We start from the raw sequence: 56,944 nt of genomic DNA, 5'->3' as shown, positions 1-56,944 counted from the left end.
AGTGCCATCATGTGGTGAAAGACAGAAAAACATGGTTTCTAGAAATGTAGCTGTGTTAGTCTATCGCACCAAAGGGTCTTGGGCTGTGTACACACAATGTTTTATTCTAGATTCAGTGGAGACTGAATAGTTGTTTTTTTCTACATAGCCCTACACAATCCAGATGCGTTGCATGGTTTTTGTTCCTGAAAACACTGTTTGAGAAAATGGTTTCATTCTGAAAATGAAGCTCATCACAGACGGAGTCTGTTGTTACTCTACAGTGTGTCCATTTGAATACTGACCAAAACAGATCTAGGTGGCCCCAGCAATGGAAATGTTTCCATGCTTGCCCAATGGCATTCTGAGTGGGCTTATACCAAGACTGTAATTACATCTTCCTTCTTCCTTCTTCAGGGGAACGCTTAGGGAGGAAAAGGTGTGGATAACCTAATAAAAGGGAAAAATTTCAAACTCATATCAAATAATCACACCACCCTTCTGGATGGAAGTGTCTAGAATCAATCTGGATTGAAAGCAGCATCTTGAGGATAAGCAGGGAAAAATTCAGATTGAGTAAAACTACACTCTTGTGTGACAAACAGGTTAGTGCTCCGTCTTAAGGCTAGACTAGACAGTACATGGTTGCATTTCATGCACCTGTTTGTTGCCAACGGTGGTTATGTTTTTGAGATAACGAGAGAATAAACCAGATGAACAAGGCCTAAAAATAGCAGAAATGCAAAGAACGGTCCAATAATGTGATATGAAACATTAACCCCTACGTATGATTGTGTCGGGGACGCGGGTGGCGCTGTGGGTAAAACCTTAGCGCCTAGGACTTGCCGATCGTGTGGTCAGCAGTTCGAATCCCCGCGGCGGGGTGAGCTACCGTCTTTCGGTCCCAGCTCCTGCCCACCTGGCAGTTCGAAAGCACCCTTAAGTGCAAGTAGATAAATAGCTTTCTAGCGGGAAGGTAAACGGCGTTTCCGTGTGCTGCGCTGGTGCAGGCTCGCCAGAGCAGCTTCGTCATGCTGGCCACGTGACCCAGAAGTGTCTTCGGACAGCACTGGCCCTTGGCCTCTTAAGCGAGATGGGCGCGCAACCCCAGGGTCGGTCACGACTGGCCCGTACGGGCAGGGGTACCTTTACCTTTTATGTTTGTGTCACACTTTATCTAGTTACTTTCTGTCATTAAGATAATTTGAATTCTGGGATGTTTATGATTACAGTGGTACCTCGGGTTACAAACACTTCGGGTTACAAACACCTCGGGTTACAGACTCCGCTAACCCGGAAGTAGTACCTTGGGTTAAGAACTTTACCTCAAGATGAGAACAGAAATTGCACGCCGGTGGCCCTATTAGCTAAAGTGGTACCTCAGGTTAAGAACAGTTTCAGGTTAAGGACCTCCGGAACGAATTAAGTTCATAACTCGAGGTACCACTGTACTGGGTATATTGCAGGAAGCTGCTAACAAAGAAGACCTGGCCATCCTTTACTGAATGGGAATTACTGCCTATATGCCTGTAACTATGTATTAGTAATGCAGTCATATGTGAGGTCCTGCCAAGCAGAGGGAAGAATTTACCACTCCCCGACTTCCTCAGATTTCTGACTGGTTGCAGATGTGTGGAAAACCTCTCCTCGCCATTCGTCAGTGCCTTATAGATGAGTTGCGTGCATGCAGTGGTAATTTATTCTCTGGTAAATGGCCATCTGTACTCACCCTAGGTTGCATGCAGGCTTGAGTTTCATTAGTGTGTTCTGTTATGCACATAAACGTGTACATTTACTCCTGCTATTTATATCATAACATAAACATGTGTTTAACAGAGCAGAGTTTTACAGTTACAGGGGTTTTTTCTGTTCGGAGGCAGACCTTGCTATATATGAGCAGGGAGCTTGTCTGGGAGGAGTGAGTTCTCAGACTGAGTCTCTCCCTCCCGCTGTTACTCTCACACAGCGGTGGAACTGGAAAGGCATAAAGGCAGGAGGTTAACAGCAGGTGGAGCTAGAGCCAATGATAAGTGGAGCCAACTAATTCTGGTTTTGGTCCCCTTGGCTGCATCTACACAGCTATTAAAAAAAATGCTTTGAAAATGCTCTGCGGTGGGGGACATTTTAAAGCTCATAATGGAGTAGAGTTCCAATTTCAGCTCTACAGCACCATCTGGTGTCACAGTGCTATAATGCATTTATAATGTTTTATTTTCACTAATGTAGCTGAGTCCTGTCTCTCCCTGATGAGTTTTGGAAGAGCAGCATTGAGACTAAGGAGGAGGAAGCTGAGACCTAGTGGCACGCTCCGGATCGGGGTGGCTACTTGAATAAAATATTGGAGGGCCAGGTAAGCCCCACCCTGCATAATTGATCACATGACACGGTGCACACACACACCCATCAACTTCAGTGGACCCCACCCTCATCAAATATTTTATTGGGGGGCAAAGACCCCTCAGCCCCTAGGAGTTGGCTCCTATGTGTGGGTGGTTGTGAGCAGGATGGCAGACAGCTAACATCTGACTGAAGTTAGTGGGGCTGTGCCCTGTTCGCTTAAGGACCAGTTTTGATGGTTGTTGCGCTGACTGACTGTGCTAGGGATGCCTCATTTAAAATTTAAAAAACCTTCCTCTTCTCTGAAGCAGCATATATGAGAAGGCTCCCCCACCCTTTGACTAAGAGAAGGCAAAACCGCACCTGTTTCCACATGAGCAAACAGGTCAGCCAAGCAAATATTATGCACACAACCACTGCTCAAACACTTCAGCTATAATCCAGCAAACCTGAGTCCTATCTGTTGAAATCAGTGGCGCTTGTAGTGAAATCCTGTGCTTTCTGAGAGGCAAATCCTGATCTGTGCTGCTAGCAAAGGGGCATTGCCCCGCTTCTGGGTTCTCTTGGCAGGGAGGAGCGGGTGGGTGCCTGTGGTCACAGAGGCCCTCTCCGCACCTGCAGAAAGCGTGGCAGAATGCACCCTTCTGCCAGTGGTATTCCTGTTGCTGAATAGTTGCCATGAGGTCCCAAAGCAGGGAGTTGTGGGTGGAGCAGAGCCAAACCAGTGATGGATATGGGAGAGCCAAAGCCAGCCTATTTCCTGGTGGGGGGAACAAACAACCCTTCACCTCCCACCCTGGCCAGCAGGAACCAGGAGGTCTGTGGATGCAGTGGAGAATCTGCCACTCCATGCCCTCATCTTACCCCACTTAGGACTGCTCTGTTAGTTTTTATGGCTTACAGTAGGTAAGCATCCACAGAGCGGCTGAATATAATGAACTGCAACCTTAGCTTTTGAACTATTGGCAAGGTTGCCAAAAGGAGTAAAAAAGTTGGGTTAAACATAAATATCCCTGCATTACAGGGGTTGGACTAGATGAACCTAGGGGTCCCTTCAAACTCTACCATTCTATAATTCTATGCTTTTCCTTTCTGAGGCTGCAATCCTATGCAGACTTACCTGAGGGTAAGGTCCACAGCTGAACATAATAAGACTTGCTTCTGAGTAAACATGCATAGGCTTGTGTGCTATGAGTTTTTATTTTCAAATGAAGATTCACCGTGGCCAAACTCCGAGAAACTTTCTCCCAGCTTTGGAATCGTTTCATTTGAGAATGCTCAGATCTCAGACAACTGAGGTTGCTTCCAGATGGAAGCTTTTTGATGCCTTGTACTTAAGAGCATGGATGACAAATTTCCATGCCTACATATTTGGCTTGCTTTGTGGAGTGATTGAGGCTGCTGTTAACACCCCAGACGTGGGGCAGCAAAATGGAAACAGCAGTGGCAATTCTGTGTCTGGACCTCAGGCACACGGTTCTTATCTAGCTTAGTGACCTGTTAGGAAGAGTCGTTCCTGACCTTGATAATAGGGGTCTTGCCCGCATTTATTCTTTTCAGATTTTTAAAAAAAAATTACGCTAAGAAAGGTGATATGAAGTCCATGATATCAGGCTTTCTCTAGTTAACTAAAAGGAAGGCTATAGATCTTATCCTCTATAGCCAGAACTGTAAGGGAAGTATCTAGGCCAGTGGTTCCCAGTTAGCTAAGAACTGTGGATTCTGTGTTTTTCAAAAGCCAAGCCATGGACCCCTTACTTTTGGAAATCTTGATCCTCTATGGTAGTTTTTATTGTGTGAATGGTGCCAGGGGCCCCTTGGATTTGTTGCATGGACATCCTAGGGTCCATGGACCACCAATTGGGAACCACTAATCTAGGCCATGCTATGGATTTTGTAACATTATTTTCTTGCGATGTTGCTGTATAAACACCATACGTTTAAAGTGCATTTAAAGCACACACCCCCAAAAAAAACCCAAATCCTAGGAACTGTAGTTCACTAAGGGTGCTGGGTATTGTAGCTCTCTGTGTGTGCAAGCTACAGTTCCCATGGATCTTTGGGGGGGGGTTGCTTTAAATGTACAGTGTGTATGCAGCCTGGGGTTTTTTGGTGACTGTTAAACCAATAAGCATCCTCTCCAGCCCCTTAACATTGCTGCAGAACAGCATCACTGTACTGCCTGCCTCCCAATGAACTATAATTTTTAACATCATGTCTGCTAAATGTGCGTCTTTCCTCTTGAAAAACGAAACTCTTGTTTATCTTCCCTTCAGTTCCTAATGAACATCCTGTCATCAGCTTCGTTTCCTCTTGGGTTAAGAACAGATGCACTTCAATATCATCTTCTGTTCTCTTTCTCTCTCCAGTTGCCTTGATCAGAGTTGGCCTGGTTTTCTTCATGTGTTTCAGAGGACTGTGACTTCTTCATGATTAAAGGCCCATTCTGAGCTCCAGACCACAAATCATTCTCTTTTCATCCCTTTAATTTCTTTTTCTTTTTCAAACTTTCCATTGCTCCCACCCCCACCCCACTCACACTCCCCGCTCAGGGCATCTTGAACAGAATCCCAAGATCTTCTCTTCCCTTTGATATTGCTTTTAATCTTGTGCACCTTTTGACAAACTTGCTGCAGCACAATAGAATACGTCAGTCTCAGTTATTCAAACCTGCGGATCCTGAGTTCATTGTGTGCCTTTTGTTCCTCCCCTCCCATATATGTACAACACTCCTTTAATGTCTGAAGACATCTGATTATGTCGACTTCTTTTATGTCCCACATACCATTAAGAAAAACAACAACAGCTGTACTATATAGAATGTCTTAAGGTTCTGCCCTATCCTTTTATCGTGATTTGCTCATTCATTTAGATTAACAGCCAACATTATACCAAGGGATCTTGCTGTTTTGTCTCCATCTTTCATCTTGTTCCATAGGGTTGCCAAAGGATATGAAGAATATCATATGACACACAACTGCTCACACACACTCTCAATAGACACAACACACACTCCTCGCTCAGTACACACAAAAGAAGTTCTTGGGGGCACAACATATGCAAACTTGAGAGTAGTGCCATCTTGTGGGGAAAGGTAATTCACATGCCATTGTCGCTTTGCTGTTACTGATAGCACAAATGAGCCAGGGTTCTTGGGTCAGTTTCTGGGGTTGTAATAGTTGAAGGATAAGGATAGAATTTGTGATATCAGTGAAGAATGAATCTGAGGACCAGAAGGTGAATCTGGTGACTCAATGAAACAACAAAATATATTCACCCAGGTTTCATGCCAGAAACCGCAGCACATTTTTCTGAAAACAAAAATCCACAAATTGATCAAATGGGTGCTTCTGGTCAAGCAGAACAGCCTCTCGGGCCAGGAAAAAGATTACATTTTCTCCAACAACCTCAGCATTGTTAAATATTTCACTTGGGCATCTTTTATGGCACTAATTACAGAGGGCCATCAGTGCAGCCAAGGATCTAATTGCAAACAGCTTTGGTTTCCAGGAATTTATTTGCTTTATTACTGAACAACTTCAGCAAAAGCTAGTAAGGTTGCTTTTTGCTGCTTTAATAGAGAGCTTTGCTTTGTTAGGTTTCATTCTTTTCAATGCTATTTCTCTCATTTAATCTTACGTAGGCTTCCATCATAATGCCCCACTCCTTGTTTATATGAGCCATTGTCAATTCCCCTCCCTGAAACCACAGTCATGATATTATGGTTGTAGCTACTAAGTTTATTTGAGTTCCCTAATGAAACTATGCCAGGATAATATACTGTCAGCACTGCACACGATAAAAGCATGGATCACCATCTAGGGAGCTGTTTATTGTCAACCAAAATAATTATTGACAACCAGAAGATAGCTCGCACAGGCAATTAATTCTATCATTATATTTATTTAGCCATATCTTTTCATAGATAGAGTGAGGCATGGCACTGTTTAGAATGATCAGTTTGTGTAACAGAGTTAAAACATATGTCTAAGTATGTGTGTTCGGCGTATAGTTAATAAATAATAATAAACAATAGTTTTGATAGGTCAAGGGTTTTATATGGAATAAACAACTTTTCATATAATCAATTCTGATAAAAAAGGATCAGGGAAATCAATGGATAAGAAGTGAGTAGGCTAAAGCAAAGCATGGGGACAGAATCCAGACCAAGTAAGTTGTATTTGGAATCTTTCATATCAATGTGAAAAATTATGGTAGTAACAGCTACCGAAACCATGTTGATTTCAGTGAGACCTAAATGTGACTCCTGGCTGTAATTATAACCTCAATTATTAAGACTCATTGAAGTCAATAGAACTTCCTTCTTAGTAGACGTGGTTAGAATTATTCTGTAACTTGGCCTGGATCCAGCCCGTGGTGACTTGAAGCAGTGAAGTGTAATTAAGGAAGTGCAAATAAAATGGGTTGGCTTTGGTTCAACTTTAACCTTCCTTTTGTTTACATTCTAAATTTGGGTGGAGAGATTTTGGGATAGGGAAATGTTACCTTTTCATATTATACAACACTGTTATACAACACTGTTATGCATCCTGAGATCTCAAGATAAGATGGATTGTCTGAAATTATTTTTGATGACTGAGTCTTGTACATTTGCAACCTCACATACGTTTTCTCAGAAATCCCACTGATTTTAATCCATCTTACTTTTGAGTATGTATAGGACTGCAGCTTTAGGTGACAACAGGTAGAGGCTGTTAGTTATTAGTTTGTGTTTTTGCACTGGCCCAAATTGCAGAAGATAATGCCTGTAGAACAAGACATCTTTCAGTTTGTTTTGCCATTTGACACTTTGAATTACTGAGTAGTTTTTCAGTGATCACAAAACACCATAGTCTGCAAAACCACTGCCAAGTAGATTACCTATTAAATATGACTGTTATTCCAGTACTTTGCAAGTTCTAGCTTAGCTGCTAGCACCAACTGAAGTAAAAGCTCCTGGGGATTGACTATTTTATGCAAAATCTCATAATCACATGAAACATAAGAGTCGGACACGACTAAATGACTAAACAACAACAACAGGTTACACATAATACCTATTCTACCTTTGTAAGAAATCTATTGATTAGTGTGGCAGCACTTTGGAACTCCCTTCCTACTGATATCAAGCCGGCACTGTATTCTTTTCTGCGCCTGCTAGAAACATTCTCATTTAGACAAGCCTTCCAAAATGCTTAGAAATGCTGGTGTGAATTTTAATGTTTTATTAATTTGCTGTATGTTTTAATGTACAGTACTGCATCCCCCACCCCAATTGTATGGTTTTATCTTTTGGTCAACCACTTTGAGGGGTTTTTTACAATCCAACAGTGTATAAATCTTATGAAATAAATAAACTCTTTATTAGAAAGTTACTGAAAACCAAAGCACACACAGAAAATGTGTGTTTTTCAGGGTGGTTTTACCATCCTCCCCACACATTCATCTACAGTGTGGGGAAATTTAACAAGTACAGGATAGAACTGTCATAAGCATCACTCATCATACTGGAGTACATTAAGTACTGTTAACATCTCTGTTAGCTGGTTTTTCGCTGTTAACATCTCTGTTAGCTTCTTAACACTTGTTAGGATGCACATGGCAATTTTCTTAAAACCTTTAAAATCCATAATTCTCCATCCCCACACCTGAAGTTTGATAAAGGATGGACTTGTTATTTGGAATGCTTTTTGTTTTTCGTTAGCTGACACACACAAAATTCCTGAATTTCTGTAGGGTCCCTTGTAGTCAACTACCACTTTAAACAACTACTAGGAAACCAGGTCAGCAAGCAAGCAAGCAAACAACTGCCGCTGCCGTCCTGTTTGCTGTAGCCGGCTACACATGCCCCAAACAGCCAGAGAAATGCATGCTGGGACTTGTAGTTAGCGTTAGAAGAGGTTTGCAAGCCGGCCTCTATATCCCACAATCCCCTTCGACGGGGCAGAAAAACATGGGGCAGTGTTATGTAGCGCACGCGGAGGGGCGTGTAAGCGAACGCGCGCTTGCGTCTCCAGTAAGGTAGGAGCGCGCGATGCCGGAAGGAACCGGGAGGCGGGGCTGAAACTTGCCCCGCCCAGGAGCTGGAAGATCGTGTTGAGAGGCTACAGTACTATACTATCCGATTGCCTTCGCTGTCTCCAGAGGCGGGCCGGATTTAACGCGGCGGCCCCTTTAAGCTGGCCCGGGCGCCAGAAAAAAAAAGGTTGTCCCGCGCCTGCGCAACGGAGCCTTGACCTCGCGCTCAGTTGGCGCTGCTCGTGACTACTTCTTGTTGTTATTTTTTTTTTAAAAAAGGTGGTAGTTGGTGGGTGGGGGAGGGGGAAGCGCAACGTTTCGCGTTCGATTCTCCTCATTTAACCGGCAGCGGCGCCCCCGTCGCCATAGCGACCTGTCCCTAGCCGAGTCGGGCCCGGCCTGGGAGGGAGCCCCAGCGGCCGAGGCCATGGAGGAACCGGGAGCGGCCGCCTCGTCCTCCTCCTCCTCAGGAGGGGACGCCGCCGCCGCCGCGTCCGAAGTGACGGAGATCCGCGTCTCCGGCCCGCAGCCGCTGCGGCTCTTGGAATGGAAAGTGTCGGCCGGGGCGGCCGTGAAGATCGGCTCGGTGCTGGCGGTTTGCGCGCCTATCGTGGGCTCGGCCCGGCCTGGAGCCTCGGCCGCAGAGACCGGCCCGCAGCGGACAGCCGAGCGAAAGGTCAAAGCGGAGCGGCCGGGAGTGGTGCGGGAGCTGTGCGCGCAGCGCGGGCAAGTCATCCCGCCCGGGTAAGAGGGGTCGGCCGGGGCTTGGGGAGGGCGGTGGGCCGGGCCGGGGGAAAGCGCCGCCTCCGGTGACTTCTGCCTCTCGGCTTCTCCGCCTGGACTTGGGAAGCGCCTCCGGTATCCCCTCTGCTCTGCCCTCTCCTGCGAAGATCCGGGACAGGGTGAGGAGAGGCGGGAAAGCGCGGGAGGAGCAGCCGGTGCCTTCTCCGCCCTCTTCCACGGCGGCGCCTGTGACAGGCCAGGCCCCGCTCCTCCTCTGGCTCAGATGCGGCCCCAGATTTTAAAAGGCGCCGCAGCCAGGTGGGCTCGGCCGGCGCTTCAGGCTGCCCGCCCGTCTTCCTTGGGTCTCGGTTGAAGCGCCTTAGGAAACCGATCTTTGCTCCGCGTCTCCATGGAGGAAGTAGGAGGAGTGACTAGCGAAGGGCGAAACACAACCCCTTTTTACTTGCTTTTGCAGTCTGCCAGGCCAGTTGCAATAATGTAGGTTCCCACATGGCTTTAACACTTCTGAAGTGAAGTTTTCAAAGATGTGCAGACAAGCTACAGGCAGCTTACCTTGGAAACTAAGGGGCAAAAATGGAGTGAAACAGCTTTCTTTTATTTATAGCCCACAGAGCATAACAAGTAATTGGAATTCAAAACGAGCTTTTAAAAGCCCCAAAGAACACAATCCAGTTTAAAGAAACTATTCCATCTGACTACATTGCTGAACAGACCATCACCTTAAATGTTCAGGAGGCCCATAGGAAGAGGGAGAAAGATAGTATATATCAGGGATGAGAGTTTTCCATAGCCTTTGCCATTGCCCAGAAGGTTTTCTAGGCTAGTCATAGGCCCCCAAATCTCAGTGTATGGTAGTATCGCAAGAAGGGCCTCCTCAGCAAACCTCAAAGCTCTCATAAGACCCTTCTTACTCAATTCTTTCTATGTCATTTGGTGATTTGTTGTGACATCATAGTAGAGCTTGACTAGCTACTTACTGTTTCATGCATGTTCTGCCTGACATTGAACTAATTACTGTAATATAGGGCTGGGGAACCTGTAGCTCTCCAGTTGTTGTTGTATTTCAAGGTTTTTCCATTGGGGACCTTATAGTAAAACTTTGACAGCAGAAGAGATGATAAAAGACGAGAAGGAGGAAAGGAGGACAAATTTATCCCATAAAATACAGTGACTTGAGCTGTATGTTTATGGAAAGGCAATGTGGTGCCATGGTTAGAGCATTTGGCATAGATTGAAAAAAAACTGAGTACAAATTGCAAAGCATACTGAGTGACTTTGTGCCAGTTGCCGTCTCAGGATAACCTACTTCACAGGATTGTTATGAGAATAGAAGGGCCTGAATTCCTTGAAGGAAGGGTGGGATGTAAACCTGATGTAGAGTGTGTTGTTTGTGTTTAAATTTGTAGTACACCCTAGCCCAAGGGCTCAAAGTGAGTAACAGCAAGATAAATAGCCTGTGATTAGAGACACCTTAATTAACCTGAATAAGTCAGAGCTGCAGTCATGAGTGTAGACTGTGTGGAGGAAGCAGGCCTTGGTAAAATGTAGAAGAAATGTTAAAATTACGGTAAATATGTTGGACTTTATCACTTAAATTTATGTCTGTTTATACAAATGTAACACTCATTCTAATACCCAAGATTATTCTAATTACACAAGTCTGATCCAGTTCAGAGCAGTTTTTCATCTTGGTTACTTTTTTCTTTAATTCCTAATTTGCAGTGATGATTTCTTGACCTATGTTGTACCTGAACACAAAAAATGTAGGAAACACTATTGTAAAATTAATTAGACATTAAATTTTGGATGGGGAATCACACCCCAGAAGTTGATGGACCTTAACTCTTGTCATCCCTGAACATAGCTATCTGTTAAAGAAGATTTCAGAGTAGCTACACTCTAACTTCATTCCAGAGATAAATGTATGCAAAAAGATGCTGTTATGTAGTTTGGGATGTGCATTTAGATACTGAGATACATAGCACCTTGGGATAGGAAACTACATGTGATATTGACCTGCACTGTGGATGCACTATCAAGAATACAGGTGGAGGGAGGACAGGTGGATCTTTCCTTTCTCCAAGTGCCTGCTTGGTTTCCATGCTGGCTGAGAAAGAAGGGGCTTTTTTCCTTCTGTGGTTAGTACAGAAATCAAGTAGATCAAATCTGCCCCATCTTCTCCTTTGCCTTTATGATATGTCTCGTTTCCTATGTGTACTAGACATATACACACAAGAATGTGCATGTCTCTGGGTTAGCCTTTTTTCTTCCCATGCAGCAAGGATCCTATGTTGCTCTGAACAAGTAGTTTAGCTGTTATCTGCCTGCAGATGTCCTTCTGCAAATGGCCTTATCAGTATTCAGTGCCTGTTTTTGTTTGAGCTCAGTTTTGGAGTGGATAAAGGTATCTACCATGTCTTATTTATTTATTTAAAATGTGTATCCTTACTTATTGTTTGTAATGAATATCCTGACTGTTTGTTTAAGTGTGTGTATGTGTAAAAGTAAAGCCAATTCAAAGCCTCAACCAAAGCATGATTATCAAAAGTACACTGTAGACAAGGCTTTTGAGAATTGAATGGTTCTTACTTCATGCCTAAGGGCACGGTCCTAACCCTAGGTCCATCAGGATGAGCAAGTTAGGATGTGGCAGATCTCGAGGTCAGCCAGCCAGTTCCCAGCTCAGCTGGGCTATACAGGCACAAGTCCCCAAGCCTGACTCAGCCAGAGATTCGCAGGTGTAAATAACTCCCGCATCCCTGCTCAACCAGGGCTAAGCAGACTGAGCCAAGTTTGACGAAACTTACACTACTGTGACCCCTGAAAAATAAGTTCTCCAGGCAAATGGTGGGGATGGGAAACTATTTTAAAGGCTTGTTTTCCCTCTGTCAGGCTGATCCTGAATGGAGTTTGGAAATGATGTACTTTATGCTACTTAACTTAGGTCTGCATAAATCATACTGGTTTTCCATACTTAGGATTGCTCCCTAAAACATATTGCGAGAGATGCCTGCTGAACCTCCTTGGGAAGAGCATTCCACACTCAGGGTGTTATAAAGTGAAAAGTTATTCAAAGGAGATAACACCCAGAAGATGACCTTAACAAAAGAGTTCATATGGGATAATACAATCCTTCAGATACCTCACTTCCAGGCAGTTTGGGGCTTTAAAAATCAAAATCTTTGAAAGTATACCTGGTAACAAACTGGAAGCCAATTTAAATACAACATTTTGTCAATACAGGCAAAATATGCTTAGCATGCTGAGTGCCTATTAATAACTTGAACTGCCATGTTGCAGAAGTATAATGCTTTTCACAGAAAGCCCATGGATAACAATGGGAATATTGCATTTGTTCTTGAAGGCCACAATTTGCACACTAATCTAAGTTGGTAAAGAGTGCTTTAAGCAAAGATATCACTTAGGCACCCATGAACAAAAGAGTTGAGAGCAGGCCTAAGCATCCCTAACAAGTAGTGCAAGGACAAGCCAAATACAGTGTTTCACCTTATTAGCCCTCACCCATCATATTACCGAGTCAAAGCAGTAGCTTAGAACAGGAGTGGTCAGCATGATATCCTGATGACCTTGCTGCCTAGAATTGAGCCAAGTTGGAGTCCTACAACAGCTGAAAGGCACCACCTTGGCTAAAATGCCACCATTTCACCTGGATGGGACTGTACATACTGATGACACTTTACTCCAGAGCATGTATGCTCTTCCGCAACAGTTTCATGTACCGTCTTTTTCGCACCATAGGGCGCACCGGACCATAGGGCGCACCCAGTTTTTTGGGGGGGAAATAAAGGGGAAAAATTATTTCCCCCCCAGGCGCGGGGCTGGGGCGGGGGAAGCTCGAGCTTCCCCCGACCCCAGCCCCCAAACAGGCAGCTCTCTGCAAGCCTCCCACTGCTTGCGGAGAGGTCCGCGAAGCCTGGGCGCGCTGATCTCAGCGCGCGCAGGCTTCGGCATGCTGGCAACTCTCCGCGAGCAGCGGGACCGCTCCCGCTGTTTGCGGAGAGGTCCGCGAAGCCTGGGCGCGCTGATCTCAGCGCGCGCAGGCTTCGGCTTGCTGGCAACTCTCCGCAAGCAGCGGGACCGCTCCCGCTGTTTGCGGAGAGGTCCGCGAAGCCTGGGCGCGCTGATCTCAGCGCGCGCAGGCTTCGGCATGCTGGCAACTCTCCGCAAGCAGCGGGAGCGCTCCCGCTGTTTGCGGAGAGGTCCGCGAAGCCTGGGCGCGCTGATCTCAGCGCGCGCAGGCTTCGGCATGCTGGCAACTCTCCGCAAGCAGCGGGACCGCTCCCGCTGTTTGCGGAGAGGTCCGCGAAGCCTGGGCGCGCTGATCTCAGCGCGCGCAGGCTTCGGCATGCTGGCAACTCTCCGCAAGCAGCGGGAGCGCTCCCGCTGTTTGCGGAGAGGTTCGCGAAGCCTGGGCGCGCTGATCTCAGCGCGCGCAGGCTTCGGCTTGCTGGCAACTCTCCGCAAGCAGCGGGAGCGCTCCCGCTGTTTGCGGAGAGGTCCGCGAAGCCTGGGCGCGCTGATCTCAGCGCGCGCAGGCTTCGGCTTGCTGGCAACTCTCCGCAAGCAGCGGGAGCGCTCCCGCTGTTTGCGGAGAGGTCCGCGAAGCCTGGGCGCGCTGATCTCAGCGCGCGCAGGCTTCGGCTTGCTGGCAACTCTCCGCAAGCAGCGGGAGCGCTCCCGCTGTTTGCGGAGAGGTCCGCGAAGCCTGGACGCGCTGAGTTCAGCGCGGGCAGGCTTCGGCATGCAGGCAAGTCTCCGCAAGCAGCGGGAGCCCAGCGCTGGGCTCCCGCTGCTTGCAGAGAGGTGTGCGAAGCCTGGAGAGCGTGAGGGGTCGGTGCGCACCGACCTCTCTCACTCTCCAGGCTTCAGCGAAAGCCTGCATTCGCACCATAGGACGCACACACATTTCCCCTTCATTTTTGGAGGGGAAAAAGTGCGTCCTATGGTGCGAAAAATACGGTAGATGTCTCAACAAGATATAACCCTGTGGCACCCCATAGCATATATGTAATGGATTGGACCAGTGGTAATGGCTCTCCCTTATAAGTAAGTGGAATCACCAAGGTGCTGTGCCTTCATCTCGCATTTTGAACAGGCAGATAAGTACATAATGTGAGAGAGTACCAAGAAACCTTGAGGGCACACAGGATTATTAGCAGAGTTACACTCCGCAGTCCTTTTCACAGTGAAGGTCATCCACTGAGCAACCAAACCAAATTGAATTCTAAAACTGGCAAATCAGATTGAAATGTACCTTGAAAATGTGCTATTTGGGATTTTCTAGAGGTGTGTGCCTTTTAGTGAAACTAAATGCACAGAACTTCACATCATCTCAAAACGTTAGGTTGTCGTATTGTGCATACTTTTTACAAGCCCATTCTAGAGATCCATGCTGTTAAACCATTTAAAATAGTACTTGGTCTACATTTTTATCTCCTTAAATACAAAAAACAAAAAAACCCATTCAAGACAAGAACTTTATTCCTATGAGGTGAAACTAAAATGACCTGTCAACCAGTACTTCAGATAGCTATGAGCCCTCTCCCAACCGTAAGCCATTTCCCTGATCTTAATCAAGCACTCATTTCAAACAATCCATTCATTTCATATACATTGTTCAGGAGAACTCCCCAATGAATTAGGAACATTCAGAAGCTTCCCTATGTTGAGTCAGACCATTGGTCCATCTATTTCAGTACTGCATATGCTGACTGGGATTGGCTCTCCAGGATTTCAGACAGGGTTCTTTTCCAACCCTACCTGGAGATACCTTGTCCTACCTTCTGCATGCAAAGCAGGTGTTCTACCACTGCACTACAGCACAGTCCTTGTGCTATGGATTGTGCCCAGATATAATATCTCTCTAAAATGTATGCTTTCTGGATCAGTTAAATCCTTTAAAAGAGGGCTTTTTTAATAACTAAAGTGAACAGTAATACATTCAGCTGTTATAAAAAATAAATAGAAATAAGCTTAAAGAAAACTATTAAGCAAACACATTCTGTATTGTGTGAATCAACATAAGAAAGCTGTGAAATATCATGTATAGTTTTTATGTTTGTGTCCACCAAGCAACTGTTGCCAAGATTTTCAGACTGTGATCTATGGATCACTGGTTCTCCATGACCACCACACAGATGGTGTATTAAAAAGTTAACAGCTACCATACTTCCACATGCAGTAGCAAAATGAACCCTGAACCTGATCAGAGGCTAACAAACATTACATTTAGCTTCATAGGACTTCATTCACCAAACAGGCATATCCATCCCATTAGAAAAGCAAGAATACTAATATTAAAATGTGCATTAGGTAAAGGTAAAGGGACCCCTGACCATTAGGTCCAGTCATGGCAGACTCTGGGGTTGCAGTGCTCATCTCACTTTATTGGCCGAGGGAGCCGGCGTACAGCTTCCAGGTCATGTGGCCAGCATGACTAAGCCACTTCTGGCGAGCCAGAGCAGTGCACAGAAACACCGTTTACCTTCCCGCCGGTGCGGTACCTATTTATCTACTTGCACTTTGACATGCTTTTGAACTGCTAGGTTGGCAGGAGCAGGGACCGAGCAACAGGAGCTCACCCCGTCACGGGGATTCGAACCGCCAACCTTCTGATCGGCAAGTCCTAGGCTCTGTGGTTTAACCCGCAGCGCCACCCGTGTCCCTTAAAATGTGCATTATATGTGCTTTTAATATGCAGAACAATTTTGAGTGGTCTACCGAGATACCCCCATGCACACACATACCCCAGCAATTTTCAGGTGGTCTGGAGGGAGGAGGGAGGTTGGCAACTGCTGCTCTAGTATTCAGTGTGACAGTCAGTGTAAACCCTGATTTCCCTACTTCTAATCTGATACGGAATATAATATAATGAAATCAGTTTTTCCTCAAGTAAGATTTTTCTTTGCTTTCCAGAGGTGTGCTGGTGCAGCTGGAAGGATGCAGCCATCCAGTTGTTATGAAAGGCTTATGTGCAGAGTGTGGCCAGGATTTGACACAGTGAGTATTGTTGTATGGACTTTGACTTCTACTGATGGTGCTACATTAAACTGAGGATTGTCACCTTTGAGGAATTTAAACTGAAATCAATTGCATTGCACTGGAATAATGCTCTTCATACTTGGAAAGAACAATTTATGTTTATCGTATGCCCAGCAGTGCCAGAAATAAGTGGGAATATGGAGCATGCGAACTTGCACCAGCATAATATTACAAAATAGAAATAAACATCAGTTTGATGATAATAAATATGGCATTCTTCATAAAATGTATGCAGCAGACTAAAACATTGGTAGGTATGAGCACAGGTTTATTGATGGATAAACCAAAGCATCATTCTTTCAAAAGGAATGTAAAACATACTTGCTGAACTATTGGGCATGAATGCAACAATAAAGAACCAAATGGGTGACAGTGTTGTAGAAAACCACAACAGTAAAATTTCTTTTGTAGTAGGAACTGTTTCCTGTTCAGGTCTCCAGAAATACAGTCAAGAACTTGAAATAGTTCTGATTAATAGAATTGATGGGAGTGTCTTGGGAGTTTGAAATAAAGATTACGGCTGTTGCCTGTAAAAAACCTTCATGTTTAAATATCCATTTTGTGTCCATTGTCTTCACAAAGGCCAAACAGGATATTCTTGATATAACTATCAAAATACACTGCTGCCCACTGATGTCATATGACAGCTTATGTGCAGATAAAGCAGGGTGGATGAAGAACAACATTTTGAAGCCAAGCGTAATCAGTATTGCACAACTGCTCATGCACCATTATTATTATTTATTTGATTTATAGTCCACCTTTCCTCCAAGGAGCTCAAGATAGCACACATGGCTTTGCCCCTCCCCATTTTATCCTCACAACAACCTTATGGAGGTAGGTTAGACTAAGACTGGCCCAAAGTCCCCCAAGCGAACTTCATTGCTGAGTTGGGATTAGAATCCTGGTCTCCCAGGTCTTCATCCAACACTCTAATACCTACATTACACTGAAAGCAGTTTTATTCAGATATCGGGATGCTGCCACCCTGTATTCCTATATTCCAGTTTAATTCTTTCTGAGAGCAAATGCAGTTCACTTTTGAAATTTTAAGTAAAACAAAACATACACAAACCCAACAATTTTATATTGCAAAACAGAAATGTGGTATTTGTTGTAAATGGTTAAGACTTTCTAAAAGCCTAACATTTCTCTCAATAAACAGAAATGAATCCTAATCCTTTTCACCATTTTTCTATATGCTTCATAGGATGCCAATAATTTAAGTACATAGATGTGTATATGTACTTGGGTACTTTTTACTTGGTTTAAAAAGCGTGACTCTGGTCTCTGTACCAAGGTGTGCCATTTTTCCTGTTCTTAAATTATATTCTGCTTGCCAATTAAACATCATGTAAATTTACTGTTTGCGTACACTGTTTAAGGCTGGTTGGTGCAAGTGATAAATAAGGTAGTTGTCTTTAAAACTTACGGCACAAATCAGTCCTGTTAGAGGGTTTTTTTGGTAACTGTTATTAATAAAATTTGTCTGATATCTTTCACGTTGTTAGGTTACGAAGCAAGAATGGAACACAGAACATGCCAGTATCCACAGCAACTGTATCAATGGTTCATAGTGTACCAGAATTGATGGTTAGCTCTGAAGTAAGTACAGTGTACTCCTACTCTTCCCCTTATTTTTGGCAGGGGCCCAAAGTTCAGCAGATCTAATTAGCAGAATTTCTTCATTATGAACGCATGTAATACAGCAAGTTTGTCTTAGCTAAATTTGAAGTTGAAAGCAACTCTTTTAAGTAGATAGAATCCTAAGCTATACATGTTTCTGATGTGTTGTAGTCAAATTTTAGTTCTGAAGAGAGAACTACTGCCTGCTCCCTTGGATTTCATTCTATATTCTTCTTGCACAAAGGCTGCCAATACAAGTTTAGATGGCAAACTTATTAAATTTATATCCCAGTCTTTTTGCCAAACACAAAAGCAATAAAGCAACACAATTAAAAATACTGTTGAAATTGAAATAAAAATGTGTATATCAGTCACATACCCTCACAGCTAATATTTTAAAAGTAGCCACGAACAGTATATTTTGGCCATCAAGCACTTGGGTGCAAGTAAAATGTTATACCCAGGAAACCAGCTGCTTTTACAGCACATGAAGAGCAGTGGAAATAACGAGAATACTCTGTACAACATGCATAAGGATTTCCATTTGCACAAATGGAGGGTTCTGCTCTGGGGGAGTTGGAGGAATCTCCAGGACAAATTTAGATTGCACATGAGAAGAGAAGGAGGTTCTGTTGCAATCAGAGTCTTTGCACTAACAGAAGTACTTCATTGGATAGCACTACTTATTTTTTTGCTTGTAGGGGGGAAATGCACACTGCATCTGCCACATACCAGAAGTTCAAATAAACCCTTTGCTGCAAAATCTACTAATTAAACATGTTGATGCAGTGAGTCTGATACATACAAATTGCTAGGATTTTGGAGGCCTAGAGGGCAACTCTAAGATGATGTTCCACTTCCATTTGTTCTTTAATATGAGTGAAAGGAGCTATTTAGTCAATTGAATTTTGGCTGGCTGTTGTTTGTTTTTCTTCTTTGAAATTACTGTACATTGCACTGCGTCTACTGAGATCTGTTCAAGTTAATCCTCATTTTATGCTTCAAATACACTTAATGGGATACTCTGTTTTTATTGTAGCAAGCTGAGCAGTTGGGAAGAGAAGACCAGGAGAGGCTACGCAGAAATCGAAAACTGGTGCTAATGGTAGATTTGGACCAGACATTGATCCATACAACAGAACAGCACTGCCAACAGATGTCTAACCGAGTAAAGCAACATTATTGATTATTGTTCTTTGCCAAAATACACTAAAACTGTTCAGTATTTCAAGAATGAAATGCTTTATAAAGTTCATAAACTAAGAGGCATCCAATTCATAGCAAATAAAAACTTTCCAAAATATATAGTAGATCCTAAGCCCTTGTTTATTATTCTAGCTTTCAGAAGAAATTCAAGGCATCTAGCACTGAAAGAAGATATAAAACAAACCAATAATAAATAAAAATACTGGCATACATACTAAATCTGCAGTAACTACAAAGAAACAACCATTAGAATTTGATGTCCAAGCATTGAAAATAAGAAATACAGCCTTCAGGATGGGACAAGATAAAATCAATAATATAAAAATAATGCATGTGAAATCTGCTTGTATTGCTTTTTGCCAGAAAAGGAACAGTAGGCGGTAGACAACTAAATTTTACTCAGAATAGACTAAATGAAATTAATGAACACTAGTTAGGTCAATTAATTCCAATAGATCTTCTCTGAGTGAAACTCAGTTAAATAATCATCTAGTGAATATTCAGTGAAAGTACTTGCCCACACAACCAGAGGTGCATAAAGGTTGGGACTTTTCAGGAACCTCTCCTACTTCAGCTGTTACAAAATTTGCTCCGAGGTCTGGTGTACTCTCCAGTGTAGCAACTGGAAAAGACACTTGCTGCCCATGTGGGCTTTCTGGATCCTAGCTAGAGAAATGGGAATGAAACTGAAGTTACCTAGCTAGCTCCCAAATATTCTTAACTAAATTGATCTACTTGATAAATAGCTAATACTACTTCATCATATAGTGACTATTTTCAGTCATTCTATGATAAGGTGGTCTAGCCTGTGACTCCAGATGCTGCTGAACTACTGGGCATTGGCTTGGCCTGACAGAAGTTGTAGTTCATGAGATACTATAAAAACCATGGCAAGCAAATGTAAATGCTGAGCTGCTCTTTTTATTGAACGTTATAATGTATATTTGTAAGTGTATACAAACTGCTAATTTTTAAAAGTTTGGTACACCTAATAGTGGTTGAAAACTAAATTCTTTTATAAGCTGAAAATCATTCTATATATGCCAGAAAATGGGTTTTATTCATGAGTTATAGCTTACGTCTTACCAGTGTTATCTCTCCCTTTCAGGGAATATTCCATTTTCAGTTAGGTCGAGGGGAGCCTATGCTACATACTCGGTTGCGTCCTCATTGCAGAGAGTTCCTAGAAAAGATTGCCAAGTTGTATGAATTACATGTGTTTACCTTTGGAAGCAGACTTTATGCACATACAATTGCAGGTAAGCAATTCCATGAGAGGTGATGGACTCTCACTCCTTGGAGGTTTATAAGCAGAGGTTGGATGGCCATCTGTCATGTATGATCTAGGTGAGATTCTTGCATCGCAGGGGGTTGGACTAGATGATTTTCAGGATCCTTTCCAACTCTACGGTTCTATTCTACGTACCATAATATAGAACATTCTATATTATTATTATTATTATTATTATTATTATTATTATTATTATACTTAGAATAGAAGCTACCAAGTGGCTGCAGTGCTGTTCCCAAATTGCATTTCAAATCTTGTTCAAAAGTATCGTTGTTACACCCTGCATTTTTCCCTGATCAGCACTCAAAGTGGCTTAAACAAATCATGCTGAGAGTAACAGTCAGACAATAATATCTGCTAATCTACAGCAGGTTAAGAGATTAGCATGGGATTGAGAGAATTGGATCAGCATCCCTTTTATTTAGAGTTTTGATCCAGCTAAATTGTGGCTAGGTGCATTGTTTCATTTACATGAGGAATGAAGGCAGGAGAACCTCGGTTTTCGAGCATCTCAGAAGTCGAACATTTCGGCTTTTGAATGCCAAAAACCCAGAAGTAACTGCTTCTGTTTTCAAATGCTCTTTGGAAGCTGAACATTCCACGTGGCTTCCGTTTTGAGTTCCCCTATTGTATTGAGGCTTCTGTATTCCAACAGGCAGTAAATTAAAGTTCTTTGGTGCTGAAAGCATTATTATCCTATTGCATCTACCATTGACTTCTTGTTACTTTGGCCTATTTAAAGCACTCAAGGTGGTATCCAATGAAGTAGTTCCGTTAGCACAAGAACTTTGGCTTCTCAATAGAATGTCATCTCTCCCTGATGCCCCCCATGCCCTCCCCATATGTGTTCTGCAGGTTTGGGGGGAACCCCCAGAACAAACATAGAGGTTGCTGAGGGAGAAGACAGGGAGAAGTTCCATTGCACAGCCAGACGTCCATGCACTAACTGAACTACTTCGTTGGATATTGCCCTCAGTTTTACAAAGCACACAAAAAGCAACATTCATTTGTAAGAACAAAACCAAAAATCTGCAATTGTGCAGTACCTTCAATGGGACAAGCCAAACTGTCGCAGAAGCTTTCAGGTTCTCCAGAATTCTTCATCTGGCATTACACAAAGCTATTAGGGGAGGTAGGAAGAGGAGAAATAAAAATGGGGAACGTACATGGCTAATCTGATAATGTACCCATGAGGTCAGTTTGCAGACTTTGCTCCAAGATGCAAACTTTCTTCTGTTTTGAAAATCACTGTTGTCCCTCAACATGAGACCATGAGAAGCCGGAAGTGATGAATAATATATAACTGCCCTGAAAAGAGTGGGGTATGTAATCTGGGTGGAGGGATTCACTTTTCCCCTCAGATCTATCTAGGAAATGTCATGGTTCTGCTTGAAAGAAGAAAAGCAACTCTCCAACTGTGTGTTTTTATAGCAGTCATTGTTTACAATAGTGTGTGCATGCTTCAAACACAAGGTGGCAGTAAATTTAAAGAGAAATTGTGTTGAATGAAGACTTCATTTAATGTGCAGTGGAGCCGGGATGAAAAACCCGTGGCCCTCCAAATATTGTTGGATTCCACTTTCCAGCCAACCTGGCCAGTCAAGGATGAGAATGGGTGTAAGCATGTGTATGAAAGATAATGGGAATGGATGCTGATGGGGTGCACATAAAGGTTCCCTATAAGGGAATGCAGTTCTTGGGTTGAGAAAGAAATGTATTTAATCTATTAACTCTGCTTAATAAACTAGGATTTGCACAGGCTGCATCACCCTCATGCAGCCCCAAAGTCCTCTTTTCATGTGAGTGGGCAAATGAGCATTGAAGCCGTACTTAACCACAGTTTCCCTTTACATGCATACTGGGAAACTATGCTAGATTCAGTCCAACCAAGTTAGAATATTAGGACATCTTTTAAGGATGAGTTGGGAATCTTCGCTTGTTTGGAAACCATTAATTATTGTTTCTGGTTGCCACATAATGGGAAGCCATAGCTAATTGCAGCTTCCTGGTTTGTTTCTCCATTTCTGCGATGGACGCCGCATGCAAGTGCATGGAATCATTCATATTTTGGCTTGTTGAGTCATGATTTGATTGTGCAAACCAGGTCATTAAATAACCATTACTTTGAGTTTGTTGCTAATCGAGCCACTGGGTATTGTTGTTCATGCAAGGAAATGTAAATCACCCATAAATGAAATATGTTCTTAGGAAAGTGTCAGTTGACACATAATGTATTATTTTTATATAATTAAATAGCAGGTGAGAACAAAAAAAGAAAGTATATCCCGATTTATTCCTCAACTGATTCTTTTATGTAAGCTGTTCATTCCTGCTAATTGGTCTCTTCAGGATGGTGGTATCTGTTGAAAGAAGAAGCATCTGTTCCTTCTTTTTTCCACTTTCTCCTTAACCCTAATCTACATGTGTTGATGCATATAGATTAATAAAGGACTGGTCAGCTGATATACTGGCTGATATAGTGATCATTTCTCCCTGTTTCTGTTGTTCAAGGTCCTACCTTTATCTCCAGGACACAAAGTGAACTCACTCAGCTGAGAGGAGCTTGTAGGAGGGGGCTTGTGTTTTGATCTAGCCCACCGACCAATCTAGTTAGCAATTGACTTGTGTAGATAATGAACGTGGAGAAAAAACAACAGACCATTTATGGAAATATTGTTGTAACATTTTTATTTAAAATATTCACACCTTGCTTTTATTTTCTACATTAAGTGGCTTATTTCACTTTAGTAGGCCAATGCATCTTTCTAAGTTTACTTGGTGATGGTTCTGTCTAGCTAATTCTTTCAATTCATTATGCCTAGGTACTGCAAGGGGATGACCCTACATGAATTTGCTGAAATTCTTAAGCATAGTCGGGTGAGTTAAGGTTGAACTTCTATCCTTAACTCTCAAGTTTTCTTGTATTTGTGGGTTTTAAGTTATTCCTGTAAGACACAATAGTTTTTGCCTACATGTATCAATTTTTGATAGGTGACTAGTGATATTGGGAAGTGTGTCACTGAAACCTTTTATAGGGAATTCTAGAAAGCGCTGCGTCAATAGCCTCTGAACAGTCAAATCCTTCAAAGTGCATCACATCTCTCCCTGAATCACCAGTCATGTCTAGAAATGGATATTGCACAGTACCATAGGGGTCACAATTTTAAAAAAAAAAACTTTATCAGAAATTTTGACAGTGTTAGTTTATAAAACAAAGTTTGCACTGGGCTTCTCCAGATATATAATAATGCAACCTGTGACCCACCAAAGTGAATGCAGCCGACCCTGACATATATTTTGTGGTGCCAGATGCTTGACAACCCTTTAATTTGTGCAATCTCTGGCAGGCAGCTAAACCAGGAGGCTTATGAAACTGCAATATGTGACTGGTAGACCACAAGTGCAGGGCTACTTTAATGTGATTCCCCCACTGATGAAACTAAAAATGGTTTATGTAACATGAGGAAGTAGCCAAGAAATCGAATGCAGAATTCTTACCTGATTATAGTCCTTAAAAATCAGTTTTTCAGGACAATTGTCATCCAGCCATGTTTTAAAAAACAAAGCTGTTACTATTTCAAGATAGCTCAGAAGTATTTATGTTCAAATCTTACAAGTATAACTTAAAACCTGCAACTACAAGAACTCCTATTTAAACTTTCCCTTAACTTGCCCACTTTGCTTAAGAATTGTAAGATGCTTTCCACTGCTTTGGCTATCTACAAACCCAAGACATGGCACTGAACAAATGGGGGAAATCGACTAATGCTGAGACTTGCTATGAAGTTTTTACAATGGGGTATACTGTTGTATCGCAAAACAAGATGTGATGCTTGACTGGCCAATATGTTGACCTAAATATGCTATGTTTACTCTTAAGGAATAAACTACAAATATAAACTTCAAAATCTTTTTTCCCTCTAACGAAAACTCACATTTTATTAAAAACATTCAGGAGGCACTCATAACCCCAGTTGCTTGGGAGAAAACCCCATGGATTTCCATTGGACTTTCTTCTGAGTAGACATGTTATTGTGGCCCTATCAGTCATGTTGCAATTTATATTAGCAAGTATTTATTAAAATTATTTATGGCACAATACCATACATGCCTACTCTGAAATAATCCTTATTGAATTCAGTGAGACTTGCTTGTAAGGGTGTATAGGATTGCAGCCTTAGTGGCTTAATACCAGTCTCTTTATTTATGTGTAGTATTTATGGTTTATGTAGTAGATGAATGTATTTGGGGATCTCATTAATAAATTTTAGTTATGCACAGTAATTCATATTCAAAGCTGTTTTTTGGCTAAAACGATCCTGTGGTATTCCAAAGAAAATCATACTAAGTATGATGATTCTTGTGGAAAATACATATTAATTTTGAACTTCTTTTCCTTAAAAGCATTCTTGGACTCCGAAAAGAAGCTTTTTTCCCATCGAATATTGTCAAGGGATGAATGTATTGATCCATATTCTAAAACTGGGAACCTTAGGTATGTATTGGGATTGGAATATTGTTCGTGAAGCATTTGGAGGGATACTGCTGGAAACAAATAACATAATTTCAGTATCTAACTACTTTTTAAAACTCCCCAACCTGCCACTCCTGGTCATAAACATAAACATCTCAATGCCTTTTTATTATAAAGCAATGGAGATTATATCCTGCCCACATTAACAGAAACTGATAAGAAAATAGATTGCCATTGCTTTTGTTTTTCTATAACTTTGCATTTGAAGTGATTTTCAGGTGGCAGGAATGAGAGTTAGAATTATTTATAGGAGTGCATCTTTTTTCTGCACTTGAATTCCCTGCCCCAAACTACTTCTTTTTTTAAAGCTACTTCGGTTCCAATGGAGGTTACTTTGTGTTATGGAGCTCAATCAGAACAAAAATATGTTGTTGTTTTTAAGGTTGCTTCAGGGAGAAACCATGGGTGATGGAAGGGTTCAGCTCTGCCCATTCACACCATGCTTTAAATCTCCCCCTTCCTCCCCCTCCCCTTCTGCTTTTGTAGGGATTTGGCATGACTGGGGTTGGGCGTGCTGCCATCATATCTATTTTGACCTTGGGAACTGCAGGATAGGAGCCTGTTCAGGTGTTACACTCTCCACTTGTGCACACCCACCCACAGCAGAACATCCCCCAGGTATTTCAGTAGAAATCTCCCCTGCCCTGGATATAAGCCTTTTTTGTTTAGTATATTCAGTATCTAGAAAAACAGAGAGCCTGCATTCAAATAGGCTCAGCATCTTTGGTTTTCAGCACCTTTGGTCGCAGACATTATCTTCTAGATTTGGCAAGCGGATTGGGCAGAAACGCATGAACCCAATGATTCCTTCAGTCTCTCTGTGTAGAGCTGAAAGTGGGGAGTACCGTATTTTTTGCTCTATAAGACTCACTTTTTCCCTCCTAAAAAGTATGGGGAAATGTGTGTGCGTCTTATGGAGCGAATGCAGGCTGTGCAGCTATCCCAGAAGCCAGAACAGCAAGAGGGATTGCTGCTTTCACTGCACAGCGATCCCTCTTGCTGTTCTGGCTTCTGAGATTCAGAATTATTATTTTTTTCTTGTTTTCCTCCTCCAAAAACTAGGTGCGTCTTGTGGTCTGCTGCGTCTTATAGAGCGAAAAATACGGTGATTTATTACAGGCCCTAAGAAAACTGTGCAACTAAGTAGGACTTGTGTCCTAGTTGGACAGAGCTGTATTGGATACATCAGTGTAGCAGGATCTCTGACCTGCCTGACAAATCGATAGAAACAGATTTTCATGGGTAATAGGTCTATTTTAAATCTCTTAAGCAGCATGATTGAATGTTATGCTGTTTCTATATGTACTGCACATATCAAAGCTTTGAGTATGAAACTATTACCTTTACCATCCAAAGAAGCTGAGTCATAGTATTTTGATTTATTTATAAGAAGGAAGTTTTGTGCTCCCATTACATATCCAACATTTCTATCATAAACAGCTGCACCCCAACTTGAAAATTCTAATGGCATTCAAAGTTAAAGCTAAATTTATTTGGATTATAAGCCAATTCTATCGTTTTGTCCAGGAGAACAGCCTCAATCGTACCACTAGGTGGTACCTGACACTACTTTGTTAATCACATAATATAGCTTAGTTGAAAGCAGTGATTGATTGAATTGTTTTCCAGGTGGCAGAGTTACAGGTGATGCTTTCTACTGCCCATCTTCGTAACAGCTGATTATAAAAAAAAAACCATTCTTGGTGGATCTGATTTTTATTTTCTATGCATTTAAAAGTGAAGGACTTGTGTATGTGTATATATATTTATATGTATCTATGTCAATTCAATATTATGGTTTGTTTTCTTTGGTCAGCTTCTGGATAGTTTTAAGCAAAACTGATAAATATTAATCATTGTGATGATACAGATGAAATCGTAGTTGCTTTAAGAAAACAAACTGATAATGTAAAGGACTGTAATCAACATGTGAATTTAGAATGTCTTCCTATTTTATATCTTTATTGAGTAGATATGCCTTAATATGAATCACTTAAAGAGTTATCTAATCAGTTCATTTCACTTAATCTTTCTCTTGTTTCTAGAAACTTATTTCCTTGTGGTGATTCCATGGTTTGTATTATTGATGACAGAGAGGATGTCTGGAAATATGCACCTAATTTGATAACTGTGAAGAAATACGTATACTTTCAGGGCATAGGCGATATTAATGCACCGCCTGGATCAAGGGAAGTTCAAATGAGAAAAACAGGTAACTGTTTTAATGTGTGTTCATGTTTCCTCTTCATTTGCAAGGTAAATATAACATGGTATTTTTAAACAATTCATTAACTAATCTTAAAACAGTTTTTCAAAACCAGTAGAAGTGAGGATTTCAGATTTAGATTCCTTTTCAGTTTGACTACCAGAATAGTTTGCGACTGGAATTAAATGTCAGGGGTCCTTTACCTTTACCTTTTACCAGAATAGTGGACCACCTTTATTCATTGTATTTATACTACTTCTCAGGCAGATCTGCTGGGTCTATAGAATTTGTTGCACTGTTACACGGCATTTGGGGGAATCTCAATGCACCAAGTTGCCTCAAGTTGAAATCAAATTTAAAATCACGAGTTGCATTCTCCAAAGATACATCCTTTAATTGGAGCACAGCATTATTTAACACAGGGTTAGGGCCCCTCTTGCTTGCCTGCTGTGAAGACGATACAATACTGTATCATCTTTTTCCATGGGAAAAATGTTCCATTACTAAAATTGCTTGTATTCCATAAAACTTAACAATTTGATGCAGTACAAGTCAAATTTGGCAGTTAAAAATAGTTTGGAAGAGCAAACTAGATATTATATTAAGCATGACTCTTATGGGTCCGTCCCCCGCACCATTTTAAAAAATAGCAGCTCCTAGGGTAGGGCAGGGTTTAAAATCTTTCTCTTGCCGTGCTGTTTTCCCATAAAATATCAGCATACTCCAAGCAACCATTTTTGTCCCTGAAGCTGTCATTGACTGCAGTATTACCTGACCTGTGGGCAGGGAGAGATTTTGTTGGGAAAAATGAGCCCTGGAAGGTCTTCAACCCTATCGTCCCATATGAATCCCTCTACCCCATAACTGCTATTTTAAAGGACGGCAAAAACAAAAAACACAGACTTTTTAAATGTCATGTCTGTTTTACCCCCCAGTCACAAGCACAACCATGAAGAGTATAAAGTGTGATAAATTGCCCACAGGCTAGTTGTTATTAGAACCTTCCTTTAGTGAAAATGAATGTGGCTCAGAAGAGTTCCAAATCAGTCTCCTCAGCCTACACAAAAACTAACCAGTAGTGTAAGCATGTTTCCAGATGGTGACAGTGAAACTAAAGGTGCCTTTAGTGGAAGTTAAGCTCCATTGAAGTAGCTTAGTAGAAAATAGCACATCCATGTGTAGTTATTTGGGTGTGCTAAAATTAGAACATTAACCTTTTTGGTACCTTTGTTTTCCTCTTTATATTTAGTAAATGTGCTTTTAAAGCCAGGCATGCTGTATCAGATCTATTTTAAGTCAGTTGTCTTCATTTCAAAACTTTACTGACCCCCGCCCCATTAAAAATATTGCAGCTTATGGCCTCAGTTGCAGCCGTGCATCTTGTGCCTGGAATCCTGAGGCAGAGTATCAATAAGTCTGAAAAGACAAGTGTCCTTACTTCTCTATTAATGGCTTGTTATTTGTTGCTTGTGTAAAGGGACTTCCCATCTCCCCATTCTTGTGCTATTGTAAGCTTGTAATCCTCCTCCATGCATTACCGTGTTAAGAGGAACTACACAATGACAGAACACACCCACCCACCCTGCTGCTGCCACCCTGTGTGTCAGACACAAGCTAGCCCTGCTTCACTTTTGCATGGTGAGAGTGGATGCCGGGGTGGTGGTGGGCAGGGTTACCCAGGCACAAGGTGCCAAAGGTGGGACACATGTTGTGCCCTGTGACTTGGTACGTCAAGCTGTGTTTGAGTGCTATATTGTAATAGGATGTTCAACCTTTTTTTCATCCTCTGAAACAATTGAATCTCCATGCTACATATGTAAGGTTTTGAGCCTAGTTATTTGTTGACCTAAAAAACATAAGTGTAATCTATTATTTCCACCACCACCACCACAACCCCAGGTTTCTGGTTTAAATAAAGATAAGCATAATTGGATTAAGTGTCTTTAGCTGTTAGGTCTTTTGTATATTTGTTACTAAGCATTTTGGCTTCAAAGACAGATTCATTTTAATATGCATACATATCTCTTAATTTAGCAAATCATTCTTCAAAAGTAACGGAGGCATCGGACCCAGCAGCAGCAACGGGAGACTCTGAAGAAGCAAAGAATGTTGGAAATGTAGACGAACAAAGCAATGGCATTCAAAAATCTGCAAATGAAGTAAATGGCAATAACTCTGTCGGCAGTGAGACTCCATCCTGGAATTTGAATTGCAATGATAGAGTTAGAGACTCCTTAAGTGATTCTAAACATGGAGTGGATGTTACTAATGATGTGATGAGTGCCAAGGAATCTCATGTGTCTTCAGACGATGATAATAGGACAGTTGTAGGCAAACAGCAGATTCAAAACAAGAGTACAAATTATTTGGACTTTGAATTGTCTAGTGATAGTGAAAGTGACAGTGGGTTGGATGCTAGGAAATCTTCCTCCTCTTCTGCTACAGATAGTGAAAATGAAGGAAAGAGAAGCTGGAGAAAATCAAAACAGCCTGCACTAGAGGAAAGTGCAATGCCTCTGGTGGGAACTGATACGAATGTAGAAAAGGACGGACAGCTGAACCATTCTGCTGACTCTGTATCCTCACCTAGCATCAATCCACATCCCAAGGCATTCGATCTGGAAGCACAAGAAGAGAGTGAACAAGACAGCCTTTGTAGCCTAGGAAATGGTTGCGTGGACAAGAAAGAGGCAGAGACAGAATCTCAAAATAGTGAGCAATCTGGGATAACTGTGGGAGAATCTTTAGATCAAAGCATGGAGGAAGAGGAAGATGACGATACAGACAGTGATGACCATTTAATATATCTCGAAGAGATTCTTGTTCGGGTGCACACGGACTATTACTCAAAGTATGATAAATATGTGAGAAAAGAAACAGATGAAATTCCAGATATAAGAAAAATAGTGCCAGAACTGAAACGAAAAGTGTTGTCAGATGTTACCATATTATTTAGTGGATTATACCCAACCAATTATCCCATAGAAAAAACACGGGAGCATTATCATGCTACTGCACTTGGAGCTAAGATTGCAAAAAACCTAGTATTGAATGAAGATGACCCCAATAAGCCAACACACCTTATTGCAGCAAGAGCTGGTAAGTATGAGTAAATCCAAAACATGGGTTTGAACTAGGGCTCTGTGTGAATAGGTGGTCATACGATTCAGTTATTTTGAAGAACATTCGTACACTTTGAGAGCCAGTGTGGTGTAGTGGTTAAGAGCGGTAGTCTCGTAATCTGGTGAACCAGGTTTGCATCTCTGCTCCTCCACATGCAGCTGCTGGGTGACCTAGGGCTAGTCACACTTCTTTGAAGTCTCTTATCCTCACTCACCTCACAGAGTGTGGTTTTTTTTTGGGGGGGGGGGAAGGGAAAGGAGAATGTTAGCCGCTTTGAGACTCTTTAGGGTAGTGATAAAGCAGGATATCAAATCCAAACTCCTCCTCCTCTTCTTCTTCATTCCTCCTTTAGCCCAGGTTGTGTTTCTTGCTTCTGTTGGTATCTAGAAATGCATAAGTTGTTTATCTGAACAGTTGGCTAGGCCTGTCAGCAAAACTATAATGCTATATGCCTCTGTTGCACACACAAAAATTATCTTACCTTTGCATCTGGATCCTGATTTTGTGAAAACAACTAAGACCTTACAATTGTAGTCATTGCCATGTTACAGACTGCTTTAAATGCATGGGGAGAATATTAAAAGCATCCAAGCTGTGTTCTTAAATCCCGCTGAATTCAGCACCTAATCCCTGTAAACTGTTCTCAATGCTGATTTATTGAAAAGCCTTTCTGTCATCTATGCTAATGTTTGGCTGTTTTAAATAGGCACAGAAAAAGTACGGCAAGCTGAGAACTATAAAAATCTCCATATTGTAAATCCAGACTGGTTATGGAGCTGCTTGGAGCGTTGGGACAAAGTAGAAGAACAACTGTTTCCTTTGAAGGATGATTACCTTAAAACACAAAGGTAAAAAGTAATGTTTTATTATTTAAATAATACACTTGAGTTTAAAATCCTATGGGGCTCACGGTTAATATCCAGTCTTACAAATAGCTGAAAGAGAAGATCCCAGTTAAACAGGGTTATATCCTTCGGATAACCTTAACCCAAGCCATTTGTTTAGAACTCAACAGGTCAAAACCTGCACTTTGAATTGTCCCTGGAAATAAATAAGCAGACAATGCAGTTGGTACAAAAAGAGGTTAACATGAGCCACATGTAAGAAGCCTAAACCACCTGGTCTTCAAAGGCAGCTCCATAGAGCATGTGGAATAATCAAGATGAAGTGACTTAAGGCATAGATCACCGTAGCAAGACAAGAAGGTTCCAGAAAGGGGCACAGATGGTACGTCCATCTTAATTTTGCATAGGCATTCCTGGCCACAGCTTGAACAGCCAGGTCTGAGCCTAGATCCAAGAGCACCACAAACTTAGGAGCATTTTGTTTTAATCTTGCTTTTATTCATTCACATATGAAAACTACCCAGAACCGATAGGTAGAGCTAGTGCTCCATTCCTATAAGCACTTCCTTAGTAATAACCCCTCTTATATGTGCATAAACATTCATAAGCTGTATGGATTAAAGAGTGCCATTGCATAATTAATGCTGCCAGACATGTGTTGTTTCCATGAATGGGCAAGACTTCGGCCAATATCAAGCTGGGTATTACATAAATTACATTATGTTTTACTAGGTGGAGTAAGGATACTTCAGACCAGCTCCATAGTTTCAGTAGGATGGATATGTGTGCATGTTTTCTATAGTTGGAAATATTGCTTTGATGTTATTTAATGTAAATAACAGGTTTTGTTTGGTGCGCTCTAATAAAATCTGATCCAAAAGACTGAATTCTTGTGGAAATAATTGCTGTTTTACAGCTGAGCTATGAATGTGGAAATCTTTAGAGATAATGAGAATATTTTTAATGTACAGTTCTTTGTATCAATGTAGAAGGGGTCTGTGTAGTTCAGTCTAAATTAGGGTTTCCATCACTGCACTAAGCCATAGTTTGGCACAGGCACGGGTCCCATTTTCAGATCGAGGGCCACATTACTTTCTAGGCAAATTTCTGGGGGCCACATGCCAGTTCTGGGTAGGGCCAAAGGCAAAAGTGGACTGAGCAGTTAATGTAATTTTTACCTTTGTACAGTGGGCTTGATGTTCATACACCCCTCTCTATACTCCAGGAAAGCATGAGGCATTATCAGAGTTCAGGGTCATATTTCAACCTGATGCTAACAATCAAGGAGGGTGTGGAGCTGGACCAGTAGGGAGTGGGTCCTGAGGATGCAGCCTAGGATGCAGCCTAGGGAGAGTCCCAAAGACCAGACAGAGATACTTGTGGGGGCTGCATAACTCCTCTTTTAAGGTTCCCCATCCCTAATTTAGCATTATGTAGCCAGGGTGTGTGTTCTAAAACTAACTATACATTAAGAAATGGTGCTTTTCTTTTTGTGAATTTTGGATAAGGACCCTCACTTTATTTATTTTTTAATGACCTAATGGTGGAATACCTAGAAGTTTTCTGACACAAATCAAGAAGTTTTTGCCCGTGTTTACATCGCTGATGAATTTTATTTTCTACATTTTTTTACTTTTCTGTTTTCCAAAAATGTTGCTGATCTATGGTTGAAAGTTCAAACCCACTATGTATACTGTGGGCCAACTTTGGCAAGTGGGCAGGACCACCCACCTGTCAATTATCTGGCATCATCACGACACTAGATGATCGTCATATGTCAACAAGTTAGCCTGCTGGAGTGGGAAAAGAGAGTTCAAAGGGCTTTCTCAGCCCTTTGCACAGTGCTATCCAAATGTGCAACGGCCAGTTGATTGTCAGACACTGGGAAATGCTGCACACACACCTGAGCAAACTTCCCTGTGTTAACACTTGGGAAGTTCTGGGCACAATGCTGTGCTGGTTGTTGGGTGCTTGGGAAGCACTGTGCAAGGGGCTTTGGAGGCCCTGCAAATTAGCAGCACTTGCAAAGCACTTTTCAGCCAAGCCCTGCACTTACTTGTCCCACATTTGACATATGCCCCATACCTGCCCCTGTATGACATCAGGTGTAGGGCAGGTGGGACAGCGCTGGACTAAAACAGTCAGGAGAGATGTGGTGGGCCAAGTGTGTGCGTGTGGTTATTTTTATATACTGTACAGTATACATATATGTATGTATTTATGTGTGTATATGAGGAATGTTGACTGCTAACTTAAGTCTTTTAAACATTTCATCTAACAGAGAGTACAGTCCTGCCATGTTTCCAGATATACACAGTGCTTTCCAGACTGCTCTTTTCCACCCAACTCCCATTCATCCCAAGTGTCAGCCTGGTCCTGAAGTTCGGCTTTATGATCCCAACACCGGAAAATTAATTAGGAAAGGATCTCAAAGCTCCAGCCAGTCTTTGTATATTCAAGCACCAGCTCCTCCTCTCTCTCTGCCCGTCCATGGGGAACATTCCTTATTCAGGTAGATGAACATAACATTTCATAAATCATTTTCAAGTTTTGTTTGGCATTAATATTTTAAACAAGATTGTGAAAGAATAATCCCAAATGTTTTTTCCTCTTGCAATATGTGCTCTTGAGTCCATGTGTGACACTACATTTTTCCTAAAGAAAAGTGTAACACAGATGTGGCTAACCTTTTTCGCCTGGCTGCATTCACCATTGGGCAGTTGGGGGTGGGGTGCGTATAGCACATGCCAATGGTGTGTGTGGCCACTTCACACCATTGCATACACAAAATATGCACTATTGGGGTAGCCACAGGGATACACACAGAGAACTTCCCTCCTTAGCTGATCCCTGCCATCAGCTGAGCAGGGTGAGGCAATGTTCCCTCTGTACTTGTTGAACAATTGAAGTGATGAACCGGAATGATAAACAGTGAGGTGCTTTGTATCCCAATCAGGGTGCTGGATTCTGCCTACCCCAGCTCCATATTTACTTAAATAAATAAATCTTTCTGCCACTGCTGCCAAACTCAGTGGAGCCTTAGAAACCAGAAAAAGTATGTGTGTAGGGGTCAAGTCCCCCAACAGGATTAGCCACTTGTAATATAAAAGTAGGGAAACAAGAATCCCTCTTCACCCTCTCCCTTATTGTGGTTACTTCCAGCTCAATGGTGTAACGTTGGAAAATGTCAATCACTTCTCCTACCTAGGCAGTTATCTTTCCACAAGGGCCAACATTGATGTCAAAATCCAGCATTGCCCGAGCTCTGTGAGTGCGGCTTTCTCCCGGTTGAAGTGCAGAGTGTTTGAGGACCGGGACATTTGCAGGGAAACCAAAATGCTTGTTTACAAAGCTGTTGTACTACCAACCTTACTATATGCTTGTGAAACATGGACCATTTATAAACACCATCTCCAACTCCTCAAAAGAGTCCATCAGTGGTGTCTGAAAAATTTTACACATCACTTGGGAAGACAGGAGAACTAATATCAGTGTACTGGAAGAAGCAGAGATCACCAGTGTTGAAGCAATGATTCTTCAACATCAACTTCGTTGGACTGGTCATGTTGTGCAGATGCCTAATGATCGTCTTCCAAAGCAACTACTCTATTCCAAACTTAAAATTGGAAAGCGTAATGCTGCTGGTCAACAAAAGAGGTTTAAAGACTGTCTCAAGGCAAATCTAAAAAAAATGTATAAACACTGACAACTGGAAATCACTGGCCTGCAAGCACTCCAGTTGGAGGACAGCCTTTACCAAAGGTGTCATGGGCTTTGAAGACACTTGAACTCAGGATGCAAGGAAGAAACGTGCTTAGAGGAAGGCACGCTTGGCAAATCCACACCATGATCAACTCCCGCCCAGAAACCAATGTCCCCACTGTGGAAGGACATGTGGATCCAGAATTGATCTCCACAGTCACTTACAGACTCATTGTTAAAACTATGTTTATGTAAGACAATCTTACATGGCTACAAGTGATCGCCAAAGAAGAACTTCTGGCTAAGCACATTTATATTATCCAAAACAAATTACAGTGGGGCTGAACACTTTTTTACTTTTTTACATAATGTTGTTCTGTTCTAATGCTTTAGAAAAATTGGATCAATTTTTAGTGGCAAAAAAACATAGGCTTTCTTTGGGGTCTGTGTTCTGGTGGGGTGAGAGTCCCAAGTGAGGTGGCTATAGTAAAGGTAAAGGGACCCCTGACCATTAGGTCCGTTCACGGACGACTCTGGGGTTGCAGCGCTCATCTCGCTTTATTGGCCGAGGGAGCCAGCACACATATTCCGGGTCATGTGGCCAGCATGACTAAGCTGCTTTTGGTGAACCAGAGCAGCGCACAGAAACGCCGTTTACATTCCCGCCGGAGCAGTACCTATTTATCTACTTCCACTTTGATGTGCTTTCGAACTGCTAGGTTGGCAGGAGCAGGGACTGTTTCTACATTTGAAAGAAGACAGGTTCAAACTTTTACCTAATTTGTCCGTGGGAGAACAAGTGCTACTGTGAGAATCAGGGTCATGAGTGGCTCACTCTTTCTGCATTTCTAATTGATAAAGCTTTGGCATTGCCTTCAGAAGTCTTTGAAGTGTGGAAAAGGGAAATCCATATTGAGCAACATGAAGAATGGGGCAAAGTTTTCCACTGTATGAGTTTTGAAATGGATCTGTATTCCAAACTGAATCTATCCTGACATTCTATTCAGTTCAGATCATAACAGTTATGTAATGCAGAGCTTTTGAATCTTTTTTCAGAGTTGTTCAACCACACCAACAGCTTTTTGATGAAGAGGAGATGCCAGCAAGTGAGAATGAAGAGCCTGGCCCATCTAAACGGAAACGCCAGCCAAGTATGTCTGAAACAATGCCACTATACACTCTTTGTAAAGAAGATTTAGAAAGTATGGATAAAGAGGTGAGTTCGATTGTGTACTGCTGAGTAATTAAGTGACATGATACGTTTTTAGTGCAATAGAGATATCCAAGCACCTCTAGGGTATGGGAAGATGAAGAGTGACGGTTAGGCTCAAAAATGAGATTTTTAATTTCCATTGATAAACTGGTTTATCTTAATGCTTCATCTGGAACTTGAATGTGGAAACATTATCTGTTTCTTAGCATAACATACATTTTATATTCATTCAGAGGGAATTTGACTGCACAGTTTGATTGCAGTTACTACCCAGTGTTTCCTACCTGAGGCTCATCTGTATATATTTGGTTACATGTAACATACTGCAGAACATGTAATAGATATTAAATATTTTAATTGTATAGTTACTTAATATCTGGCCCTGCTTTCCTTTCCCGGCAAGAAATAACACTTTTTATATGTGTAGCAGATATGAAATGAAAGTTGAATATTATGAAGTCTTATTCTGAAACGTATACACTCAAATGAGATGAAGTTGAGCTATTTCTTGAAATACCTTGATTCATAGATTTTTTCTTTTATCTCATTTTTACCCAATAATATTTTTGCTTCGCACTTCAGAACTTATCACCGCAATTCCTGAAGTTGAAACACAATTAGAAATGAAATCCAGGGACTCTCTATAATCTTAGCAGATACACTAGAGCCTCAGTGGCACCTGCAGCCCATAGTTCATGCAGTGTTCTTATGAAGGATGCCCTTTGTATCCCTTCAGCCTTATGATGGGAAAGTAAAACTTTTGTATTTGGATGCTAAAGGATAGTGGGGCAATTGGAGGTTTCTTCCTTAGTTTCTTAATAATACTGATTTTATTTTGCATATGTGTGTGTCAGAATTGCTTGCTCCAGAGAATGTCATTTCTTTATTTCCATCTACTCAGCTTTTATTCTCTGTATGAATTGTAAAAATGTTGAGTCCTGTATAGGCAATTACTAAGAATAGCTACAATCTGCATAAGCATTTTTTAAATAAATAGTGGCTGGATCCCCTGCTGCTATGGAGAAACTGCTAGCAGCCTATAATCTGAAGATGAATAACTCCCCAAGAACCACACACTGTTTACTTTAATAGTTGAATAAAAATTTCCCCACAAATGGTCAAGTCCTTACAAGTTTTTGCAGAGGTACATTAGTTCTGATAGCAGTAATCGAAAGCACTGCCTCAACTTGTCTTTATGTTCACACACATCAAATGTGCTGGATGTTTCAGCCTGTTTTGGTCTCCTGCTGGTCCCTTTGCTGGAGGCAGAATGGACTTGCGACCTACATGGATGCTTTCCCAGAATGTATGTAGAATTGTACTGGGGAGTATTGGCTGATTCTTATAACGTGTCCCAGTCTTAAGGTGCCCTAAAACTTAGAATTAGTTGAAATGGAGATTCCTGTGATATATTTGCATTCCCTAAGACATAGTAAAACAGGAATAGTTGAAGTTTCAGCTGAGGACTGCATTCCCTTGTGGACAATGTGGGAACTGCATGCAGGTAGGAGACAGGGTCAGAGATGCAACTGGCTTTTGTCTCTGTCCAATAGATTACAACCAGGCACCAAAAGTCAGAGGCTTCTGCATCCACCCACACTTCTATGCACTATTCTGGCAAATTAGAGTCATCATTATAGTTCAATGGCAGTATAACACGCCTGGAAAAGAAAGAAGATTTCTAGGAACCTCGTTTTAGTTTGCTTTGAAAGTTATCCCACTCTGTATCCTACAAAGCAGACCTAGACAGTATGCACTTGTTTCTTCGTATCAAGATCCTTTTCTCTGTATCAAAAGGAAACTGCTTGTTGATTTTTAGCATCCTGAAGAACACAGGAAATCAAAGTGTAACCTGCAACAAAATGTTTGCATTCTGCTCCTGAAGAGGAGTGCTTCAAGATTCCAGTCATTCTGGAACAGCAGCTATGTAGCGGCACATGCTTTTTGCCCCTAACTCCACCCAATCTCTAGTCTGCCCATCCCTTTCTCTTATATAAAAATAAGAGTGTTTCTAGTTCTGAGATTCTTTCCTTTGTCTACCTACAGGAGGCTTAGGAATTCATGTTACCACCAGATCCCCGTAAAAGGTGTATTGACACCTGAGTGGTTGAAATAAATTTCTGGGTCCAGGCTGGTGTTTTCCTCCCCAGGAGCAGCTGCACCATTGCCTCCTTCAAGGCAGCAGTTTGTCAGGTTTGCATACCTGTTTAAGGTAGCATCACCAGTTCAAGTTTTGCGTGTTTGTTGTCAGCACCAAGAGTCTTCACAAAAGTATTCCACCTCAGGTAGAAAGGTGTTTTTAGTTTACCACCTCCTGAGGTTCCCTTCGAGGTAGAAAGCCTACAAGACATTCAGCACACTTTCAACACTAGAATTTCACAGCTTCCTGGTTAAGAAATAAAAAGCAATATCCTGCCCTCTCAGAACATTCAATACCTTAGGACCGTAATGGACACAGCCTAAGCCCAGGTAGTCCTGTCTCCAAAAAAGTTAATGAACCTGTGTCCAGGCATTTCTTCCCAGACTACCAGAATATCAGCAGACCTAATGTCCTTGTTACATTCACTAAGCCTCATGGCTTCTTGTCTAGGCATCCTGCCTTTGGTTTACAGTTACTTCAATGATTTCACCACCACCACCAGAAGACCATAGCACAGAAGGGTCACTTTCCAGTGTCCTGCCATGCCAACTCCACTCTGTTCTCCAGTGGTAGCTGAACCCTGCCAACCTAACCACAAGCACCCCTTCCAGGAGCCTCCCTTGGTCATCCTCATGGGTGCCAGCCTCGAGGGCTGCGGAGCTCATTACCAGAACCCTATGTCTCAAAGGAACTTAGTCTCCCTCAGAGGCCAAGAGCAGTATCAGCTGGCAATAACTTTGAGCAGTCAAGTTAGCACCTGAAGCGTTTCATTCTCTAAGCCACCAACACATCCTATGAGTCTATGGGGTAACCATCCTGGTTCCCTTCATAGATTGTTAGACTCTAACTCCTATCAGCCAGTATAACCAATAATAAGAAATGATAGAAGGTGGCTTTCAATGACATCAGTAGTGTGCCATGTGGACTCTAGAGGGATCAGGTTTTGGGATGGCTGCAGTTCCTTTTCCTATAATATTGAGTGGTGCTGGGACAGTTATGGCTCTTAGAGTGTGAGTGAAAATCTCAAAAATAAAAATAATTTGTAGGCACCTGCTTAATTTTTGCCTTTGAATAACTCTAACAAAAGTGAGGGGAGTTGTTTAAGGGCGTTGATGGAAATGCCCTGCCCCCCCATCTCCCAAATACATTTCAAAAAATCTGTTGGACACTAGGTGTTGAGTGACATGACTATCTGCTCCCAATGTTTTCTTTGGGAGAAGAGGATGTTTTGTTGCCTTTTCCCCCTTTGTGTCTTCCTTGTAGTGGTGGAGAGACTGCTATGTTAAAGTTACTGGTGTAACATAAAAAGCCAGCCTGAGAGCTCTGGAGATAAAAAGGCAATACAAGGGAAAAAAGACTAGAAATTAGTTCAGATTCTGTTATTCTAAAGCCTTTAACTGAGAGGATGATATACTTCTTAAGTCTGTATGTTAGATGCCTGTATAGCTGACGTAAGCTTTGGAATGTTCTCATAAATGCTGGAGGGACCTTAATTCTTAAACTGCATGTGGAAAACAGATATCACATTTAGTGAAACTACCCTCTCGTTAAAATGGCAGAATGGTTGAATGCGTGTTAAAGAGTAAGGTGCAATTTAGCATAACCAAGAAGACACTGTTATTTTTTATTTATACATAAGTTCGCTTCAAGGATGTTAGTTATTTCTGTACTTGCATTTCAAGTGCTGGAGGAATACATTGGGCGCCAGCATGTCTTGTAACTGGTTTCCATCCTCGGTTATGATTAAACACTTCTGCAGGAGCATTTATTCAGCGAAAGGCAAAAAATACAGAACTTTGCAGTTTCAAGCAACATGAATTATCTTCCACCACACCTTCTCTATTGACAGTGTATTGCTATACTCTAATCAACATACATGGTGGGCATGGACCTCAGTTCTGATAGAAAATATTTGTTGAAATAAAAGCAATTACCAAACAAAATGCCTTTGAATGTCCACAGCTCGCACTGCTCAGTCTTTTCATGGGAGGTACTTACAGTTTAAAGCAGGCATAGGCAAACTCTGGCCCTCCAGATGTTTGGGACTACAGTTCCCATCATCCCTGACCACTGGTCCTGTTAGCTAGGGATGATGGGAATTGTAGTCCCAAACATCTAGGGGGCTGGAGTTTGCCTATGCCTGCTTTAAAGCTTTAATAAGTTCTCTTTTACTAGTGGCCAGATTTGTAATAACAAGATGCAGCAAGAATTTGGAGAATGCTTCTTTGAACCTCCCTGAGACCTGTGGATATAGGGCAATACACAAATTTAATAAATAATAATAAAGTTTGTCTGGGGAAAGAATGGCTGGGGAAACTCAGCCAGATGGGCGGGGTATAAATAAAAAATTATTATTATTATTTATTAAATAACACTTGTGGGGAAATTGTCTAACAAAATAAAATTGGCACTAGGTATAAAGGACAAAGACTCTTTTAGAACTGATCAGTACAGCTTTTTTACCTACGTGACTAAAATGAAACATATAATACTTTTTGGTTAACATAAACTACATTCTTGTTTACACAAATGGTTGTGTGGGATAACTGCTTATTTGGTTTTGGGGATATTACTTTGGATGTATTGTATTTTATGTGTGTACAATGTTGTATGTTGTAATCTAATAAAACATTTTTTTTGTTAAGAATCATAGTAGCTGCTTTTCATTTAGGGTTAGCAGAAAAATTCTTAGATCTTATTACACAGTTCCACACTTTTCTTTTCCTCAGTATGATCTCCAGTTGGATTTAATCATAGCAGCAAATAATGTTTTTCGCCATTGCCTAAATGTACAACATGGAATTACAAGTTATTGCAAACATTTCTCTCTAGACAGGTATTATTATATCCCTGTTCCTTCAGCTTTGGATACTTTTATTACGTACGTTAGAAAATATGTCTTAGGTGTTAATCCATATAGAGTATCAGTCATATCAAGCTCTAGAATGTGGACACAGGCTTTTTTGTCTCAGTAAAGGTAAAGGTACCCCTGACCATTTGGTCCAGTCGTGACCGACTCTGGGGTTGCGGCGCTCATCTCGCTTTACTGGCTTCCGGGTCATGTGGCCAGCATGACTAAGCCGCTTCTGGCGAACCAGAGCAGTGCACAGAAACGCAGTTTACCTTCCCGCCAGAGCGGTACCTATTTATCTACTTGCACTTTGATGTGCTTTCGAACTGCTAGGTTGGCAGGAGCTGGGACCGAACAACGGGAGCTCACCCCGTTGCGGGGATTCGAACCGCCGACCTTCTGATCGGCAAGTCCTAGGCCCTGCGGGTTAACCCACAGCGCCACCTGCATCCCATTTTTGTCTCAGTAGTCCAATCCTAAGCACATTTATTCTGAAATTTTACTGAAATCAGAGGAGGTAACTTCATAGTACATATAATTATGATTGCAGCATCAATGGGATACCAGTTTAGAAAATACCTCCTACTTGCTGTGCTAGTTTGCTCTGTCAATCCAAAAAATATGGTGCTTTGAAGTTATTCTGTCTTTGATTCAAGCATTCCTACAACCTGAAAGAAAAGAATGCTTTAGAAGTGGTGGATAAAACTTTTAAAGAGCTTTTTCAGACTCATCTCTTACTACATATGTTTTCTGGTTCTCTATATATAGATCTCTATATATAGGGGGTAGAATTCTCTCTCGCTCTATCCCGTCATATACTCTTCCTTTTTCAAAAGTTTTCTATTAATTTTAAACAACTATGATTTGGAAGCAGTCAATCATTATTTATTGATGCCCCACACATCAACAAGAACATGTGCATATTGAAACTTCTCCTGTAGCTTACTTTCCATACTTAGTATTGGGGCAAAGTTGTGATTTAATTTGATTCAGTTTTATCCAATTTAAAACATTAAATTAAAATGCAGATACTCTTTTTTCACAGATGTAATTGCTCAGTATTCTATTCTCATTTGACTGTTGCATTAATTTTTGTATTGCCTTATGCTGCCCTGAGAAGCTTGGAATTTTAAAAGATGCATCAGAAAGTCATTGATAAGGATATGCAGTCATTGTGCAATTGTTCTGCTAAACTGTTGTGTCATTACTAACGCTTGATCATTTGGCAGGTTGATGACATATTGGGAGAAGGCAGTGACGACAGCGACAGTGAAAAAAAGAAGACAGGAGATGGAAAGGCAGCACCACAGAGTAAAGTAAAAGAAACTGTAAATGTAAAAATAGAAGAGAGACCTGCTTCGACATCTTCAAGTGAAAGAAGCTTGACAGGCAGTGTACCCAGGTATGTGCTCTTTACCTTATTAAAATGAATAGTGTTGGTGTTCTCTGCATTATATTTCTTTCACCTACTACTTCTTTAAAGTGCATATAAAAATTATGTAACAGACTTCCAAAGCATTTCTGCCGCTATGCATAAGAAAGGCTAAAGATCCTGGAACTTGGATGAAATAACCAGGGCTTACATTAACTATAGTTCCTTGGGTATAGATGAAATGTTAAAGTGCAGTTTCTATACATATAAAAACAGATGCAAAAGCCTCTGATCTCTTATTACAGCTATTCTAGAAGAGAAAGAAAGAAAGAAAGTGCATGAACCCAAGGCTTGCAGCTGCTTATTACTGTCACAGTAAACCATAGTTTATGTTAACATTCAAAATTGCCTGTTGATAAACTGAGGGGGAATGCCTGCAATCTTGTGGCAGCAGCAGGAAAGAGGAGAAATGCATGACCCTGAGGCTCGTTCATATAATGCTAAATCATAGTTTACTGTTGCATCTGAATAAAGTAACTGTCTCAGTAATCCTTATAGTAACCATGTAAGGTTAGGGCAGTATTACCCTGTATTGCAGTGGTTACAGCCAAGGCTGAGAAAATGGTGCCTTACCTATGGCCGCTGTGTAAGTTATGACCGAGGTGAAGTTTGGACTAGGAAATTTCACACTCAAAACAGTGCAGTCCTGGTTTATGGTTCCTCAGAGTCAAGTCCCAATTTGTTTGGTGGGGCTTAATTCTATGCATATACAGTCGTACCTTGGTTCGCGAATGCCTTGTGACTCGAATGTTTTGGCTCCCGAACACCGCAAACCCAGAAGTGAGTGTTCCGGTTTGTGAATGTTCTTTGGAACCCGAACGTCTGACGTGGCTTCTGATTGAGTGCAGGAAGCTCCTGCAGCCGATTGGAAGCCGTGCCTTGGTTTTCGAATGTTTTCGGAAGTCGAATGGACTTCCAGAATGGATTCTGTTTGAGAACCAAGGTATGACTACAAGATTGAAGCCTTATCCATTTTGCTTTTTGGCTAAAGTCTGCAGGAGTTCCCTACAAAACTGAGCACAGGTTTGCTTTTTAAATTTTAGAAGACATTGTAGTTTAAAAATTCAGAACATGAAACAATGGCGCTTTTACCAAATAAAGCTACATATTTGAATATTATCCAGGTTTCCTACCATGTTAAATATTATTAACATCTATTGTAGAAATGAATGCTTGCTTGGCCAGATGATATGCAAATGCTGTGCTTTTTCAGGTCTCTAAATTATAGTACTGCCTGTCAGGGCAATAATATGGCACACAATACAGCTTCTATAATAAATACATAAAATTACTCAAACCTATTTTGAAATAAGATGTGTACCCTTAACAGTGGCAACAATTCTCTCATGACTGCTAGCTTGACCCCAAACTACCAATTATCATGCACTGTAAAGCATGCACTCTTATTAACAGCTCTGTGCACAGACCTTCAGAGCCTCCCTTATGCTTTTTTGCCTACAGAAAGCTAGTAAACCCATAAGTGAAGATGACAGATGCAGCTTCTAAAACATCTGGGGAGTTTAACATCATAATTCACAAGTAGGATCCTTTACATTTTTTAAGGGTAGTCTTTGCTAGCTGTTCCATCTAAAACCAGTCCTGCATATCTTAAGAGATTTGGCAAACCTCTGTGAAATGTTACAGCTATTTGCATAGTGAGTAATCCTTTGCACACAGAGCTGATGTAAAGCACGCCAGGGTATGTTTAGCTGGCATAAAGTTACACCAGATCCAAACCCGGTTCAGTAGCAAGGCAGCAGCAGCTGCTCAAGTCTGGCAGAGGGAAAACAAGCCTTTAAAATAGTGTTCAGTGCCAGCTTGCCAGATCACATGATGGAACTGAATGGGCCTAGGATCCAGCCTAGGTTCCCCTCCCCCTCTGGTTCCATCTGCAGAACACCACTTTTTAGGTACTTACACCAGCTTTGGTTCGGTCAACTGAGGCTGGAATGAGCACATTATGCCAGCATATCTTCTGCTGAGCCAGACTTAACACTGGCCAACCTGGGAATCAGGCAGCTGAGCCATAGATCGGTTGCATATTAAGCTGCTCAGCCCAGCAAATCTTGCCATAGGATTACTGCTCTAGTCTCTCATTTCTCAGAATAATGAATTCACCCTTTGTACTTCAACATTTCTTAGAACATAGTACTTCATTGTTCATGCACATGAAATGCATGTGCTTTTTGACTATAACTCCTGACTGTTTTCCTTTTCACCACCTGTGGAGTATACAAAGTTGGAAACACGTCAGTCTTCTCCATAATGAGATACAACATTTATTTATTACATTTAGCTGCATTTGCTCAATAATAGAACTTTCTTATATTCTAATTATTTATTAATCTAAACAAGGTCAGAGTTCATTAAGCACTAGTTTTTTGAAAACAAAGAACAGGGAATACATTATGGATCTTCCAAAATATGTTGGAACATGCACATTCCCCATGAGCTCTTGGGAGTTTCTCAAAGAGCTTGGGAATGGAAAACATCTATGATGCTTCTCCATGTGGGTAGTTCCTCCTCATTCCTCTTTAGTTGAGACGCTCCCATAATTTCTCTGCAGAATTAGAGTGCACCATCAGATGGAACAGAAGTTTATCTCATGAGAATTACACGTGGATTCTCCTCCACACGCAATGTTATGAGTGCTTGCAGTTTCAACAGTGGTCAAATAAATAGCAGCAAGAGTCATATGTACCATATTAAAAAAAAAGACTCACCTGTTGTCCAAAACTTCAAAGAAATTGCTGAAAAAGAGAAGACGGATGAGATTCTGTTGCACTTTTCTCTGCCAGTGTCCTTATACCAAAAAGTTACCTATATATAGCCAGCCTCTAAAGGCTATTTCTAAGGAAGACAAATGTATTCCACCAGAACAATTTATTAACTTCACCGTCTGTTGTCTATACATTTTTCTTTCTTCTATCACTTGACAGTTTCCATAGATCTACAACTTGATGGGATGCAAGCTCATGAATAATACTGTTATGATTTACAACGGGCTGCAAAACCTCATTTTGGACAAAACGTTTCATAGCATCCTCTTCAATAAGAAAAATACTCTTAGGTCATTGTCCTACATACTACACTGCAGCAGACTCCCAATTTTGCAGTTATACAATCCAGTCAAGACTACATTGGTTTGATGTTTTGTTTCTCAAGATGTTTAATAGGATTTTCAAATAGTGTCATTTCTTGCCATTTATAACTTGGCCAAGTTATCCAAAGAGATTGCAGGAATGAACTATTGATATGGAAGGCTAATTCTGTAAGTTGTAGGCAGCTGAGCACTTTTCACTCAGGAATATGAACAGGAAGCTATTTAGGCTGGGCACTTTTTAAAATTTATTAGTTTTTTAATCCCACCTTTCCTCCTGATTCCCCCTGCACAGCTTCTCCCCACCCTCCCCGTCATGTCATATAGGATCAAACTAGGCATGTAACAGCAAGGATTGCTCAGTTGGTCCTTACTCATAGCAGCTTACTTCCATGGGAAGCAACAGAGAAAGGAGAGTAAGCAGGTAAAGAAAGTTTTCTTTAAAAGCAGTTCCAGGGGGAAGGGGAAGGAGGAAGAAAGGTCATAGTATTCGAGCAAGAGTTCTTGAGGGACAGCTGAAAGTGGTAGAGCTGGACAAGTAAAGATCACAGGATGAGATGTTGGGATTTAAGAGCTTCATAAAACAATGGCATATACACTACCAACCCCAATAATAGCAAGTCGTTCCTTTTCCTTTCAAGTAATTTAATAGATCTTGGATGCAGGAAAAACCATAGGGTGGTATATAGGGCACAAGCCATGATTCATGAATTCATAAGGGGGGAACCATTCTTTTACAGGAAAAATGCACCCATATTATAAATTTGAAAAATAATTGTCTGGGTCATTTTTCATATTGTAGTAATGAATGGGTGATGAATAGATTCTAAAAGTGCATATATGCAACAGAACTCTGGAAATGTCTGTTAATCAATATTTCTATTGTTCTTTTACAATGAGAATGGAGGTCAAATTCTTTCCTGGAACTTAACACAGATAAAATATATCTGCGTCAAAATAAACACATTTTTAAGCTGGAAGATTTTCAGAGACAAAAAGAGACAAAAGCCAAAACGTAGTTAGATACCCAGATGTTATTCTACTGTAACATTCCCAAACCACTCTAGTTGCAGTAGGATAGTTAAGAAAAGCATACCTAGTTTTTCTTTCTAGGTCATGAATGTGAGCATGATGACTTATATCCCCTTTGATTTATCCTTAGAGAATTTCATTATCTGTACAAAGAATCTAACCTTTGAATTCTACTAAGTTCTTTACTGCATTGATATCACTTGACAGAGGATGGTACGATTTAAAGTATGCATGGTGCGCAAGTGATAGATTTAAAATATTCTTGCATCTTTCTTCAGCATTTTTCTTTTTTGTTGTTGAACAAAAAATACAGGTGCAAAACTGTTTTTTATACTTAGTAGAGCTTTGCCCATGAGTTCCAAATTCTTAATTCCTTAAAGTGATAAACTACTAGAGCCAGCTCAGATATTCAGTAGTTCCTCCTCGAAGATAAAAAGAGGATTAGAACTCCCCACCCCTGATTTCAAACTCTTGGCCTAATATAAATAGTGCAGCCATTCTGGAAAAGCACTAAAAACTACAACGTTTTTGGCATGTGTGATATGCCAAAAGCTGATTTCTTTATTCTACGCTTCAGTTGATCCACCGCATCATCTTTCCTTATTCTCATATGTGCCACAGTCCTTACCCCCTTCATTCATCTGTCATGGCTCTCAAAATTGTTGATTCACTCTCATGTGTTTTGCTGCTACTTGCTGATGTCTAGTTTTCTGTCATGTCATGTCTCCTCTCCCATCCCTGCTCTCCTCCTCACTGTCATCCCAGCATAACATTCCTAGGTGTTTTGCTGATGTCTGAAACAGAGCAATGAAATTTAAGCTTATAATATTTCTGTCACTGTTGGAGAATGTAGTTTCATTCAAGTTCCTCCTCCATAGTCAAAAGTCTTTTCTGAAGTGTCCTTTATTTATTTTACCTCCTCCACTCCCATGTCACTCTTCCCAATCTTGTCTCTACTTCTAATTATAAATCTATGGCCAAGTATCTCCTTTTTTGCTACTTTCTGTCTCATGAATATTATTAGACCTCAGGGCAGGAATTATTACTTCTCTACAATGCCTATCATCTTAGCACTACATCAATGCTAAATAGTGAGTTTACTTCCTGCTTTGAATAAAAAGTACAGTTAATATGACTTGAACTTTAAGTGCTATGTTGCTTCAAAAATATTTTCTCTCTTTTTATTTTAATACTGCGTAAATATGTCTTATCTTCTTAATGTCCTGAGACTCAAGTGCTGTCAAAGTTGTTTCAGTTATGTAAGGAAAGCTCTCATGGGTTTAAAGAGAACTTTAAAAGACCCTTTTATCATAGCTTGATCTTGAGCGTTGTTAGCCTCAGTATGACTTGGCTTTGAGACAATAGTCGTGGCATGTGTGAAGGTCAGACGTGGCAAAAAAATGCCAAATAAAACTCCAAACAGTGATTTCTTCACAGAAAAAGGCAATGCCAGCAAAAAGAATGATGGAGGGGGGGAGTGATAATCACAGTAGGAACATTTTTCCTCGTCATTTTTGGGAATTTCTACTGATCTGCTGACTATGGAAGTGAGAGCTGGACCATAAAGAAGGCCGATCGCCGAAGAATTGATGCTTTTGAATTATGGTGCTGGAGGAGACTCTTGAGAGTCCCATGGAGTGCAAGAAGATCAAACCTCTCCATTCTTAAGGAAATCAGCCCTGAGTGCTCACTGGAAGGACAGATCCTGAAGCTGAGTCTCCAATACTTTGGCCACCTCATGAGAAGAGAAGACTGCCTGGAAAAGACCCTGATGTTGGGAAAGATGGAGGGCACAAGGAGAAGGGGACGACACAGGATGAGATGGTTGGACAGTGTTCTCGAAGCTACCAGCATGAGTTTGACCAAACTGCAGGAGGCTTCCCCTGTTTAACCCCTGTGAATGTAGCCATTGTTTTGTTCTGAGGTTGAAAGTAAGCAATAGTGGCTTAGAAGTACAGTGGTACCTCTAGTTACAAACTTAATTCGTTCCGAGGTCCGTTCTTAACCTGAAACTGTTCTTAACTAGAGGCGTGCTTTCACTAATGGGGCCTCTTGCCGCCGCTGCGCCGCCGGCACATGATTTCCGTTCTCATCCTGGGGCAAAGTTCTCAACTCAAGGTAACTCTTCCAGGTTAGCAGAGTTTGTAAGTTTTTAAGATCAGAAACAAAAAAATGGTGTGCTGTGTATGGATTCCTTTATAATACCCATAAAGACAGCTAGTGTAATTGGACCATATCCTAACAGTGTTAAGTTTGTTCATTTAATGGATCTTTGACCCTTTTTTAGTGAAAGGTGGCCTTATTGATTAATATTGATGCTGCCTACGCTGGTTCCTCAGAATAGTTTTCTTGGTTATGGAAGCAGCAATGTATTTCTCTTTAAAATTCCACAATACATTATAGGAGTCCCATCAAAGTGGTATGCAATCAGGAACTTAAACAGGAATTGTAGGAGGAACAGGCAACCGAAATGCTAACTTACAATAGAATTGCCACTTTCCCCATTCTGTAGACTAAATTAGATAAAATTATTCCTGCTACTTGAATGCTGAGTAGGACTGAGATGGCTTGTCAATCTCTCATACACAGATTCCCATCTGAACCTTGAATTTAAAATTGCTAGAATTATCCCAAGACATAACAACAAGCTGTTTGGCTGTGACTTTTGTTTGAAGTATTATGCAAGCTCCCATGTCGCATTGACAACAAAATGTCAGGTACTTTACATGAAGGTAACATGATTACCATATTTCAGGTTAATTTTCTATTTCCAAAATCCAGATGTTTTCACAGACCTCTTTTTTTAAAAAAGTTCTTCTACGATGTAGAAAAACCAGTTAAGCTAACTGGATACTTTTATACTACCCAGTGTCTTTCATTCACATTATAGTCCTAACAGGTAATTGAGTATCATACAGCCTTTGAAACAGAAAGTTGAAATAACTAGCTTCTCCAAGGCCTCCTAATGAATCCAAGAACAACTGAGACTGAAACAGTTTTGCCAAGTACAAACTCAAATTCTTATTCAATCTCTTTCTGGGAACATGTCATGAAAAGCAATATAATACAAGCTCTGGGATTTTCTTAGAGACAAGACACTAAAATAAGCATGGAAATACCTTTTCAGTATCCATTGCTATTATATGAAAAGTACAATGAAAGTTGTCAAAGGTATATGCAAGGAACACTTCCCACCCCCCTACCATTACTAGCTTGTATTTAACTCTGATGTGCTATCTAATTGACACAGCTGCTATTTAGGTTAATTATATGTCAAAAACTGCAGAATGATAGATAGTGACAGTAGACATAGTGTTAAATTAAGCCTGGGATTTTGACAAGGGTAGCTTTTGGGAGCTAACAAAAATAAAATACCCAAAACAAAACCTGATGTTGTAAAGTATTACAAAGAAACCGGACTACCCCAATATTACTTGCTGCCAGGGGCAAAGGCAAGATTGCGCCCTCGTCTTTCCATTCTGTATGCAGAAAGCAACTAGACAGACACTTGAATCTTACCTAAACAGTGATTATGAGATGACCTTCTCCATTGATTCAGAGGGTAGCAGACTAGCTTAGGGCATATGGAGCAGATCATGTGACACACACAACTCTCCTGGCTCTGAGCCCCTCAGCACGTGACTGTCTCAATCTGATGTTTGGGTCAGCCCTGCTAAGGAAGTATGTCATGATAACATGATCTCAAGGTGAGGATAGGATTGGCATATGGTGCTAGAATGTTTCCCCATTTTTTGCAGTATGTGACATAGCATACTTGAGCCACCCAAATATGTTAGGAACAGATCCCATCTATTGTTTGCTGTGTTGAAGTATTTTTGCCATGAGTTGTGGGGCTGCATAGGTTTTTAAATAAGTTAGTCTGAAATGGAGATTTGCTTTTTCAGGAAAACTAATCAAGCCTGTTCACTGACCCTTAGCAATGTGTTATTTGCTTTTTCCTGCTCTCTTTTTGTAGCCTGTTGTAATCTGTGCAAGGCAAGCTAATACGTTAAGTATTCTATGTATCGTACTGATTCCAAGTGATTCCAAGTAACATTTATTGTGGAATGCTTTTATAACTCCATTTTTTATTTTTAAAAAACCACTAGGTTTTAAATTGAGCATTGGTAATCTGTAGTATACAAAAATTGTTCATGATATCAGAAATGCATCTAACATAGTTTTCCTAATGAACTCTAAAATGTACCATTCAGCTCTTTGTAATAACTGAAGTGCATTAATCCTGACCACTATAATGTTTAATGGCTCTTTGGCACAAAAGTAAACACTTAAAATGTCTGCACACTGATGTTGGACTAGTTGCTTTCAGTGTAATATGCCCTGAATTGTACTATGGGGATTGACTGAAGTGAATCCATGCATATATAGATGAATTTGGTTATACATCAAAACGCATACAAGAGTAAGTTAGAAAATAGCAGTGCAATTGTATACATGTCTATTCAGAAGTAAGCCACTGAATTCAGTGGGTCTTACTCCCAGGTGCTTCTATCATATATTGCAGCATCAGAGATTTAATGTGAAGAGATCCAAGAAACCCCCTAAGGGAAGACAATTAAATATAGTAATATAAATTAAACAGGGATGTTTATGTCTGAATACATTGAAGACTGCAGCCCTGGGCAAACATTTTATTATCATGTTTATTTTTATTAGGATAAAGTTAAGTACTACAACTAATATACAGACCTCTTTTCTACTCAAGGAAGATATAAAGACAGAGGCAGAATCTCGGTTATGTGAGCATTTGTTATTCATCATTGTTTCTGTAAATCGCATATGGGCAAACTATGGCCACAATCCCAGCTCTAGACCCAAATATGAACAGCTCTCTTTCCCTGTGATTCTCCTGACATGTTGCAAAGGAAGGATCAGCTCCTTTTGATAGAGAAGGAGACAGAGGGGGCATTACAGGTCACTTTTAAAGAACAACAACTGGAGACAAGGCAAGTAAAGCCGTTCTCATAAAATTCTGTACAGGCTGTGGGAATGCTGTTTTAACAAGCCATGAGCCTATCATTTTTCCCTATTACTTGGGATAATTTCCATTAATCATTTTTTAATACATTTTTATTATCATTTCATCACTATGTTGCTTGCTTGTTATAGGAACTCAGAGGAAAGAAAAAATATTGTTAAGGGAGATTTGATTGTGAAAACCTTTATGAGCAAAATATTAAAGGACCTCAATTAAGGTGTTAATTGCATTTCTCACGCTAGGTATTTTGGTGTCTGATTGTGGCACCAATTCCTGCATCTTTTGTAAGGAGCTGATCTAAGAGTGTACACAGTTGAAATATGCAAGTATGGGAGCTTTTGCAGCATCCTCCCAGAGCTACCCTAGCATGATTGCACCTCAGGATAATTAAAAACAATATTTGAGTTACATCAGGAGACATTATTTTCCCTTGGATTTCCCAGGAAAGTATTTAACTGCAATTAGTATGTACTTGTGTCAGAAGATTTACACCATTAAGCTTTCTTTCCTTGTGTGCTGTCACTTGCTTTTCAGCATGCTTGACACACAGGAAGGAGACAGCAAGGTGGAGAAGCATGTGCCCAGCTCACTAATTCTGCTGGGAAGAGGATATAGGACCTCTCAGGGTACATAGAGTATGAAGAAGAAATATGCTGTGTGCGCTGCACTAGGAAATGGGAAATCTAGAATGAAAACAAGCCTTCGCTATTTCCCAGTTCTTCTTATTCTCTTCCTCTTGCTTCCTGCCAGTCAGGGGAGGAAATCTCATATTCTTTTCTGAGGGGCAGAAAGGAAAAGAGTAGAATAGATTCTGCCAGAATGAATTGAACTATAGTTCTCTGATGTGATGAAAAGCTTCTGAGCATGCTCTGAAGCTTCCATTGTATTACTAGAATCACAGAAGGTAATGAAAATATCCCCTGCTGGTGGTTCCTGCCACCTTTTTCAAGTCATGTTTTGGATCGAAAACAGGGAGGGCAGGGAGTCATTGAGCCAAACTAATTACCAGTTTGAGTTCGGCTCATAACTGGTGTGGCTTTTTTAAACTGAGGGAGTTAGCCTCCCCTTTCTGAAAGTCAGTACTGTTCCTCATATTAAGCATCAGAAACTCAAAGGGAAGGTCTGTTGGATAAGACCAAAGACCCATCTAGTTCAGCATTCTGTTCTCACAGGCAGCTTTGGGATAGCTCACTTGGTAGAGCGTGAGAGTCTGAATCTCAGGGTCATGGGTTCACGCCCACCTTGGGCAAAAAAATGCCTGTGTTGCCGGGGGTTGGACTAGATGACCCATGTTGTCCCTTCCATCTTTGCAATTACAGTGGTACCTCAGATTACAGATGCTTCAGGTTACAGACGCTTCAGGTTACAGACTCCGCTAACCCAGAAATAGTACCTTGGGTTAAGAACTTTGCTTCAGGATGAGAACAGAAATCGCGCAGTGGTGGCGCGGCAGCAGCGGGAGGCCCCATTAGCTAAAGTGGTGCTTCAGGTTAAGAACAGTTTCAGGTTAAGAATGGATCTCCAGAACTAATTAAGTTCTTCACCCGAGGTACCACTGTATAGGATTCTATATGACCCCACCGCAACGTTGTTGTTGTTATAATTTCCATACCTCCCTTCATCTGATGATCACAGGGCAGTTTACAATATAAAAACACAAAAATACATACCACAAAAAATAACGTTATCCAGCACACACACAGCTTAAAAGGCCATAGATTAGCAACTGGTATTCAGAGGTAGTACAAAACCCACAGTGCAGCGTGGGATTTCCCCCACCATTTGCCATCCACTACTAGACAGTGGAGGAGGTATTGGGGCCAATTTACACTTAGGCAATGTGCAGGTTTTAGGCTCATTCACCCAATGCCCCAAAAACACCTATAATGTTTGGAGACGGGACTAGCTCTGGCTACTCAGTATAACACACACGCATGCACCGTTTTTACATATTTGCATTCCTCCTTCAGACATAGCAGCCTTGCCCAACCTGCCTGCTGGCTAGGGCTGTTGGGAACTGTGGTCTAAAACAGCTAGAGGGCACCAGCTTGGTGAAGGCTGCATTATGGTATTCTCCAAGTGACACAAGGGAAACGAGTGGCAAATTTGTGTGCTGTGTAAAGTGTGTCATGAGCTTTACCCTTTGCAAAATGCCAGACATGGGAACAAATACGCATTTATCTTGGCTATCAGCTTAATGGTAATGAATAGTACTTGCACAAACCTTCCATGTTTTATTTTGTCTTTTATGTTGGCAAGACAGTACAGTAGAGACTTTTTGGACTACATTTCGGAACATTATGTAGTGCCACTTGTAACTTGGCATCTCTGTGGCTCATTAATTAGCAGTGATTACAGTTCCAGCAAGAACAGTTCACACTCTCGTAGCAAAGTTGGTGAAACTGGTTTTCTATACCAATATGATTCAAATAAATGAAATTTTATTCTTAACTAGGGGAGCAGAAAGGCTTTCAGGAACTTGCGGGTCCTAATTCTGTTTAGTGCAGTAACCTAAAATGGAAATATTGATGCATCTCAAGGGAGCATTAGGGTTTCAGGACTATTTATTCAAGAGTCCATTATGCAAGGAAATTCATTTTCTATAGGGTGTGTACTTCCATGCCCAAAGGTTACCAGATGTCCCTGTTTCCCAGGGACAGTCCCCAGATTTACAAATCAGTCCCCATACAAAATCCTATCATTCCTACTGAAGTTCAGAAGTGTCCCCGGATTCATTGAAAAAAACCTTACCCTACAGTATTAAAGCAATGCACCACAGGCTCCTTAGACATTGGAGAGTAACATGCATATTTATTAGAGCACCAGTGTTGGGAGATGCAGCAGAGAAGAGGGGGAAGTGTAACAGGGTGAGGTTTTCTTGATTGCTATGATTTTGACACTGTGTTTGTTGCATCCATATCATCTCTTATGATAGGTATTTTGTGTTTGACATTACTTGGCTCTGCTTCTAGGGATAATTGAATGCAGAAAAATTCAAAATATACCAAAAAGAACAACAAAATAACAAGGTCAATTCTCTCTAAACCTGAGCACATTAATTGTCCAGTATGGGGCAAGGTCAGACAGTAAATGCTTTGCTACAAAATTTGTAGAAAGTGATCTCCCTGAAACTAGAATTTATCATAGCCTGTAATGGGGAGGTGGGGGGGGTCAGTTTCAGTTTCGGAACTTTTAAGTGCATCATCATACTGCAAGTGATGCCTTTCTTTTGAATACAGTCTTTTTATACTTTCCTTGGGCTTCCAGACCTAAAATAAATCACATTTTGGCTTCTGCCATTGGCCAGTGGACTAAGGTTGCTGGGTTGTATGTTCAAATGACACTGCTGAGATTGTGTAAATTCAAGATTCAGTCCCTGTATTTGCTTGCTTTCTTCGTCTTTTATTTCATGTCTCTTATATTGTGAGGGACTGTCGTCTCAATCTCTATACCGCACTTAGAAAATGTTATGTGCTTAGAGATTGACCTTTCTTCTCAGTGTAAAAGCTTTGAAATATTTGGGGGAGGGATTCTGCTGCTTGCCATCTTCCATTTGAAGACTACACTATTAGGCAGTTAAAGACACAGCTTTTTTAAGCCAAAACTCACAGAAACTTGTTTCCGGTACCTCTCAGGTGGGCACCATTGCTAATCTAAGAGAACAAGGGAGGTGTTCATGGTGAGTTCCAGCATCTCTTTTTCTAGAAAAATAGCACTGCGTAAGGATATTGTTTTAATCATGTCCATTTTCTGTATCCGAATTTGTAGGGGTCATAAGCGAAAGCTGGATGAAGATGATGGTGCCAGTGAATCTAGCAAAGGCTCTAGCAATGATGACGAGGAGGGCAGCAGCTCAGAAGCGGATGAGATGGCGGCAGCACTGGAAGCCGAACTGAATGACTTTATGTAACCTCCATATGGGAGGGGACTTGTAATTATGTGTTTCTTTTTGCAACCATTCAGAATTCCAATGGTGGGCATTTCCTGTTTTCCTCTCCGAAATATGGTGTATATTTTGCAAAGCAACAAAGGAGGTGATAATGCATTATTTTACAAAACCTGAAATAAGATGTTTTTAGGGTGTTTTACTAAAGGAATATATACTTTTTTAAAGGAAAAGTATTAAAGGGGGACTTGGTGTGATGCCAAAGACATGTTGTGAGAGCTCTGCAGAACCTTATTATATGAGACGTTAGTACAAAGATTTGCATCTGAACATTAAAAAAATTATTGCCATGACAGCTTTGGGTACCAGGCTTCAGAAAGAATACCTAAGGAATATATTGCATGGATGAAGCAAAAGATCTTGATCGGGATATGTTTTCTTCACAGTGAATTCTTATCAAATAGAAAGATTTTTAAAAATAAAAATAAAGAACAATTTATATTTGTATAGGAACTGAGAATGCTATATGCAAGCTTTGTGAACACTGCACTCAACCTACCTGCCACTTGCTTCTAAGAGAATATATGATGGTTGATTCCCATGTTTTTAAGTTACTTTGTGGACTTGTATCCTTTAGAGAGAGACCATTTAGATTTTTAACTTTACTTCTCTGTAATTGCAGTTCTAGCACAGGCTATTCTGTGTAGTATTGTACTGCCATAAAACATATTCATGCATTTTGTGTTGTGTTTGGAAGGAATTGCTGCTAGCGAATTCCTGATAGCATTTTATTTCTTTCAGAGGACAGATGTAAAGTTTTTTGTACATTCTATTTCATATTTGATCTACAAAACAGATTCTTTTCATTTAATAATAAAAAAAATACATTTTGTAAGCTCTGTGCTCATTTCATGATTTGTTGTGCTGATGTTTCTGTTTTGGTTGCTTCCATGCAGTAAGATGCACCTTTTCCAAAATTATACTTCTATGAAAATAATTAGCAACATATTTTGGAATAAGATCAAAATGCCTTTGATAGAAATCCTCTCATTCCATGCTGTCCCCTCCTGTTGAGCTTGCTAATTGAATTGACAGGAAATACTTGTAAAGCAGTTTGATCACAGGATTGTGTTTGAGCAGATGATGTTTTATGTGTTTAGTCAAATTGTTCAAGCCACATTTTGATGGGTTGGAGTCTCTTTTTATTGTGTGTGTAGGTCAAGGGATGAGTCACCTGTAGTTTGTCAGTGAAAAATGTGGTTGGGATCCAGATTTTTCCTTGCCTTTTGTGCAAGGTGGTTGCAGTAGCTCAATGGAATTTATTCCTTTGAGCCACTGGTTCCCATGCTGTGACAAACTATCTTTGTAAGTTCTTCTCTTTTTCAAAAGCATCTCACCACGTGTCAAGAGGGGATAAAAAAGCATTGTGCATATCACTATTACGTAGCTCAGCTTGCCCTAGCTGAGGCAGATGAGAGTTGTAGTCTAAAACATCTGTATGGCACCAGATTGGCGATGGCTGGACTTGCTCCTTACCTCTAATCTCCAGCAAGGATGAAGCTTCAATAAATGTGTTTGTATTTTCTCACATTTTTTCCTTGTTCTTTTCCCCATCCAA

General features: G+C 41.1%; 1 protein-coding gene across 1 annotated transcript; it reads left to right on the top strand.

The window, feature by feature from the left end:
* Positions 1-8,255: 8,255 nt before the first annotated feature.
* On the top strand, positions 8,256-56,221 carry CTDP1 (CTD phosphatase subunit 1). The gene is made up of 13 exons (XM_083623746.1): positions 8,256-9,078; positions 16,015-16,098; positions 17,652-17,745; positions 18,806-18,934; positions 20,081-20,231; positions 24,668-24,758; positions 26,843-27,009; positions 29,038-30,102; positions 30,833-30,974; positions 33,253-33,483; positions 35,730-35,889; positions 42,107-42,279; positions 55,209-56,221. Exons 1-13 carry the CDS (start codon positions 8,762-8,764, stop codon positions 55,348-55,350), a joined length of 2,946 nt encoding a protein of 981 aa, XP_083479872.1. The 5' UTR covers positions 8,256-8,761; the 3' UTR covers positions 55,351-56,221.
* The last annotated feature ends 723 nt before the right edge of the window (positions 56,222-56,944 follow it).

The sequence above is a fragment of the Podarcis filfolensis genome (assembly GCF_964270895.1).
Source record: "Podarcis filfolensis genome assembly, chromosome: 7".
NCBI lineage: Eukaryota > Metazoa > Chordata > Lepidosauria > Squamata > Lacertidae > Podarcis > Podarcis filfolensis.
This window is presented reverse-complemented; position numbering and strand designations above follow the sequence as displayed.

Bases quoted from the DNA above. Each gene is read 5' to 3' on its own strand.
- CTDP1 (XM_083623746.1), top strand. From the start codon at position 8,762: ATGGAGGAACCGGGAGCGGCCGCCTCGTCCTCCTCCTCCTCAGGAGGG. The intron at 16,099-17,651 runs GTGAGTATTGTT...TCACGTTGTTAG, and splicing joins TGTGGCCAGGATTTGACACA to GTTACGAAGCAAGAATGGAA. The intron at 30,975-33,252 runs GTAAAAAGTAAT...TTCATCTAACAG, and splicing joins GATTACCTTAAAACACAAAG to AGAGTACAGTCCTGCCATGT.